Consider the following 71612-nt stretch of genomic DNA (forward strand, 5'->3'; position numbering starts at 1 on the left):
TTTTTGCCGAAAAATAATAGTGGCTAATTCAATTCTTGAAAATGAAAATTAAAACTTGTGCAACTGTATATATTTTACGTCTATGTATCATACGGATGAAACTAAATTAAATATATATAAAAGTCGAAAATGTGTAGAGTTTTTAACGTGTGAAATAATTTTAATTGAAATCGTAGTTGGCGCAGCAATTTTCGCAGCCAAAAAGAGTAGACACTACTGCAGCTGTTACATCGTTCACTCCAAATATTGGCGGACACTGCAATATTTATGTATTATTCGTCATTGTTGGTGGTATTTTGCGATGATTTTAAAAAACACCCCAAAATATAAAAAACTAAATTGTTTATTTTTAAATTTTAATTAACATACAAATTAGAAAAGTTGAAAAATTTAATGTATGCGATATGTAGGTTAGATGGAGGGAGAGCCATGTGGTTGCATCATTAAAAATGGCCGCTCATATTTAAGAGCCCAACCAATCTAAACCAAACTCCCAACCAAAAATACCAAATACGTTGCATTCATCAATGATCAACACACTTTCTTCTTCTCCACCAAGAATTTGGTGTACTTCACAGCTTTTTACCCATCATATTGAATTCCTTGCTTGCATTTCTTTCCTTGAATCGGGTAGTGCTCGAGAATAAGAGCTAACCCGGTTGAGAATTTCTTTGCTTGCAGCCTTTCTCCATTTCTGGGGCTCTATTTGATTGAAGACGACTTCTGTTTGCTATGGTTTTTCTTGGGAGTGGTCTTTGTTGTATAGGAGTCTCTAATTCTTTATTCAGCTGTTTAGTACTTTTAGGTTGAATACATTTACCGTTGTAAGAGGAACTTTTTTTGTACTTGTATATCAGATGATAAACTTCGAATTTATTAGTTTAATTTTTTTAGGCAAATATTGCATTACAAATGATCAGCAAGATTTTGATTTGGTCCCATAACGTTGGTTTCTGAAATGATCACATTGTCTGTTTTGATCTAGGTGATTTTATTTGCCAAACCACCTTAGGTTTTGGTTACAGAGTTGTCCAAAAGGGCCAAAAGCTAGTATTAGAATCATTTGTCTTAATTATCAGATACTTCAGTTCGACATGGGATAAGACAAAACATATATAAAAATCGAAATTATTGTGTTCTTAACGAATGTTGTTTTCTTCAGCTACTTCAATATGTCAGAAGCTCAAAGAAGGCAAGTGTCAACCAGTGGTAGGCATGCTAATGGATATGTAAGTGGACCTGCTCCATCAAGGTTTACAAGCTCAGTACTTGAAGTGAATGAGTTTTGTCAAGCCCTTGGAGGAAAGTGGCCGATTCACAGTATCTTGATTGCTAACAATGGAATGGCAGCTGTCAAGTTTATACGTAGCACTAGAACATGGGCTTATGAAACATTTGGCACGGAGAAGGCAATTTTGTTGGTGGCAATGGCTACTCCGGAGGATATGAGAATAAATGCAGAGCATATTAGGATAGCCGATCAATTTGTTGAAGTGCCTGGAGGCACTAACAACAATAACTATGCTAATGTTCAACTCATTGTTGAGGTTTGTAGACATAGTTTTGTCTGTCCTTTTGTACTCTAGTTTCTATCATTGGATAATGTCATTTTAGAGTTGTTTGAAACTGTGCAAAGGTAGATTTTAAGGGCAATTTGGTGCTAATCTAGGAATTTAAATAATAAACTTTGCATGATCCCTATCTTCATTTTCCTCTCTAAGAATCTATAGCTGCAATAGCTTTGCATCTATATGCTTTCTGCATAACTAGGCTCGTTCTTGCACACAAAAGAGATAGGGAAAATGTATGACGATTATCTGGTGTTGTCACAAATTGAACTGAGAACAAATCGCTTGGATGATTAATTTAGAACAAAAAGTTAAACTAGCATTTGTATTTTTATTTCCAGATGGCCGAGATAACACATGTTGATGCTGTGTGGCCTGGTTGGGGTCATGCATCTGAAAATCCAGAGCTGCCTGATGCTTTGAGTGCAAAAGGCATCATATTTTTGGGGCCACCATCTGCATCGATGGCTGCATTGGGAGATAAAATTGGGTCATCGTTGATTGCACAAGCTGCAGAAGTGCCAACTCTGCCTTGGAGTGGTTCTCATGTACGTATCTGTTTCTGAAGCCACACCTCTTTGCTTTCTCTTTGTCATATCATTTCATGCATTTGCCATTGTTTTAGGTGAAAATTTCTCCCAATTGTTGTTTGGTCTCTATCCCAGATACTGCATATAGGGAAGCGTGTGTTCATACCACAGAAGAAGCAATATCTAGTTGCCATGTTGTGGGTTACCCTGCAATGGTAAAAGCATCTTGGGGTGGAGGTGGTAAAGGCATTAGAAAGGTATAATTATCGCGATATTTTTAGTTAAATTCCAAGTGAACTGTATCCTTTTGACTAGGAGCAAGAATTTTGAACTTGATTTTTTTGAGTTTCAAGTTTGATTTTCTTTGTACCATAGTTTCTGTAAGACAAACATCATTGATCATCATATCTAACTATAGGTCCATAATGATGATGAAGTCCGGGCTTTATTCAAACAAGTTCAAGGTGAAGTTCCTGGTTCCCCCATATTCATAATGAAGGTTGCTTCTCAGGTTAGAACATTCTTTTCTTCTACTTTAAAGTCTCAGGAGTGCATCATTGAGATTTTATTTTAACATCAATATGGTTTTCTTTCTCAGAGCCGACATCTTGAAGTCCAACTGCTCTGTGATCAATATGGAAATGTTGCTGCTTTGCATAGCCGTGACTGCAGCATTCAAAGGAGACACCAAAAGGTTAGTTTCTATGATACTTCTGAATATAGTATTAAGGGAAAGAGACATGGTGTATGAGCAATAATTTGCTATTTTCTGGTCCCCATGTGTTATTTTGCATATTATAATAGTAAGCATATCTGCGTTCTTCTGTTAAGAAAAATTTCCTTCTTCCATAGAACAACTGTGTTAAGTATTGTTTCAACACATAATGCTATTTTAGATCATTGAAGAGGGCCCAATAACAGTCGCGCCCTTGGAAACAGTAAGGAAACTTGAGCAAGCTGCTAGAAGGCTGGCCAAAAGTGTTAATTATGTTGGAGCCGCAACTGTGGAGTATTTGTACAGTATGGACACTGGCGAATATTATTTTTTGGAGTTAAACCCACGGTTACAGGTTTGTTACATTTTCATCCATGGTATGACTCTGATATTATTTATTGATACTATCAAATGAACATAGATTCAATTCACACTACCTCACTTTAGTTCTAAGTAAATGTACAAGTATGGATTTTTTGTTAATAGGAAGATTGGGTCGCCAAGATTTTTGGAACTAATTCTCTCCTGTGAAGATGACTGTGAATTGCTTGTCACTGAACTATTTATGGTAGGATTTATCTTCTTGTCAAATTTTTAGGTGGAGCACCCTGTCACTGAGTGGATAGCTGAAATAAATCTTCCTGCGGCACAAGTTGCGGTTGGGATGGGTGTCCCTCTCTGGCAAATTCCAGGTTTTTTCTTCACATTTCTCACTTACTGAATTTTTAATTTTTTTAAGCTTTGATGATGGTTTTCATTGTGCTTAATAAATTAGAGATACGACGATTTTACGGTATGGAACATGGTGGAGGTTATGATGCTTGGAGGACAACATCCATTGTTGCTACTCCATTTGACTTTGACAAAGCAGAGTCTATAAGGCCTAAAGGTCATTGTGTGGCCGTTCGTGTGACAAGTGAGGACCCTGATGATGGCTTTAAGCCAACAAGTGGAAGAGTACAGGTCAGAATTTGTCTGATTGAGCAGCTCTATTTCTTTCTATATACCCAATCTCATGATGATCACTGCATCATTCCGCAACTACAAACAGGAGTTGAGTTTCAAAAGCAAACCAAATGTGTGGGCTTATTTTTCTGTCAAGGTACATATCTATAAATCTTATCATTAGGAGATTTTTAAATTTAAAGCTGCTTCTGACTATTATCTAAAATATGCGCAGTCTGGGGGAGGTATTCATGAATTTTCAGACTCACAATTTGGTAAGTAAATTGCAAGAGGAAATGCAAAATATCATGTTGCTTTTGTCAAACACTTTATATGCCTAAAAAGCTGCCGTGGCGTGGTACTTTGTTGTCGGAATATGCTTCCCTTTTAGACTTGGTATTATTGATGGCACTATTCAAGTCCTTTTAATGACTGATTAGGAACTCTGAGCTAATGTTACCTAGTAAAAATATGCTCAAAATACATGCCCAAGGAATTAGTTCTGCATAAAACTTCTAATTGTCCATTTGCATGTGATCTTGATTAAGTTGAAGTTCTCTTCATTTTGTGGCGTAGGTTATTCATTTGGGTTTTCATTTCTTAGTAAAATTTTCAGTTTCTTATGGAAAGATATCGGTCAGTAAATATCGGATTTTGAAATGCATAGGGAAATCAGATGAATATGCTATGGTGGTAGATCACTCAATGACCAGGCGAGACATTTTTTGATAGTTTTCAACATCCCTAATCTTTATTATTCTCTTCATGTCGATGTACGAGTTTTGGTTGACCGCTTATGATAATTCTAATGTGATTCTTGTGATTAGGGGTGTAAATGATCAATCTCAACTACAAAAAATGAGCTCGAGATCATTGAGCTCAAAATAAAGGGGTTTCAGGTCAAATTCAGAATTAGTTTTGGGTTTGTGTTTGGGCTCGCAAGCTCATGAACAACAATTTGAGCCTGCCAACTGGCTTACACCCCTACTTGTGATATAGGTTTCTTTAAGCATGCATAGCATCTCTTATTTAGTAAGTTGGAATAAATGGATAATTTCATTTCTTAACTCAGGGCATGTTGTGAGGCCCAATACTTAAAATAAGCCCAGCCCATTTCCCATTTTTATTATAATTACCCAAACCATTTCTATGAGATAGCGTACAGCAGATTAGAGTTCTCTTCCATTCCAGTAGCTTTCGGCCCTTCTTCGTGACTTTCTGCCTCAGCCGCGTTGCTCCGTTAGAGGCTGGAGTTGAAGTGCAACACCTAGCCATCTTCTTCCTTCAACCTATTAGCTACTTTCCTGCCTTGAATCGGTAGGTGACGAGCTCGATTTGGCTTGATTTCCAGCAGCGGTGCGCGTAGCTTCGATTCGGTTTTAGGTAAGCTTTTGGCTTCGAATTTTGGTTGTTCCTGGTGTATTAGTTTATAAAAGTGAAGAATTGAGCTTTTCCCCTAATTTCAAGCTAGGTTTCCGGCGTGAACAGTGTTTCCGGCAACTTGTTCCAGCGAGCCACCTTTGCGAAATTAACGTTGTGCATTCTAGCTTTGAGTATTGAGGTATTAAGTTTGAAATTCCAGATTTTGAAAGGTTATATAGGCTGCCCGGATTTCGAATTTTAACTGAGACGATTTATTTTGGTCGTTTGGTATGCATTGTATTGAAGTGTATAGCGAATTTATATTGTAGGTTTTATTGTTGGGCGAGTTCAGTCGATAATCCTTAAGAATTTGCCGTGGTATTGTAAGTTGCAATTGAGGTACGTTCAAACCTATATCATTATGACGCTTATATTGGCGTGTAAGAATATTCGGTGAATGTTGTTTGCTATTATGTGCATTGAATGTTTATTTTGATGCATTCATGCATTAATTATGTTGGCATAACATATTGAGCCTTGACTCCTTTGACGGCTATTTATGTTGATTCTGTTGAGATATTGAGTCATCAGAGGGACGAGTGGGTTAGGATTAGCCACATTCCCAGATGACAGCTAGGGACGAGCGACTTAGCTACTCGCATTCCCGATGCTACGTGCATGGACGAGTGGCGATTTGATGCTGCATTCCTGGCACGGGTGGCCACTGTTACTGTTGATGATGCTATTCGTTTGGACTCCATTTGGTATCCGTTATTCCATTGTTACCATTCATGCATCACATAGCATTGCATTTACTTGATATTATTAGATGTCCTTTATTTACGTCGTGATTTTACTGGTTTGTCGTACTGGGGTCCGACCCCTGTTTTCTTTTGATGTTGTGGTTGTTTTGATGACATAGCAGGTCATTCCAGGGGTTTTGACGCGTCTGGTGGAGCGTCAGCGAGTGGTACCCAGTAGTCAGTCGGTTGGTGTCAGAGTTCCCAGATATTTATATATATATTATGCTGGTTTGATACATTTGTCAGGGAGATGCCCTGTGTAGCTGTATGGTTATGTTTTAATTTTGTTTTGGATTTTATTTGTGGTTGTGGTGTCTACTCCTGGCCAGTGCGGCTGTAGGATGTTTGTTGGGTTGGTTGTGAAACTGATGTTATTTTCGAGCGTATATTGTTATTGTTGTGTTTTGAAATTTTTGGGATGTCCTACTTACAGGGAGGTCATGCCGAAATTTCTGTAGGCCCTAATGAACATTTTAAACTCGTTTTCGCTGTTTACACCATTTAATCCTTGTTGTGTGGTAATTAAATATTAACTAAGTGCACGGGCCCTGACAGTTTGGTATCAGAGCGTAACTGGGATACGCTCGAATTAGAGTCTAGGATACTCGAGTTTAGACACCAATAAAATGATTGTGCATGTGTTTGATTACTTGCTCTTACTTGTTTATATGTTTTGAATTAATTGTATCTGCATGACTAGAGCGTATTAGATTAAGTTTATGCTCTTATACTCAACCGATTATTTTGTTTCTGCCTGTGGATTAAATCCTTGTGTCTTGTAGATGGCACCGGGACGTAAGGGTAGAAAAGGAAAGGAAGTTGTTCAGGAATCTGAAGCTCCTAAAATATGTTGGAGTACACCCCTGAATTGCAGCTTAAGTTGGCTATTTGTCAATTAAAAGACCGAGCCCAGTTATGGTGGGAAACTACTGAGGAAGCTTTGAAAGAATCAGGTGAAAGAGTTACTTGGGATGTATTTTGCGCTCAGTTTGCTCGAGAGTATTCACCGCCTTCGTACTATTCGGCCAAGGAAGCTGAATTCAATAGATTGACTCAAGGTAATATGACTGTAGTGGAGTATGCCTCTCAATTTTCAGCGCTTCTTGTCTATGTTCCTCATGTTGCTAACAGTGATCGAAACAAGCTATCGCATTTTATGCAAGGATTGAATCGAACCATTTGCACTTTAGTAGTCGCTGGAGCACCTGTTAATTATGCCGATGCTGTAGAGAAAGCCAAGAATGTGGAGGCAAGTCTACTTTTGGCAGAACCACAGTCGGTAAGCCAAGAATGTGGAGGCAAGTCTACTTTTGGCAGAACCACAGTCGGTTCAACCAGGTATTCCTCAGAGTTTCGGGGGCAATGTGCCGATGCCAGTTGGTGCACCATTATACCGTCCTTTACTGCCATACCAGCCTACGCAGTCTTATCAACAACCAAAGCAGCAAAATTTTAAGGCCAAAGGAAAACAATTCAAGAAACAGACTCGTAGCAGTTCTTCTAGTTCCGGCAGTCAGCGTGGAAGTTCAGTTGGGTCACCAGGTGGAGTATTTTGTGATCGTTGTGGTGGTAAGCATTTCAGCACTCAGTGTACGGGAGTTCAGGGATCTTGTAATATCTGTGGGCAAGTTGGACATTATGCTAGAGTATGTCCGAATGCAGCGAGACAACAATTTCAGCAACCTCAGTTTGGTCAGGATTTTAGAGGACAAGCAACTAGACCTTTTGTTCCGACTCAGTCTTTTCAGCAGTCTAGCTATCCTCAGCCTAGAGGTTCTGCACAACAGCGTTTCCCAGGGCCACAGCAGGCTCGAGTTCATGGTTTAACCCAGGATCAAGTTCAAGACGCACCGGGCGGAGTTATCGCAGGTATCTGTCTTATTTTTGATCATCCCGCTCGTATATTGATAGACACAGGAGCATCTCATTCATTTGTATCTGTTGTATTTGTTGATGAGCATGAGATTGCTGCTACTCCGTTGATAGATACTGTGTCAGTCTCTACACCTGCCGGTGTATGTTTGATGTCTCATGAGATAATTCTGAATTGTGTGATTAGATTCGATGATAATATTATGATAACTAATCTCATCAAGCTAGATATGTCTGACTTCGACTGTATTCTGGGAATGGATACTCTGTCTAATTATCGAGCTACCGTCGATTGTTTCCATGGAGTTGTCAGATTCAGACCGTATTATGGCAGTAAATGGAATTTTTACGGTAGTGATTCGCAATCACGTATTCCATTAGTGTCAGCAATGGAAATGTTTAGAATCTTGTCGACAGGAAATGAAGGATTCATGATCTATGCAGTTGATGCGACACAGGGAAAAAGATTTGAAGTTTCTGATATTCCTGTTGTCAAGGAATTCCCTGATGTATTTCCCGATGAAATTCCTGGATTTCCACCCCAGATTGAAATTGATTTCAGCATTGAGTTGGTGTCCAGGACAAAATCCTATTTCTAGAGCACCATACCGTTTGGCTCCAGCGGAATTGAAAGAGCTCAAAGAGCAATTACAGGACTTGCTGGAAAAAGGTTATATTAGACCAAGTATGTCACCTTGGGGAGCTCCGGTATTGTTTGTAAAGAAGAAAGACGGAACGATGAGAATGTGCATTGATTACAGGCAGTTGAACAAAGCTGCTGTGAAGAATAAGTATCCTCTGCCGCGTATCGATGACTTGTTTGATCAGTTGCAGGGTACATCAGTGTATTCAAAGATCGATCTTCATTCTGCCTACCATCAGCTTCGAGTTCGAGAGGAAGATGTTCCGATGACAGCATTTCGAACACGTTATGGGCATTATGAATTTCTAGTTATGCCTTTTGGATTGACTAATGCTCCTGCGGTTTTTATGGATTTGATGAATCGTGTTTTTCGAGAATTTATAGACAGATTTGTTATTGTCTTCATAGATGACATTCTGATTTATTCGAAAACAAAGAAGGAGCATCGGGAACATTTAAGGTTGGTCCTCCAGACACTCAGAACAGCGCAATTGTATGCAAAGTTTTCTAAATGTGAATTCTGGATGGACAGAGTTGTATTTCTGGGTCATGTTATATCAGCTCAAGGAGTATCAGTGGATCCTAGTAAAGTGGAAGCTGTTATCAATTGGCCAACACCGACGAACATTTCCGATATTCGCAGTTTCTTGGGTTTGGCAGGATATTATAGGCGTTTCATTGAAGGATTTTCTATTATAGCAAGGCCTATGACTCAATTAACGCAAAAAGATCGACGTTTTGTGTGGACTGATGAATGTGAGTCAAGTTTTCAGACTTTGAAGGAAAAGTTAACAACAGCTCCAGTGCTAGCTTTGCCATCAGGCTCAGGTGGATATGTTGTTTGTTCAGATGCATCTCTAAATGGACTTGGATGTGTTCTAATGCAAAATGGGCGAGTGATTGCATATGCTTCTCGTCAGTTGAAGCCGCATGAGACCCGATATCCAGTTCATGACTTAGAGTTGGTTGCTATTGTGTTTGCATTGAAGTTATGGCGTCATTATCTGTACGGTGAGCAGTTTGTGATTTATTCGGATCACAAGAGCCTTAAATATCTTTTCTCACAGCCTGACTTGAACATGAGACAACGTCGATGGATGGAGTTACTTAAAGACTTTGATTGTGAGATTCAGTATCAACCAGGGCGAATGAATCTTGTTGCAGATGCTCTCAGCAGGAAAGTTCAGAATACTATGCTGACATCTTTGACTATCTCTAAAGTTCACGAGCACTTGGGAACTTCAGGATGGACTTATCAGATCAGTGGAGACTACTTTATAGTGTCATCTATTCAAGTCGAGCCACAGATTTTGTCCAGAATCAAAGCAGCACAGAAGACCGATCCGCATATTCATAGATTGAAAGAATGTCTCGAACAGGTCAGACAGAAAAGTTTAGTGTTGCTTCAGATGGTAGTCTACGCTTTAATGGTAGACTTGTGGTTCCTAATTTGATAGATCTGAAAGAAGCTATACTACGCGAAGCACATTGTAGTCGACACAGTATTCACCCAGGAATTCGAAAGATGTATCATACCTTGAGAGCTCATTATTGGTGGGAAGGTATGAAGAAAGATATTTCTCATTTTGTGGCTAAATGTTTAACGTGTCAGCAAGTTAAAGCCGAGAGAATGAGACCTGGTGGAATGTTACATAGTCTTGAAGTGCCGCAGTGGAACTGGGAGCACATTGCTATGGATTTTGTGACACATTTACCTTGTTCTAATCGTGGTTGTGATGCGATTTGGGTGATTGTTGATAGATTGTCTAAATCAGCTCATTTTATTCCGTATGATCGTACTTGCACTTATTTGAAAATGGCGAAACTGTACATTGATCATATAGTGAGATTGCATGGTGTGTCAGTAACCTTAGTATCTGATCGTGATCCAAGGTTTGCTTCGAAGTTTTGGGGAAGTTTGCAATCAGCTTTGGGTTCAAAGTTGGCTATGAGCACTGCCTATCACCCGCAGACAGATGGTCAGTCAAAAAGAACCATCCAGACTCTAGAAGATATGTTACGAGCAGTAGTGATGGATTTCAAAGGTGGTTGGGAAGAATCATTGTCTTTGGTTGAATTCTCTTACAATAATAGTTTTCAGGCAACAATCGGTATGGCACCATTTGAAGCTTTGTATGGAAGAAAGTGCAGATCACCGATATGTTGGGAAGATGTAGGAGAAAAACAGATGTCAAGACCAGAATTTATTCAAGAAATGAAAGATAAAGTTGAATTGATCAGGAAAAGGATGAAAGCAGCCCAAGATCGTCAAGCCAGTTATGCTAATAAAAGGCGTAGACCTTTAGAGTTCCAAGTGGGCGATTATGTTTTCTTGAAAGTATCACCATTCCGGGGTACTATGAGATTTGGACATAAAGGGAAGTTAGCTCCGCGTTATATTGGTCCGTATATGATTGTTGAGAGGATTGGCACATTGGCGTATCGTTTGGATTTGCCGCAGAGTTTGTCTTTGATACATAATGTGTTTCATGTATCTATGTTGCGGAAGTATGAGCCAGATCCTTCTCATATCTTGAATGTCGAAGATGTGGAGTTGGACAGTTCCCTTAGCTATGTTGAACATCCAGTGCAAATTTTGGACCGTAAGGAAAGACAGCTCAGGAGCAAGACGATTCCATTGGTTTTGGTACAATGGAGTAGACATGGAAGAGAAGAATCTACATGGAAATTAGAGGCAAAGATGCGACAAGAATGGCCTCATTTGTTTGAGAATGTAATGAATTACGCGATGTATTCTGAATTTCCTATGTATTATCAGATGTAATGTTGTGGATATCAGTGTTGTGTTTGTTAGATTTCGAGGACGAAATCTTTTATTAGTAGGGGAGAATGTGAGGCCCAATACTTAAAATAAGCCCAGCCCATTTCCCATTTTTATTATAATTACCCAAACCATTTCTATGAGATAGCGTACAGCAGATTAGAGTTATCTTCCATTCCAGTAGCTTTCGGCCCTTCTTCGTGACTTTCTGCCTCAGCCGCGTTGCTCCGTTAGAGGCTGGAGTTGAAGTGCAACACCTAGCCATCTTCTTCCTTCAACCTATTAGCTACTTTCCTGCCTTGAATCGGTAGGTGACGAGCTCGATTTGGCTTGATTTCCAGCAGCGGTGCGCGTAGCTTCGATTCGGTTTTAGGTAAGCTTTTGGCTTCGAATTTTGGTTGTTCCTGGTGTATTAGTTTATAAAAGTGAAGAATTGAGCTTTTCCCCTAATTTCAAGCTAGGTTTCCGGCGTGAACAGTGTTTCCGGCAACTTGTTCCAGCGAGCCACCTTTGCGAAATTAACGTTGTGCATTCTAGCTTTGAGTATTGAGGTATTAAGTTTGAAATTCCAGATTTTGAAAGGTTATATAGGCTGCCCGGATTTCGAATTTTAACTGAGACGATTTATTTTGGTCGTTTGGTATGCATTGTATTGAAGTGTATAGCGAATTTATATTGTAGGTTTTATTGTTGGGCGAGTTCAGTCGATAATCCTTAAGAATTTGCCGTGGTATTGTAAGTTGCAATTGAGGTACGTTCAAACCTATATCATTATGACGCTTATATTGGCGTGTAAGAATATTCGGTGAATGTTGTTTGCTATTATGTGCATTGAATGTTTATTTTGATGCATTCATGCATTAATTATGTTGGCATAACATATTGAGCCTTGACTCCTTTGACGGCTATTTATGTTGATTCTGTTGAGATATTGAGTCATCAGAGGGACGAGTGGGTTAGGATTAGCCACATTCCCAGATGACAGCTAGGGACGAGCGACTTAGCTACTCGCATTCCCGATGCTACGTGCATGGACGAGTGGCGATTTGATGCTGCATTCCTGGCACGGGTGGCCACTGTTACTGTTGATGATGCTATTCGTTTGGACTCCATTTGGTATCCGTTATTCCATTGTTACCATTCATGCATCACATAGCATTGCATTTACTTGATATTATTAGATGTCCTTTATTTACGTCGTGATTTTACTGGTTTGTCGTACTGGGGTCCGACCCCTGTTTTCTTTTGATGTTGTGGTTGTTTTGATGACATAGCAGGTCATTCCAGGGGTTTTGACGCGTCTGGTGGAGCGTCAGCGAGTGGTACCCAGTAGTCAGTCGGTTGGTGTCAGAGTTCCCAGATATTTATATATATATTATGCTGGTTTGATACATTTGTCAGGGAGATGCCCTGTGTAGCTGTATGGTTATGTTTTAATTTTGTTTTGGATTTTATTTGTGGTTGTGGTGTCTACTCCTGGCCAGTGCGGCTGTAGGATGTTTGTTGGGTTGGTTGTGAAACTGATGTTATTTTCGAGCGTATATTGTTATTGTTGTGTTTTGAAATTTTTGGGATGTCCTACTTACAGGGAGGTCATGCCGAAATTTCTGTAGGCCCTAATGAACATTTTAAACTCGTTTTCGCTGTTTACACCATTTAATCCTTGTTGTGTGGTAATTAAATATTAACTAAGTGCACGGGCCCTGACAGTTTGGTATCAGAGCGTAACTGGGATACGCTCGAATTAGAGTCTAGGATACTCGAGTTTAGACACCAATAAAATGATTGTGCATGTGTTTGATTACTTGCTCTTACTTGTTTATATGTTTTGAATTAATTGTATCTGCATGACTAGAGCGTATTAGATTAAGTTTATGCTCTTATACTCAACCGATTATTTTGTTTCTGCCTGTGGATTAAATCCTTGTGTCTTGTAGATGGCACCGGGACGTAAGGGTAGAAAAGGAAAGGAAGTTGTTCAGGAATCTGAAGCTCCTAAAATATGTTGGAGTACACCCCTGAATTGCAGCTTAAGTTGGCTATTTGTCAATTAAAAGACCGAGCCCAGTTATGGTGGGAAACTACTGAGGAAGCTTTGAAAGAATCAGGTGAAAGAGTTACTTGGGATGTATTTTGCGCTCAGTTTGCTCGAGAGTATTCACCGCCTTCGTACTATTCGGCCAAGGAAGCTGAATTCAATAGATTGACTCAAGGTAATATGACTGTAGTGGAGTATGCCTCTCAATTTTCAGCGCTTCTTGTCTATGTTCCTCATGTTGCTAACAGTGATCGAAACAAGCTATCGCATTTTATGCAAGGATTGAATCGAACCATTTGCACTTTAGTAGTCGCTGGAGCACCTGTTAATTATGCCGATGCTGTAGAGAAAGCCAAGAATGTGGAGGCAAGTCTACTTTTGGCAGAACCACAGTCGGTAAGCCAAGAATGTGGAGGCAAGTCTACTTTTGGCAGAACCACAGTCGGTTCAACCAGGTATTCCTCAGAGTTTCGGGGGCAATGTGCCGATGCCAGTTGGTGCACCATTATACCGTCCTTTACTGCCATACCAGCCTACGCAGTCTTATCAACAACCAAAGCAGCAAAATTTTAAGGCCAAAGGAAAACAATTCAAGAAACAGACTCGTAGCAGTTCTTCTAGTTCCGGCAGTCAGCGTGGAAGTTCAGTTGGGTCACCAGGTGGAGTATTTTGTGATCGTTGTGGTGGTAAGCATTTCAGCACTCAGTGTACGGGAGTTCAGGGATCTTGTAATATCTGTGGGCAAGTTGGACATTATGCTAGAGTATGTCCGAATGCAGCGAGACAACAATTTCAGCAACCTCAGTTTGGTCAGGATTTTAGAGGACAAGCAACTAGACCTTTTGTTCCGACTCAGTCTTTTCAGCAGTCTAGCTATCCTCAGCCTAGAGGTTCTGCACAACAGCGTTTCCCAGGGCCACAGCAGGCTCGAGTTCATGGTTTAACCCAGGATCAAGTTCAAGACGCACCGGGCGGAGTTATCGCAGGTATCTGTCTTATTTTTGATCATCCCGCTCGTATATTGATAGACACAGGAGCATCTCATTCATTTGTATCTGTTGTATTTGTTGATGAGCATGAGATTGCTGCTACTCCGTTGATAGATACTGTGTCAGTCTCTACACCTGCCGGTGTATGTTTGATGTCTCATGAGATAATTCTGAATTGTGTGATTAGATTCGATGATAATATTATGATAACTAATCTCATCAAGCTAGATATGTCTGACTTCGACTGTATTCTGGGAATGGATACTCTGTCTAATTATCGAGCTACCGTCGATTGTTTCCATGGAGTTGTCAGATTCAGACCGTATTATGGCAGTAAATGGAATTTTTACGGTAGTGATTCGCAATCACGTATTCCATTAGTGTCAGCAATGGAAATGTTTAGAATCTTGTCGACAGGAAATGAAGGATTCATGATCTATGCAGTTGATGCGACACAGGGAAAAAGATTTGAAGTTTCTGATATTCCTGTTGTCAAGGAATTCCCTGATGTATTTCCCGATGAAATTCCTGGATTTCCACCCCAGATTGAAATTGATTTCAGCATTGAGTTGGTGTCCAGGACAAAATCCTATTTCTAGAGCACCATACCGTTTGGCTCCAGCGGAATTGAAAGAGCTCAAAGAGCAATTACAGGACTTGCTGGAAAAAGGTTATATTAGACCAAGTATGTCACCTTGGGGAGCTCCGGTATTGTTTGTAAAGAAGAAAGACGGAACGATGAGAATGTGCATTGATTACAGGCAGTTGAACAAAGCTGCTGTGAAGAATAAGTATCCTCTGCCGCGTATCGATGACTTGTTTGATCAGTTGCAGGGTACATCAGTGTATTCAAAGATCGATCTTCATTCTGCCTACCATCAGCTTCGAGTTCGAGAGGAAGATGTTCCGATGACAGCATTTCGAACACGTTATGGGCATTATGAATTTCTAGTTATGCCTTTTGGATTGACTAATGCTCCTGCGGTTTTTATGGATTTGATGAATCGTGTTTTTCGAGAATTTATAGACAGATTTGTTATTGTCTTCATAGATGACATTCTGATTTATTCGAAAACAAAGAAGGAGCATCGGGAACATTTAAGGTTGGTCCTCCAGACACTCAGAACAGCGCAATTGTATGCAAAGTTTTCTAAATGTGAATTCTGGATGGACAGAGTTGTATTTCTGGGTCATGTTATATCAGCTCAAGGAGTATCAGTGGATCCTAGTAAAGTGGAAGCTGTTATCAATTGGCCAACACCGACGAACATTTCCGATATTCGCAGTTTCTTGGGTTTGGCAGGATATTATAGGCGTTTCATTGAAGGATTTTCTATTATAGCAAGGCCTATGACTCAATTAACGCAAAAAGATCGACGTTTTGTGTGGACTGATGAATGTGAGTCAAGTTTTCAGACTTTGAAGGAAAAGTTAACAACAGCTCCAGTGCTAGCTTTGCCATCAGGCTCAGGTGGATATGTTGTTTGTTCAGATGCATCTCTAAATGGACTTGGATGTGTTCTAATGCAAAATGGGCGAGTGATTGCATATGCTTCTCGTCAGTTGAAGCCGCATGAGACCCGATATCCAGTTCATGACTTAGAGTTGGTTGCTATTGTGTTTGCATTGAAGTTATGGCGTCATTATCTGTACGGTGAGCAGTTTGTGATTTATTCGGATCACAAGAGCCTTAAATATCTTTTCTCACAGCCTGACTTGAACATGAGACAACGTCGATGGATGGAGTTACTTAAAGACTTTGATTGTGAGATTCAGTATCAACCAGGGCGAATGAATCTTGTTGCAGATGCTCTCAGCAGGAAAGTTCAGAATACTATGCTGACATCTTTGACTATCTCTAAAGTTCACGAGCACTTGGGAACTTCAGGATGGACTTATCAGATCAGTGGAGACTACTTTATAGTGTCATCTATTCAAGTCGAGCCACAGATTTTGTCCAGAATCAAAGCAGCACAGAAGACCGATCCGCATATTCATAGATTGAAAGAATGTCTCGAACAGGTCAGACAGAAAAGTTTAGTGTTGCTTCAGATGGTAGTCTACGCTTTAATGGTAGACTTGTGGTTCCTAATTTGATAGATCTGAAAGAAGCTATACTACGCGAAGCACATTGTAGTCGACACAGTATTCACCCAGGAATTCGAAAGATGTATCATACCTTGAGAGCTCATTATTGGTGGGAAGGTATGAAGAAAGATATTTCTCATTTTGTGGCTAAATGTTTAACGTGTCAGCAAGTTAAAGCCGAGAGAATGAGACCTGGTGGAATGTTACATAGTCTTGAAGTGCCGCAGTGGAACTGGGAGCACATTGCTATGGATTTTGTGACACATTTACCTTGTTCTAATCGTGGTTGTGATGCGATTTGGGTGATTGTTGATAGATTGTCTAAATCAGCTCATTTTATTCCGTATGATCGTACTTGCACTTATTTGAAAATGGCGAAACTGTACATTGATCATATAGTGAGATTGCATGGTGTGTCAGTAACCTTAGTATCTGATCGTGATCCAAGGTTTGCTTCGAAGTTTTGGGGAAGTTTGCAATCAGCTTTGGGTTCAAAGTTGGCTATGAGCACTGCCTATCACCCGCAGACAGATGGTCAGTCAAAAAGAACCATCCAGACTCTAGAAGATATGTTACGAGCAGTAGTGATGGATTTCAAAGGTGGTTGGGAAGAATCATTGTCTTTGGTTGAATTCTCTTACAATAATAGTTTTCAGGCAACAATCGGTATGGCACCATTTGAAGCTTTGTATGGAAGAAAGTGCAGATCACCGATATGTTGGGAAGATGTAGGAGAAAAACAGATGTCAAGACCAGAATTTATTCAAGAAATGAAAGATAAAGTTGAATTGATCAGGAAAAGGATGAAAGCAGCCCAAGATCGTCAAGCCAGTTATGCTAATAAAAGGCGTAGACCTTTAGAGTTCCAAGTGGGCGATTATGTTTTCTTGAAAGTATCACCATTCCGGGGTACTATGAGATTTGGACATAAAGGGAAGTTAGCTCCGCGTTATATTGGTCCGTATATGATTGTTGAGAGGATTGGCACATTGGCGTATCGTTTGGATTTGCCGCAGAGTTTGTCTTTGATACATAATGTGTTTCATGTATCTATGTTGCGGAAGTATGAGCCAGATCCTTCTCATATCTTGAATGTCGAAGATGTGGAGTTGGACAGTTCCCTTAGCTATGTTGAACATCCAGTGCAAATTTTGGACCGTAAGGAAAGACAGCTCAGGAGCAAGACGATTCCATTGGTTTTGGTACAATGGAGTAGACATGGAAGAGAAGAATCTACATGGAAATTAGAGGCAAAGATGCGACAAGAATGGCCTCATTTGTTTGAGAATGTAATGAATTACGCGATGTATTCTGAATTTCCTATGTATTATCAGATGTAATGTTGTGGATATCAGTGTTGTGTTTGTTAGATTTCGAGGACGAAATCTTTTATTAGTAGGGGAGAATGTGAGGCCCAATACTTAAAATAAGCCCAGCCCATTTCCCATTTTTATTATAATTACCCAAACCATTTCTATGAGATAGCGTACAGCAGATTAGAGTTATCTTCCATTCCAGTAGCTTTCGGCCCTTCTTCGTGACTTTCTGCCTCAGCCGCGTTGCTCCGTTAGAGGCTGGAGTTGAAGTGCAACACCTAGCCATCTTCTTCCTTCAACCTATTAGCTACTTTCCTGCCTTGAATCGGTAGGTGACGAGCTCGATTTGGCTTGATTTCCAGCAGCGGTGCGCGTAGCTTCGATTCGGTTTTAGGTAAGCTTTTGGCTTCGAATTTTGGTTGTTCCTGGTGTATTAGTTTATAAAAGTGAAGAATTGAGCTTTTCCCCTAATTTCAAGCTAGGTTTCCGGCGTGAACAGTGTTTCCGGCAACTTGTTCCAGCGAGCCACCTTTGCGAAATTAACGTTGTGCATTCTAGCTTTGAGTATTGAGGTATTAAGTTTGAAATTCCAGATTTTGAAAGGTTATATAGGCTGCCCGGATTTCGAATTTTACCTGAGACGATTTATTTTGGTTTAGTCGTTTTGTATGCATTGTATTGAAGTGTATAGCGAATTTATATTGTAAGTTTTATTGTTGGGCGAGTTCAGTCGATAATCCTTAAGAATTTGCCGTGGTATTGTAAGTTGCAATTGAGGTACGTTCAAACCTATATCATTATGACGCTTATATTGGCGTGTAAGAATATTCGGTGAATGTTGTTTGCTATTATGTGCATTGAATGTTTATTTTGATGCATTCATGCATTAATTATGTTGGCATAACATATTGAGCCTTGACTCCTTTGACGGCTATTTATGTTGATTCTGTTGAGATATTGAGTCATCAGAGGGACGAGTGGGTTAGGATTAGCCACATTCCCAGATGACAGCTAGGGACGAGCGACTTAGCTACTCGCATTCCCGATGCTACGTGCATGGACGAGCGGCGATTTGATGCTGCATTCCTGGCACGGGTGGCCACTGTTACTGTTGATGATGCTATTCGTTTGGACTCCATTTGGTATCCGTTATTCCATTGTTACCATTCATGCATCACATAGCATTGCATTTACTTGATATTATTAGATGTCCTTTATTTACGTCGTGATTTTACTGGTTTGTCGTACTGGGGTCCGACCCCTGTTTTCTTTTGATGTTGTGGTTGTTTTGATGACATAGTAGGTCATTCCAGGGGTTTTGACGCGTCTGGTGGAGCGTCAGCGAGTGGTACCCAGTAGTCAGTCGGTTGGTGTCAGAGTTCCCAGATATTTATATATATATTATGCTGGTTTGATACATTTGTCAGGGAGATGCCCTGTGTAGCTGTATGGTTATGTTTTAATGTTGTTTTGGATTTTATTTGTGGTTGTGGTGTCTAATCTTGGCCAGTGCGGCTGTAGGATGTTTGTTGGGTTGGTTGTGAAACTGATGTTATTTTCGAGCGTATATTGTTATTGTTGTGTTTTGAAATTTTTGGGATGTCCTACTTACAAGGAGGTCATGCCGAAATTTCTGTAGGCCCTAATGAACATTTTAAACTCGTTTTCGCTGTTTACACCATTTAATCCTTGTTGTGTGGTAATTAAATATTAACTAAGTGCACGGGCCCTGACACATGTTTTTGCCTTTGGGGAATCTAGAGCATTGGCCATTGCAAATATGGTTCTCGGGCTTAAAGAAATTCAGATTAGAGGAGAAATACGCACAAATGTTGATTACACTATTGATCTCTTACATGTGAGAATCTTCATATGACTAATATTAATCTACTTCCGTATGAATGAAAGATAATATTTAAGAGCATATTTTCAGGCATTAGATTACAAGGGAAATAAAATACATACAGGATGGCTTGATAGCAGAATAGCAATGAGGGTCAGAGCAGAAAGGCCCCCTTGGTATCTCTCGGTCGTCGGCGGTGCTCTTTACGTGAGTATGCGATTGTGATATCACATACAAACACTTTTGGATAGTATTTTTTAATGCAAATTAATGTCTTGTTTCTGAAATATCAACTCAGAAAGCGTCTGCTAGTAGTGCAGCCATGGTTTCAGAGTATGTTGGTTATCTTGAAAAAGGACAGATTCCTCCTAAGGTACTTGGTCTTGTAATAGTGTTTTGAGTTCTTTCTTGTTTTCCTTACATCTTTATGAGCTGGTTCTATTCCACTTGCAGCATATATCATTGGTCAGTTCTCAAGTTTCCCTGAATATTGAAGGCAGCAAATACACGGTAAGTGTAAATATATAAAACCACATGACTGCAAGCAGTTCTGCCTCTCAACAACTTATATTAGGATGTACTAATTCTCAAATTGATAGTTTTCCTAGCAAAAATAGATATGGAAGACCATAGTCCTGCTTAATTTTCAATCAAATCTCATCTCACATTTTAAATTAACTATTGAAAACACAATTGCTACACAACCTCGTATTTTTTCCCACCTATGTTTTAGTGGCATAAATAAAGGTGTCCTATTTTATTTTCAATGATTTTCTGTTTCTTTGGCCCATGCAGATTAATATGGTAAGGGGAGGTCCTGGAAGCTACAGATTGAGGATGAACGAGTCGGAAATTGAAGCAGAAATACATACACTTCGTGATGGAGGTCTACTAATGCAGGCATGATGTTACTTTTTTTGACATAGCAACTCCTTTGTAAGATTGATTAAAATTTGTAAGCTATTTGTTCTGATTGGCAACAAATTTATATACCATCTATTACTATATACATTCAGTGCAAAATTAAACTAAAGATTTGTTAATGTGATTGTTGCAGCTGAATGGAAACAGTCATGTAATATATGCAGAGGAAGAAGCAGCTGGAACACGTCTTCTTATTGATGGGAGGACTTGTTTGCTTCAGGTGCCACTTGTTCTTACTCATGGATATCTATTCTATTTTATTAAGGTTAAGGGCATGATAGTAACCACCTAGGAATGACATCAACTTTTTTACCCTTGTATGATACGGATATTACACTTTTGTTTTTTGTTTTTGTTTTTTTTTTAAATTTCAATACACACTTTTATTTTTATTTTTTTATTTAAAAAAATCAAATATTAATTTAGTCCCTCCATAATTTGTCAAATTTCACTTTCGTCCATCGATAATGATAAAAAAACTGTACATACACGCATCGCGTGTGCAGAATAATTAGTATAAATTGATTATTGTCTTTATCTCCTTCTTTCTATTATACAGAATGACCATGATCCATCCAAATTGGTGGCAGAGACACCATGCAAACTACTAAGATACCTGGTTATAGATAGCAGCCATGTTGAAGCTGACACACCTTATGCTGAGGTTGAGGTCATGAAGATGTGTATGCCCCTTCTTTCACCTGCTTCAGGAAATATTCATTTTAAAATGTCTGAAGGTCAAGCAATGCAGGTAAGCGTGTTTACTCGAAGATATTGCTTTGTTGTTTGCTAATAAATTAATGAAAAATTTTGTAGGCTGGTGAACTTGTAGCAAGACTTGACTTGGATGACCCTTTGGCTGTAAGGAAAGCAGAACCATTTCATGGTAGTTTTCCCCTTCTGGGACCTCCAACTGCCTTATCTGGAAAAGTTCATCAACGGTGTGCTGCAAGTTTGAATGCAGCTTGCATGATTCTTGCTGGATACGAGCATAACAATGATGAAGTAGATTTTCTTGTCTATTGAATATCTAAGTAATATTGAATGACTTATGAATGCATGTGTTGTTTTCGTGAAGTTTAGCCTTACACATGAGTGCTTGAAACGAGTTGTATTTGTCAAAACTACCTCTTATTTATAGATATAATCTGTTTTTCAGGTTGTTCAAAACTTGCTCAGTTGCTTGGACAATCCCGAGCTCCCTTTCCTTCAGTGGCAAGAGTGCTTTGCTGTGCTTGCTAACAGATTGCCTAAAAATCTTAGATATGAGGTTGAACAAATATAGAATGCTAATTTATTACTCTTCAAACAATTTTTTTCTCTTTTTTTTTCACGTCAAATATATACCTAGCTTTATTGTTTTAACATTCAGTTGGAAACAAAATATAAGGAGTATGAAAAAATCCCAAATATGCAAAATCTCGACTTCCCTGCAAAAAATTTACGTGGTGTTCTTGAGGTTAGTTGTTTATCTTTGTTAAACATGTGGCTCTACGTTTTTTTATTAACAGCGGGACTCATTTTTCTAGATTTTTGTTTCTTTTTTATTGCCTCAGGCCCATTTGAACTCCTATCCTGATAAAGAAAAAGCAACCCAAGAGCGAGTAGTAGAGCCTCTAATGAACCTTGTAAAATCTTACGAGGGTGGAAGAGAAAGCCACGCTCGTGTCATAGTTCAAGGACTTTTTGAAGAATATTTATTGGTTGAAGAATTATTTAGTGATAATATACAGGTAACTTTTCATACATTGTTTTACAGTTTTACATTCAAGTCACATCTTCCCAAACTATCTCCCCATAAAAGAATTTGTGGATAAGAAGAAATTCAGCTTTGAAATTCGAACCAACTTAATGTTGTTTTCATTACAGGAAAGTTGTTTATGTTCTTGCCACATTTTAATCAACTTAAATAATTGTATTACTTTGTTAGCATTTCTCTGTTGGCTCTAAAGTAAACCAGTACGCTTTATGGTGTATGGTCTCCTAGTTTCCCTCTGATTAGTGAGAGTTTCATTCTCTTAGTATTCCTGCGTACTAGCTCATCTTGTGGTTTGACAATTTTAAAGAATTTCTCATCTTAAACTTTTGGAAGAAGTTTGTCTAATCTTACTTTCTTTACTATATACAGTTGAAATGCTTTATTTTTTTTCAGGCCGATGTGATTGAACGATTAAGGCTTCAACATAAGAAAGATCTCCTGAAGATTGTGGATATTGTACTTTCACATCAGGTATAGCCACATTTCTTGCCACCTGGTTTGCTCTTACGTGGTCAAGTTTGCAACAATGACCTCATTTCGTCTGTTGGAATATTTAAGGGCATCAGGAGTAAGAACAAACTGATACTACGCCTCCTGGAACAACTCGTGTATCCTAATCCTGCTGCATACCGCGATCAACTGATCCGCTTTTCTGCACTCAATCACACGAACTACTCAGAGGTTGCTTATTTAGTTTTCTTCTGGCTCAAATGCTTTTTTTGTTTTATTATTTTCTGGATGTTTGCTCTCTTCAAGTTTTTGACGCAAAACCGCTGTATTCATGCACAGTTAGCATTAAAGGCCAGCCAGTTGCTGGAGCAGACAAAACTAAGTGAGCTTCGTTCCAGTATAGCTAGAATTCTCTCTGAATTAGAAATGTTTACTGAAGAGGGTGAAAACATGGATACTCTTAAAAGAAAAAGTGCCATAGATGAACGCATGGAAGCTCTTGTGAACGCTCCATTGGCAGTTGAAGATGCACTTGTTGGTCTTTTCGACCATAGTGATCACACACTTCAGAGACGAGTTGTTGAGTGTAAAGGCCCGTATTTCGTATTCATAATTTTGCGGAATTATTAAAATTTTTCTAAATAAATAATTATCTTGTCTTATTTAATTAAAATAAACATGTAAATAATTTTAACTTTAAAATAACAGCGGAAGAAAATATTGTTTTCAACCAACAATTTAAAAATAATCCAATGTAAACATCACTTAAAAATAATCCAACGTATCAATTTAAAAATAATCCAACGTATTAAAACTGAGTTTGAATAATAAAAAGTGCATAAATTAAATCATGAGGTCCTCGGGTTTACTACTGCTGTCCCAAGATCGCTCACTGGTCTCCGCCCGCGGTCCCGACCTCGTCAATACCTACAACAATCAAGTCTAGTGAGTCTAAAGACTCAACATGTATATATCGTGAATAACAAGTAAATATAACATAAAATCGCATGCATCATAAAAATAAAGTATCGTAGAGCGTATGGTGAAAATCGTATCATGAATAATTATAACTACGTGCATATCTGAAAATTCATACGTAAAAGCTTTGCTCAATAAAGCTCTGTCATAACATATCATAATTTTCTGGTAGAGATAATGTTTCTAAGCAAGTGGCCCATAACATAGCATAAGCGCTTGATCAGACTAAACCACAGTATACAGGGCGGTAGAGATCAATCACAGCCCTTGGACTGGATGTTCGTACCCATACATAATCATAAACCGGTCGTAAGTCACCGGGCGGAGAGGTCCTCGGTTGTTCCTACCGACTTCCAAACCCATAAGCATAAGGTGGCCAAAAGACATATAGCATATATCTCAAAAATAAACATTTTATATTTTTATGCACGTAATATAATTATAACCTTATTTTTACCGGATGAGTTGAATCGTTCCCAGGCTTGCTGCGACTTACTACTAATATGTGACACATGCAATAAATCTTAACTTGACATAATTTTAACAATAGAACCAAAAACGAGACGATTCGGACCAACAACTTGATTTTTAACCTTGGCTTCGTACCAACCCGAACCAACATTAAACCGACGTTTAACCATGATTAAAAATACCCCAAACATACTGAAAAATATGCATAATAACTGTAACACACGAAAATAGGTGAAAGGAATCCAAAAACATAAAACACTCTTTCGAGAGTCATTTTGGCATCTTTCACCGTAAATTCTCGTACGACCTCTAAACTCGACCAAATCACGAACGGCCAAAAACATGACCTTCCTAACTCATTGAGGTACTGTCCAGTCCAAGGCCATGGGCTAAAAGCCAACCAAGAACTCAGAAAAACCTCCTGAACCGAAATGAAAGTTGCTGTCAAAATACAGCAGTAGCATTTTATGTGTTTGTGGAGTAAACTCTGAAAATAATGACCATAGGGCTTGAACCATCGACCAAAGACTCTTACCAACATCCTAAGGCATGGCTTGGACCATGGCTAAGGGCTAAAAGCCAACCACAAACCAATCAAACACCTAGGACAATGAAACATGACAACCGAGAATTTAAATTCTGTGTAGTGGTGTATCTTGAATTGTTTTGTTGTCTTGTATCGTTTCAATGGCCATTTGATTGACCATTTGGAGTGTTGTATGAACCGTGGTTATGGGCTACAAGCCAACCACAATCCATCTAACCACCCAACAACCGAAACTCACTCACCCAAAAATTTAGAATGTTGAAACTGTGGGACGTATGCTATGTTGCTGTAAAAATCTGATGGGCCGTGAACCAAACATGGAAAGACTGACTTGGTCACGTCCTAGACATGATAAGGGAGAGTTCTAACCATGGCTACAGCCCCTAGGACAGCCAGGATTCGAACACCACCCTAAACACCCACATGACAGAATCTTGAATACAATTCTGTAGTTTATGGAAAATAGTTGCTGTCATGCATTGTTCGAATTGTATGGACTCAAACCAATGAACCAATAACACCCTAACATACTCTAAATCATGTCTAGAAGCAGCCTTGAGTGCCTGGAATCGAACAACTACCTGTAATCCACAAAAGCAACCAAACCGTGAAGTTGAACCAAAAGAGCATAGAAAAATCTGTGCAGAATTTTACTTTACAACTTGCTGTCAATTTCGATATATTGCTTGAATCATGGTTATATAATGGTTTAAAAATATCTATAGGACTTGATTGAAGAGAAAAGAAACAATATATACATGCCTGGAATTTGTTTTGACAAAAACAATTCAACACGACGAATACGAGCGGCGGCACGGAATTGGATTTCTCTTCTTGTTCTCCTACTGTTTGTTGCTGTTTTCACGATTATTAGCTGCTGGTTTTCTGCTATTTTCGAAGCTTATGGTTGTAGGAGATGTAGGTTATGAAGGTGAATGATATAGGAGATGTTAAAGGTGCTATAATATGCATTTAGTTTGGGAGTTACAAGTCAAGGAGTTAAATGAAATTTGAATTGCTTTTCCACCCTTAGCTGCCGATTCCTGTACACATTCTTGCTGCATTACACGATCCTTTGCTTGATAATTACTTGGGGAGAAATAAGGTGTGATATTGTGTTTGAATTACTACCAATTAGTGAATTAAAATGGGAACTGAATACCCCATGAAGTGCAATTAGGAATGGTTTGAATGAAGAGTTATCAAACATTTGAAATATTTTAAATGTTGATCATTATTACTAATTTGCATTGTATGTTTTTATTAAAACCTTGCTTTTTTAATTGTTTAAGATTTTAAACCTTCATTATATATATTTTAGTGAATTAACACATTAATTTAGAATAAATTATTACATGGCATACTTAACCAAAAATTTAAGTATTAAAATGCTAGGTTCTTAATTTCTTGATTACTTTAGACTTAGATTAATTTTATCCCCATTTGTTTACATATTTTTATTTAAGTTTTAATTAAATATTAACCTAAAGAACTTATTTAATAACTTAGCTCAAATAAATTTAATAAATCATAAAACATTCTTTTTCTTTAAATTAAATTATTCCTTGACTTAAATTAAATTTAGGAATATTCTTCTTATTATTAATCTTATCTCTAATCTCCAAACTCCGGTCCGGCCTCGCGTATTTATCCTGAAAAGATAAAACTAACATCTACTTTTAAAATAAATAATCATGACTTAAAATTATTAAAAATGAATTACCACTTCATATATATATATTTAAAAATTCATTTTTAATTTAAATAGTAGCAATTATGCATGGCTTATTTAGAAAAATTTTAATAATTCCGCAAAATTATGAATACGAAATACGGGCCTTTACATTGAGACTTATGTGCGGAGATTATACCAGGTACTATTTCGTTGAAAAGGTCTTGAAAGTTGAATGCTAGCCAACCTGTCTATCATTCTTACCTAATTTTCAACATCCATTATAAGCCATACCTTGTAAAAGGTAGCGTCAGGATGCAGTGGCACAGATCTGGACTTATAGCTTCGTGGGAGTTCTTGGATGAGCATGTTGACAGAAAGGATGGGCTGGGAGATGAATCATCACTTCAAAAGCACAGCGAGAGAAAGTGGGGAACAATGGTCGTTATTAAATCTCTCCAATTCTTGCCTACAGTCATTAGTGCTACATTAAGGGAATCGACACATGACTTGCAAGCTGTTCTTTTTAATGGATCTGTTCATCCAGCTACTTCTGGTAATATGATGCACATTGCATTGGCGGGCATTAACAACCAAATGAGCTTACTTCAGGATAGGTATCTTGTTCACCAAGCTTGTTCGTCTCAATCATCATTTAAATCTAACCCAGACAATCCTTGCATGAAAACAGCTTACAAACATTATTTGCTTTTGAATCCCAGGATCCTTTTTGACACTACCTTCCTGTTGATCATATTTGCTTACTTCTGTCATATTTTAAAAAGTTGATCAGAAAAAATATCTGCGTGAGAAACCTCGCAATATCTGCTGTTTATTTTCTCCAGGTCACCTGCACCAGGATCAATTTGCTCTTGCTCTAGACCTTTCAGCATCTTTTGTTTCACTCCTCAATATTGAACTTCGCACTGTGTCCTTTGGATGTTGCATCTTTCGAAGTCGTCGTATTCAAAACCGGAAAAAAATTCACTCTGTGGAAAAGATTAAACTCAAATCTTGGGATGGAAGTTATACCCTATATGTTTTGACCGTTCTCGAAGATTGCTTTGTTTCTTTTGGCTGCACTCATGATGTGATATTGGGTTTTTTACTTCACAATAAATTATGATGTGATTACTGTGCCTTTTCTTTTCATTTCTTATTTTTTCATTCTGGCCCTTGTCCTGCTTTGACTATCTGCAGTGGTGATGAGGATCAGGCTCAAGAGAGAATCAACAAGTTAGCCAAAATATTGAAAGAGAAAGAGGTAAGCTCCAGCCTGAGAAATACAGGAGTGAGTGTAATCAGTTGCATCATTCAGAGAGATGAAGGCAGGGGTCCTATGAGGCACTCCTTTCATTGGTCGGTAGAAAAACTCTACTATGAGGAAGAACCACTATTGCGCCACCTGGAACCTCCCCTATCCATGTACCTCGAGTTGGTATGTGAATGATTGTTTGTGGTTACATAGATAATATTTTTTACTTTTGGAATTATCTAAAATCCAAAATGTCTGTTAACAGGACAAACTAACAGGTTATGATAATATACGGTATACTCCTTCCAGGGATCGACAGTGGCACCTTTATACTGTTCCAGAGAGGTCATTATCTATCCAGAGGATGTTTCTCAGAACACTTGTAAGGCAACCTCTATCAGACGAAGGTCTGCCTTTTCATCAGGGACTGGATCAAAAAGCGACTCAATCTCTTTGGACCATGTCCTTTACTTCAAGGAGCATTTTGAGGTCCTTAATGTCTGCAATCGAAGAGCTTGAACGTAATTCTCATAATTCTACCATCAGGGCTGACCATGCTCACATGTACCTTTATATCTTGCGCGATCAACAGATAGATGATCTTTTGCCATTCCACAAGTAAAATTATGTCGATTATTTATTCTGCCGTTATTAATGTGCAAAGGTTTATTTACATATCAACTCTATGGTTGAGTTTGTTAAAAAATCATTTTCAGAAAGATCCACATACCTGATGGACATGAAGAAGCTGCAGTTGATAAAATTTTAGAGGATCTGGCACATGAAACCAATGCATCAATTGGTGTGAAAATGCACCGTTTAGGTGTTTGTGTGTGGGAAGTTAAGCTTTGGATATCATCTGAAGGAGGAGCTAATGGTGCTTGGAGAGTTGTGGTGACAAATGTCACTGGTCACACTTGTATTGTGCATGTAAGCGGTGTTCTGACCTGTCCGTTGATGTGACTGGATTATAAGGAATCGGGATTTGCTGGTCATTTGGAAAGATGACCAGTCCTGAAACTTTATAAATCAAAAAATTCAATTTTAAATTTGTGGGTTCTTGGATTCTGAACGGTTGCTACAGCGATTTAGTAAATTTGATGCCACATTGCAAAAATAAATCTCTATTTCTTTGGGACCGTTTTACAGTGTTGAATGATGCTCAAGTTCTTTTTGTGGTCATTAAATGCTAGTTGATTTATGGACCATATTGGATGTTTAGTTTTGAACTTAAACTTCTGTTAATGATGTAATCTTCTCATTTTGTCTTTCAGATATACAGAGAAGTCGAAAATTCCAGCAAAGAAAGAGTAGTCTATAAGTCAACCTCTGGGCAGGGTCCTTTGCACGGATGCCCTGTTAACGCACAATATAAACCTTTGGGCACTATTGACCAGAAACGTCTTTTAGCTAGGAAAAGCAACACGACTTATTGCTACGACTTTCCGCTGGTAAACATTAATCATTTAATCATTTTCAGAGATTTAATCAATATATTTTGTTTTGAGAAGAGTATCTGTGGACAGGCATTTGAGGCATGTTTGAGCAAATCCTGGACCCAAAATCCTGGTGTTGGCAAGCCAAAAGATAAAGACATCCTCCGTGTCACAGAGTTTATTTTTACCGATCCGAAAGGTGCATGGGGTACTCCTCTAGTTTCTGTTGAGCAACAACCGGGAGTAAATGATGTTGGCATGGTAGCCTGGCGTATGGACATGTCCACACCTGAATTTCCTTCTGGAAGAACAATTTTTGTCGTATCAAATGATGTAACCTTCAAAAATGGTTCATTTGGCCCCAGAGAAGATGCGTTTTTTCAGGCGGTAACTGATGTAGCTTGTACTCAGAAAGTACCTCTAATTTATCTGGCAGCAAATTCAGGGGCTCGTATTAGTGTAGCAGAGGAAGTTAAATCTTGCTTTAAAGTTGGTTGGTCTGATGAAACAAGTCCTGAGCATGGTTTCCAATATATTTACCTAACTCCCGAGGATTATGCTCGCACTGAATCTTCTGTCATAGCACATGAGTTAAAGCTCTCAAGTGGTGAAAGCCGATGGGTAATCGATACTATCGCAGGTAAGGAAGATGGTTTAGGGGTCGAAAACTTAACTGGTAGTGGTGCCATTGCCAGTGCATATTCAAGGGCATACAAGGAAACATTTACTCTGACCTATGTCACAGGTAGAACTGTAGGGATCGGTGCTTATCTTGCACGTCTTGGTATGAGGTGCATACAAAGACTCGATCAGCCCATTATTCTCACTGGTTTTTCTGCTTTGAATAAGCTTCTAGGCCTGGAGGTGTACAGCTCCCACATGCAACTCGGTGGACCCAAAATTATGGCGACTAATGGGGTCGTTCATCTCACTGTCTCGGATGATCTTGAGGGGATATCATCCATTTTAAAGTGGTTAAGCTTTGTTCCTCCATATGCTGGTGGGCCACTTCCAATTTTGAATCCATTGGATCCTCCTGATAGGCCAGTTGAATATGTACCAGAGACGTCCTGTGATCCCAGAGCAGCTATTTGTGGTGTTATCGATGGTTCTGGGAAGTGGCTCGGAGGCATGTTTGATAGGGAAAGCTTTATTGAGACTCTGGAAGGCTGGGCAAGAACGGTTATCATTGGCCGTGCAAAACTTGGAGGAATTCCTGTGGGAATTGTTGCTGTTGAGACTCAAACTATGGTGCAAGTGATTCCTGCAGATCCTGGACAGCTTGATTCACATGAAAGAGTTGTTCCCCAAGCAGGGCAGGTTTGGTTTCCCGATTCTGCGTCTAAGACTGCTCAAGCCTTGATGGATTTTAACAGAGAAGAGCTGCCTCTCTTCATTCTTGCAAACTGGAGAGGATTTTCTGGTGGACAGAGGGACCTATTTGAAGGTATATTACAAGCTGGATCGACAATTGTTGAGAATCTTAGAACATACAAACAACCCGTTTTCATATACATACCCATGATGGGTGAGCTCCGTGGCGGTGCTTGGGTGGTTGTGGATGGTAAGATCAATCCAGACCATGTCGAAATGTATGCAGAACAAACAGCCAGAGGAAATGTCCTTGAGCCAGAAGGTTTGATCGAGATCAAATTTCGAAATAGAGAATTGCTGGAATGCATGGGTAGAATCGACCCTGGGCTAGTTACTCTAAAGACAAAACTTCTAGAATCCAGAACCACTGCCACACATGAAACTCTTGAAGATTTACATAAACGAATAAAAGCACGCGAAAAACAGCTTTTGCCACTGTACACTCAGATAGCTACAAAATTTGCGGAGCTGCATGATACTTCCCTTAGAATGGCTGCAAAAGGTGTTATCAAAGAAGTTGTAGAATGGAAAAAATCTCGATCTTTCTTCTATAGAAGATTGCGCCGGAGAATTGTCGAGTTTGAATTGGTCAAGTCTCTTAGAGATGCTGCTGGCCAACAGCTCGATTATAAATCATCAATGGACATGATTAAGAATTGGTTCTCAAGATCACACATTTCAGGAGGGAAAGAAAGTTTGTGGATGGACGATGAAGCTTTCTTTTCATGGAAGGATGATTCAAGAAACTATGAAAAAGTACTACAGGACTTGCGTGTTCAAAAGATATTGATACGGTTGTCGAACATGGAAAACTCCCCAATGGATTTACGCGCACTACCTCAATGTCTTGCTGCATTCCTGAAAAAAAAAGTGAGTTATTGTTTCTTTACTGTGTCCATGGTTTAATATATTTTTACCTTATTTTTTCTTGTTACGATTACGATGTTGAAATTTTAATGATACACGATGCAGGTGGATCCATCAATCAAAGATAAATTGATTGATGAACTAAGAGAGGTGCTAGGTTAATTCAGTTTGCTTTTCTGATTCCAGAAATCTATATCAGAACGCTCTTTTGCCACCGTGTACACAATTTTTTGTTCCATTAAATTGTCCAAATGTTTCAGTAAAGCGTCACTGCAGTACTCGTTCTTGATGGTTTAACAGATGCTATCATTAATTGTTTACGCTGGCAGAAAGTTGGATTTCCATCTGTTGGTTCTGTTTGACGTGAGGTTTCTAACAGTCCTTGTATGTATTCAAGATTTTGTTTAACATTCTGTAAGAAACATCAGTTTTTCCATATATGGATGGAGAATATTTATCACGGGGTGTCATATGCTCTCATTTGAGAAGAATAAGAAAATGGGGAACTCTAGTTTGTGAGTAGAAAGTACTAGATTGTAGTCCGTTTTGCTGAATCCAGAGTGGGTTATCAGTTGCAGCTACATGTGCTTGTCAAAAACTCAACTGAACACTGAAGCACAAAATTATACTTTTCTATGAGAAGACGAAAAAGCATTCGTAGTCACACACACACATGTATGTGCATGCCTGAATACATGCTTGTATGAATGCATGTGTACACACATTAATGTCTACTTGTTTTCGTGGTGGCACTTTGTGTCATGATGATGTTACAACGACTAAATGTTTTTCGGATGGACAAGTGACCTCGTCCATCGCTTGGTTTCCTGCTGGAGGTTTATGCTCGCCTTCTTTGTCTCTAATATAATGTGTATACGCAACTTGAAGTCTGCCTCACTTTCAGCAGCTGCTTTAATTTTTTGTTTATTTCTCAATATTTGTTCCAAGAAACAGCCCACGATTATATGAGCGAAGTAATATATGATTTAACTTTGGCAGAGGAATTATCATAAGAAAACCAGTGAATCCTAAATCATTTTCTTGCTTTTGTCTTTTTCCTTTTTCTTCCCTTCTGTTCCTCAGATTTCTTCTCCTCTTTTTCTGCTTTCCTTTTAATTTCCTCCCTTGTTTCCTCTTCTACATTTCCTCTCTCTCAAGTTCTATTTTCTTAATTTCTTTCACATATTTTTCCTTCTCTTTTGCCTTTTCTCTCAGTTTCTTCTTTTTCCATTTCAGTTCCCTCTTTTGTCAGAAAGAAAGATTTGTGAGGTTGAAACTCCCCACATCTGAATTCTTAACCTTTGCCTATGTTCTTTACACATTGTGTCATGAACAATGTCCGTAATAATACATGTCAAGTTGCCGGCCGGGAACCGCTTTATGTTTGTATTTCAATAACACGGGTTTATTAAATTATTTGAAATTTATTTATATCACTTAACAAATGCATATGAAAGCTCTTTCGATTATACGGTAAAAATTGAAAAATGAATGAGCTAAAGCTCCTTGTATTTTAAATTTGTAGCCGAAACCTGTGTGAAAAATGAATGAGCTGAGGAAACTCTTGGTTCGAAAGATTGGATGCCATTAATTTATTATTTATTTCATCTCTCGGATGAAGTTGTGCATTCAAATCTACCTTTTATTCATTCATGTAAATCTAATAGTAATTATCATAAATTTAAAATAGGAGTAATACATAATTTGGTCATCATTGTTTAGTCAATTCTAAATTAGTTCATCTTCCTTTTTAGTGGTCTAAAATTGTCCTTTTTTTTATAACATTCCACACATTTTAGTCCAAAATTTCCATTTTACCCCTAATTTTAATTTTTCCCAAATATTTTTTTCTCTAGCTATTATACTTTCCTATATTAGATTAAAACCTTTATCTTTTGATCAGAATGCCTCCAGGGTTGCATATATTGGATTTTAAAAACTGCTCATCACAGCTTAATCACACAGTCGCAAGAGATTATTCTTGTCGTAGATTCCTTCAAAAGCACTAAACATAACTTTGTTTTGTTTCCTACCTAGACGTAGAGTAATCGATTTAATTTGTAAAAAAATTTAACATTAGAGGGGCAAATACCTAGTACTTTTATTCAGACATAATAACTATTATTAGAATAGTAACCCCAAAAAACTTGAAGAAAATGGTCGTATAACGCCCGAAAACCCGAACACACTAACCACATGCAAGCATGAAAATTATTTGAATTTATTTAAATGAATGGCCTAGAAGCGTTATTAAGTATGGGCATGGTTTAATGATTATTTAATCGAATGTTATGAATGTGAACTTTATGTAGTCGAATACGCGATATACGACAAAGACGAGAGAACCGGGGACGATTTTGATAAGGTTTCTATTCTTAGAAAGTTAGAAAAAGAAACTCTATATTTAGTAAGTCTACATTAGGAAAGCAACAATCTATTTATAGAAAGAGACGAATTTAATCGGTAACGAATTTTTATGAAGAAAATGAGTAGTTTCGGCGTGCGATTCTAAAAAATGAGTAGCACCAAATATTTTTAAATCTTGTTGAGACCTTTTAGCAAGATTAATTAAGTATTTAATTAATTCCTTAATGGGCCTAGATTAATAAAGATTTAATTAAAAAATTAGAGCCCTTAACTACACCTAAAGCCCAGTTAGCAACCTAACAACTTAATTAAATAAAAACCTACCCACCCCTATACCAAAAACTCACGCCACTCACACACAATTGCAACACACACACACACTAGGACTCTAGGTGGCTGAGACATAGAGGAATGAAGGAAGGGAGATTTCGCGTCTCGTTCGTCTCTCGTCGCGCCGTCTCTTGTATATCGTAGGAATAAAGAAACAAGGCATGTTTTCAACCTTTATTTATGCACCATTCAATCCATATTATTGCATGTATGCTGATGTTGTATTAAAATTTTATGAGGATGTTGATTTCAAAGTTTTATGTATGTGCATCTCATGTTTTCCAAAGAATTCTTACAGTTTTGCGAATTGTCGAAGGGGGATGCAAACCGAGGTAAACGAGGGCTGGTATAGATGTTTAGGAAGAGTATTGAACGGACAAAAGATGAACCAAACATCCGCATAAAGCTGTCCAGCCCTGCATGCAAATGCGTGCAGGCCGTGAGGGCAAAAGAGGGTGCGGCTTGGGGTTCTATTGGTCATGATGGCTGCATGGGACCCTAGCCGTGATTTTGAGGGAAGGGTAAGGGTCCTAGAAAGGTCTAGGATGGGTTTGGCTAAGTCTTGGACGAGCTGGTTTAGGGTTGGAACCGAAACTCCAGAACTTGAACTCGTGGGGGCTGTTTTGGTGTGTCACGGTTCTATGGGCAAAGGGTTGGTTTAAGGGCTGGAGCGTTTGTTCCTCGGCTGCGCAAGAAGATCCATTCGACAGGCTGCTGTTGCGAGGAGTTTGGAGCGTGAGGCATCTCGTCTGTATCCAAAAGGGCCTGATCATGGTCTTATTTAGTGTCTAAAGAAGGGATCTAGGGCCTGGTTCGGGGTCGTTTCAAGTCGTGGTCCGTTCGGGGTCGTAAATTGCCCGAACGTGTCAAAAAAAGGGCGAAATGAGCCTAGGTTAAATTCTAAATCCACGTCTTCAGTTTTGGATTGGGCTTGGGAACTTCCAGCAGCTTAAATTATGTCTTAGGATGTTAATAAAGGTCTGGTCTTGGCTTGGTTCGAGTCGGAAAGGTAGTTTGGTCATTTGTTTAACCAAAAACACGAAAACGACAATAAAAGATTCATCCTGTAAGCGAATCGAGTCATTTTTTAAACGTACGGCGTAAGATTGAATTTCCAGCAAGCTACTGCATAGTTTTGAGTGTTTTTAAAGTTTTGAAATCGAGTCGTCTCCTTGAGTCAAAGTTTAAGGTTGTTCGTGTACGTAGAGCGTTGAATCTTGAGTGGTCGGTTCGAGGAAAGTCTAGGGCAGTTTGCAACTTCCTAAAAAAACGGATAGAAAGATTTAAATGCATTCATTGTTACCGTTGGAAGCAAAGCCTATAAATAGCCAAGAAGAGCAGCTGAGAAATTATTACAAACGAACTACCAAGTTGTTATTCTGCTGAATCTCTTCACTAGCTTCCTATTCATATTCAAAAGATTTCAAAAGCTTACACTTAGCATGTATATTCATAGCATTCAAGGCTATACATTGAGCTTAGAAGCACAAAAACATATCGTTGTAATATTCGATCTTATAGAGATCAGTTAAGAACTGATAAACTGTATTGAAATTAAGAGTTTCAGTTTGGTATTTTTAAGTCCAAAACTGAAGGGGGTCTGTATAAGTCTTGTATTGATCAAAGTCTTTTAGTGAATATCTTATCTTCTAGATAGAAGGGGTGACGTAAGAATGATTGAAATCTCCGAACATCCATAAATCTTGTGTCTCTTAATTTCAGTTTTATTCTATTTGTTAGTAAGTTTATTTCCGCACTTTCATTAGTTAACTGATTGACATTGACATAACAAGATTCCGATGTTCAGTTTATCACTAAACCGACTCATTGTTTGAAAAGGTGGTAAAATTGTCAAGTGTTTATTCAACCCCCTTCTAAACACTATTTCACCTACCAATCGATCCTATCATTTCTGCTCTTGCGATAAATTTGGGCTAAAAAGAGTGATTTTATATCACAATTAAAGTTGTCGATATGATTTTAGTGGAAGACTGGAAGTAGAAAAATTCAAAAGTGGTTTTTGGATATGGCGTGATCACGCCTTATGACTACTCTTCCGCTGTCTATTGAGATAAGGAATTTTTATATCAAGGAAGAAATACAAGATAGAGTTTTTCCCATAAAAACACTACAGTTTTAGTAGATATTTCCTAGTACTTTTTAATTTTTAGTGATTAGGTTTTATTTTGGATTATTGGGCTTTTATGCTTTTGGACACATTTTTTTTGATTGCCTACAATTCACTCACGTGAATAAGGATGCGGCAAAAAAAAAACAATAAAATCTCCCAACCTTCTCCACCAAAACTCACGTGAAGAGCAGAAAAAAGGGCGCAAGGATTTTTTCTCCAATTTTCTCCATGATTATATTACTTTCCCTTTATTTATTTATTTTTTTGAAGATTGTAAACCGAGCCATGCTTGGCTAATTTTTTAGTCTGATTTAAGGGTGTTTTTACTGTTTAATTTATAGTTGTGAGGTATTTGTGCTTAGATTTAGTATTCTTGTTAGTCCAAGTATTTGATGGTTAAAATTTAATTCTATGAATATTATATATCGATTAATATGACAATTTAATTCGATATAGGATTTTCTACTACGAACCAATGAATTCAGTTATCCTTAATTGTCATAAATTATTGGTACACAAGTAGCATAGATTAGATGTGTTGTGCAATCATAATATATTTAATCTAAATAAATCAAAAAAACTTGATTTATCAATTGCAGCTATCTCGTTTGTTAGATTTCAAGATTAACTATTTTCACAAACCTAAAAGCTATCGTTAATTAATATGGAACGCTATCGTGCCCAGTTGGTTATTGATAAGTTTTGACAGGATGCTGGTTTCGGTCAATTATTTTAGAAAAACACAAGAATTTTAGCGGTTATCCCTATAATTCTAGGTTATGTGCTTGGAACAACTTGAATAAATTATTTGTTTGCCGATGAACAGTGATATAATTAAATTGAATTAGATTTTTCTTCGTATTAAATTCTTAATTTTATTCTAGTTGATTAATTATCATTTAAATTTTTTTCCTTTCTTGGATAAAGTTAGTTTAGTATTTTATAAAATTCATATTCAGAAATATCCTCTTTTATTTGCATTTTTTACTCGAAAGAAATCATCCATGTTATATGTGGATTCGACCCTACTTACCATTACACTAATTTTATTTAGAGACTAGGAATTTAAGTTTGGTGGCTCAACGAAAGCTAGGGGTGGCAAAATGTAACACGATCCGTCAACCCGACACGACCCAACACGAAAAAAATCATGTTCGGGTTGGGGTTTTTTCGGTTCGGGTTGGGTCGCGGGTTGACCCGAATTTTTTTTGAAAATATTACCTATATTTTTATATATTGTATATTTGAACAAAATTTATTGTATATTTATATGATAAATTTTCATCATTTAATATTTATTTTGTATATTTTTATTTTTTTAACAATTGTTTATTTGATTTAGTAAATATACTTTTAATTTTCTACGATTAAAATTTCAAATTTAAATCGAAAATTTTGTTATTATATGTTTAAATTAAAATATTATTATTTTTTTATTTTTTCGAATTTTTTCCATTAATTTTTTTTTAAAAAAAATAAATAAATAAAATTCGGGTTAGACAGGTTCGTGTTCGGGTTGGGGCTTTTCGGGTTGCTTCGGGTTTGGGTTTGTTTCGGGTTGGGAAAAAAATTTGTACGGGTTGACCCGAAACCCGACCACCGGACTCGATTGACATCCCTAACGAAAGCACACAAGATACAGTTCAAATTTTCTTCTAAAACTGAAAATTGATATCTTTGCAGAGTATTGGATATGCTAATCTGGCGAAACTTGATCCTCAATATGGTCTATGTAAGTTACGAAAGAATCAACCATCCTCTCATAATTTTCAACAAATAATCAAATCCACCAACTAAAACAACAATTTACACCTTAAATTCATCAGATACTCAGTACAAGCGTGGTGCCACCTCTGATATATGCTTTAATGGGAAGTTCAAGAGATATTGCAATCGGTCCAGTTGCAGTTGTTTCACTTCTTTTATCTGCAACCATTTCAAAAGTAGTAGGACCCTTTAACTGATCCTACAACTCACAGAAGAATGATTTTCACTGTCACGTTCTTCACCGGTATTTTCTAGGCGCTGTTTGGATTATTCAGGTGATCACTCTCAAATTTCCAAGAAATTCAATGGGTTTTTCCAGAAATATGGTATTTAACATGATTATAAACTTCAGCTTGGGTTTTCTTGTGGATTTCCTGTCGCATGCTGCAATAGTAGGGTTCATGGGCGCCGCCGCCATTGTTATCGGGCTCCAACAACTGAAGAGATTATTGGGAATAAAAAATCTGAGCTCTCATACGGATGTTTTCTCTGTAGTTCAGTCTGTCGTCAAAGCACTTCGTCAAGAAGCAAGCTTTAATTCAGAATTATTAAAAATAATAAAGTTGACGGTTGAAAATAAGAGTCGTAAATATTAAAAATTAATATATGATGATGTATTTATTTTTGGATTATTTCAAAAAAATTCTATAAATAGGTCTCTCAATTTGTGAAGAAAATCACAATTGAGTATAGAGAAATTTTTATAAAGTGTGTAGTTTGATATATTTTGTGAGTTTGTGATTTTTAATTTTTACCGTAAATTTTTAGTTTTAACATGTTATCAGCACGATACCCGAAGGTTCGGTTCTTCATATTTTTTCAAGCTCCAAAACAAAAGAAAAATGTAACATATTAAAAAATAAGAATATTTATTTAACTGTTTATTTATTTTTATTGTATATATACTTAATGTATAATATTATGTTATTATATAAAAAGAGTCTATGACACCTCATTATAATAACGCGATGTGATTACAATGCTTATATAATTTTATTGTGTTACTCTTTATTTATTGTATATATATTTGAATAATATCATGTTATTATATAAAAGGAGTGTATGACACCTCATTATAATAACGTGATGTGATTATTTCACTGTTTATATATTTTTATTGTATTATATAATAATTATATATATATTTTTAATGTCACAATATTATATAAAAGGAGTCCCCGATACCTCATTATTATATTGTGATATGATATACATAATTATTTAAAAATAAATAACATTATATACATCATATTATTACCATAAAATTTACATATACATACATTTATTTTTTAAATATTTTGTAACGGTCATAAACGGTAATAAACGGCTAGTTTTTACCCTATAAATATGGCTTACAAATACATTTAATCACTCCGAATTTGCTCTTCCTCCCTAAAAATTTCATCAAGATTTTCGAAGAAGAAGAAGATGGTTCTTTCAAGATTATTTTGTATAATTATTTTGGTTATTATACTCACTAGTCTTGTATTTATTTGAGAATATCCTCCTCAATTTTTTCTTTATTTTTAAGAATGATTGTATTAATAATTTATTCGTTACTTTTTTTTCATATTAATAGATTTAGAACTTAACTAATAAAATGCATTGTTATTTTTCTAGTACCACCATGTCAAACTTGACAAATCTCGAATTTGTTGCGCTCGACATTACGGGAAAAGATTATATGTCATGGACTCGCGATGTAGAAATGCATATTGAGTCATTGGGTCTAAGCGAGAACATTAAATAAAATGGTATCTCTTCATCACAAGAAAAATCAAAAGCTATAATATTTTTGCGTCGACATCTTGATGAAGGTTTAAAATGTGAATATCTCATCGAAAAAGGTCACATAACTCTGTAGAAAGGATTAAAGGAAGGATTTGAACATATAAGGGAAGTTATACTTTCGACCGCCGTTGATGAATGAAATATATTAAGATTCCAATATTTTAAGAAAGTTGATGATTACAATTCGGTGATATATCGAATAATTTCGCAATTAAAGTTTTTTGGACATAAGGTTACTGAATCTGAAATACATGAAAAAACATTTTTCACGTTTCACGCATCAAATATAACTCTATAGCAACAATATAGAGTGAGTGGATTTGCGAGATATTCTGAACTTATCGTCTGTCTTCTTGTGGTGGAAAAGAACAACGAGCTGCTAATGAGAAATCATCAGCCCCGACCCACTGGATCAAAAGCATTTCCAAAAGTAAATGTTATAAGTAAAAATGAATTTAAACATGGAACCAAATTCAAAGCCAAAGACAAGGTTTTGGTCGAGGTCATGGTCGTGGTCGTGGACATGGATGTGGACGTGGAAGTGGTCGCGGCCATTGTTTTGAAAACAATCGAGATAGTTACTTCTATAACTCATCTCAAAAGAGCGTCACAAACCACTGACTGAAAAGGCATCATGAGAACATGAGTGTTAATGAAAATCACTCAAAACGATTTGAAAGTTCTTGTTTTAGATGCGCCACTCCAGGACATTGGTCTCGTATTTGTCGAGCCCCCGAGCACCTTAGCAAGCTCTATAAAGAATCGATAAAGGGGAAAGAAAAAGATACCAACTTCACTGAATGCAGTGACCGTTTGAGTGATTCAACTCATTTTGATGCTGCATATTTTCTGAATGATTTCTCTTGAAATGATCAATTTGATGGTGGAATAAAAATGAAGAATATTGATGCTGCATATTTTTTAAACGATTTCTCTGAAAATGAACAATATATTGGTGGAATATAAATGTAAAATAATTTATTTTTCTTGTAATCATATGATAATGTTTTATTGTATAATTATGATATGCCTTATATTTTTCAATAAATTACATATGTATTGTCAGTAATTTTTTCATTGCATTTTTTTTTTTAAGTTCAAATATGAAAACTGCTATGAACAAAGCTAAACAAGGAACTAATCCCATGGAAGTTTGCATACCTGATAGTGGTACAACACACACTATTCTCTGAGATAAAAGATATTTCTTGGAACTAAAACCAACAAAAACAATGGTGAATACAATATCAGGTCATGTAGACTTGATAAAAACTTGTGGTAAAGCACATTTTTGTTACCTAATGGTACAAAATTTCTGATAAAAGATGCTTTGTATTAACCACAATCGAAAAAAATTGTTGAATTTTAATGACATATATTCCCATGGGTATGATACTCAGACAATAAATGAAAGAAATGAGAAATATATGTGTCTTACCACATATAAATCAGGAAAAAATTAAGTAGTTGAAAAACTATCAATGTTCCCTACTGGATTGCATTATACATATATAAGTCCAAATGAATCAAACATGGTAGTTGATAATTCTTCAATACTGATCAATTGGCATGTCGATTAGGACATCCTGGTTCAACAATGATGCGAGGAATTATAGAAAATACACATGGTCATCCCCTGAAAAACCTGAAGATCTTTCAAAATAATAAGTTTCAATGCAAATCATGTTCTCTTGAAAAACTTATTATAATAACATCACCAGCTAAAATCCAAACTGAATTACCCATGTTTCTTGAACTTATTCAAGATGATATTTGTGGACTAATTCATCCACCATGTGGACCATTGAGATATTTTATGGTATTGATCGATGCCTCCACCAGATGGTCACATGTATGTTTATTATCAACCCGGAATGTGGCATTTGAAAGATTACTTGCTCAAAAACGGAATCAATTTCCTGATCATACAAGCAAGAAAATTAGACTTGATAATGCTGATGAATTTACTTCCCATACTTTCAATGATTATTGTATGTCAATGGGAATCACAGTTGAGCATCATGTTGCTCATGTACATACACAAAATAGATTAGCTGAATCATTGATTAAACGTCTACAACTGATTGCTAGACCAATAATGAAGAAAACAAAACTCTCTGTTTCTATATAAGGACATGCAATTTTACATGCTGCTGCATTAATTCGCATCAGATCAAGTGCATATCATAAATACTCCCAATTGCAGCTTGCATTTGGTAAAGAACCAGATATTTCTCATCTGAGAATTTTTGGATGTATGGTATATGTGTCTATTGCACCGCCTCAACGAACAAAAATGAGACCTCAAAGAAAAATCGAAATTTATTTTGGTTATGATAGCTCATCAATCATTCGATATCTTGAGCCTCAGACATGCGAAGTATTTACAACATGTTTTGTTGATTGTCATTTTAATGAGGAAATATTCCCAATGTTAGGGGGAGAAAAGAAACATATCGAAATGAAAATTACATGATATACATCATCATTGTTACATCTAGATTCAAGAATTAAACAATGTGAAAAAGATGTATAACAAATTGTGCATTTGCAAAGAATAGCAAATCAAATACCAGATCATTTTCAGACACAAAAGGGGTAACTAAATCATATATACATGTTGTAAATGCCCCTACTCGAACTGAAATTCCAAAGAAACAAATTGAAGACACTCATGATGTCATTAAACGCTTGAAACGTGGAAGGCCAATCGGTTCCAAGGAAAAAAATCATCGAAAAAGAAAAAACATAGAGAAACATGATGATCACAAAATACAGAATGATATTCCTGCAGAAATACATGATGATGAAAATGTTCCATCAGAACCACAACATGATTAGAATCGTGAAATCTCTATCAATTATATTAATAATGGAAAAATATGAAACCGAAAAGATATAAAAGAAATTGATGATATATTTTCTCACAATGTGACATTTGACATCATAAATGACAATGAAGATCATGAACCAAAATCTTTTGATGAATGTAAAAATCGAGATGACTTGATAAAATGGAAAGATGTCATCCAGATTTAATTGAATTCACTAAATAAACGTAATATTTTTGGGCCTATAGTCCTTACACCTTAAGGTGTAAAACATGTTTGGTACAAATGAATTTTTATTCGAAAAAGAAATGAGAAAAATGAAACAGTAAGATATAAAACTCGACTTGTTGCACAAGATTTTTCTCAAAGGCCTGGAGTTGATTAAAAAAAAATGTATTCTCCTCTTATAGATGCAATTATGTTTCAGTATTTGATTAGTTTGGCGGTATCTGAAAATTTAGAAATGCATCTTATGGATGTTGTCACAGCTTACTTATACGGATCACTCGATAATAATATATATCTATATATGAAAATCCTTATATATGAAAATCTCTGAAGGATTTAAGATGCCTGAAACACAAAGTTTAAAACCCAGAGAATGTTATTATGTGAAATTGCAAAGATCATTATATGAGTTAAAGCAATCCGACCGAATGTGATATAATCGGCTAAGTGAACACTTAATGAAAAAGAGATATGTAAACAATTCAATATGCCCTTACGTTTTCATTAAGAAAACAACATCCGGATGAGTAGTTATTGTTGTATATGTTGATGATTTAAACATCATTGGAACGAATAAGGAAATTCAAGAAGTTGTATCGTACTTGAAGGAAGAATTTGAAAGGAAGGACCTTGGAAAAACATAGTATTGCCTGTGTTTGAAAATTGAATGAAAAGAATGTGGAATATTTGTTCACCAGTCAAATTATACAGAAAAAGTCCTTAAACATTTTAATATAGATAATCAAATCCTTTAAGTACTATAATGATTGTTAAATCATTAAACATAGAAAATGGTCCATTCCGTCCATGTGAAAATGGTGAAGTTATTATTTGTTTAGAAGTACAATATCTAAGTGCAATTGGTGCCCTTATGTATCTTGCAACTTGCACAAGACCTGATATATCTTTTGCTGTAAATTTATTGACAAGATTTAGCTCATATCCAACAAAAAGACACTGAAACGGAATTAAACATATATTCCGTTATCTACGAGGAAAGAAAGACTTGGGACTTTTGTATTCAAAAGATACCAATCAAAGCATAATTGGTTATGCTGATGCTGGGTATTTAATCTACACAAGGCACGTTCCCAAATCGGATATGTATTTACTCGTGAAGGCACTACAATTTCTTCACGTTCACAGAAACAAACACTTGTAACAACTTCATCAAATCACGTCGAGATTATTGCACTACATGAAGCAAGCCATGAATGTGTGTGGCTAAAATCAATGACCTAACATATCCAAATCTCATGCAGATTATTATTCGACAAGAAGCATGTGATATTATATGAAGATAATGCTGCATGTGTTGCTCAAATGAAAGAATGATACATAAAAAGCGACTGAACTAAACATATTCCCCCTATGTTCTTTGCATTCACCCAAGAACTCGAGAAAAATAAATATATTGATATTTGTTACATTCAATCAAGTAAAAACTCACCAGATCTCTTCACAAAGACACTTCTTACGACAATATTCAGAAAACATATATGTAATATTGGGATGCGCAATCTACGAAATTTGTGAAGAATTGTTCGTGTTAACACGAGGGGAAGTTTACGTGACTGTTGTAGAGCCCAAAATCAGTACACGTAAATCCCATGCATTTAATTAATGATTAAATCTTTTATTTAATTTAAATGATTTTAGTGGTCATGACTTATTTAATTTGCATTATTTTAATGATTATGTGATGCACGTTAAAATGTTTTCTTGAGTTTCATGTTTCAGGCGATTATCCGATGCGGGATCGAGGAGAAGAGATCGGGGACGAATTTTGGTAATTTTAAAGCGTGGTAATTTATTTTAAGTTAGGATTGGAGCATTTTTAAATGATTTATAAGTTTTTAGCATTTTTAAAGTCTAATTGAATTATTTAGTAATTTTAAGATTTTAAAACTTTTAAAGATTTAGTACATGTACATTTTTATTTTTAATTAATAGATTTTTAGTAAAGTTAGTGGTTGATTAACATTAATTAGTGGTTAATTTATAATTAAGCACTTTTATACCCCTTAATTATGTTAAAACACACGCACACACCTATTCTCACACACCTAGTAAAGTTAGTGGTTGATTAACATTAATTAGTGGTTAATTTATAATTAAGCAATTTTATACCCCTTAATTATGTTAAAACACACGCACACACCTACTCTCACACACACATCACACGACAACACACACACACATAATTCATTCAGATTTACTTATTTTTGAGAGAGCAAACCTTAGGGTTCTTGAGAGAAAACAGCAGCCGCCCCATTCCCTTCAGCATTCCAGCAAATTTTCGTGAGTTTTATTGCAAGATTTTAGTGCCATAATCGTCCCGGATCAACCTTCGCTCCGTCTCCGCTTCGGTATAGCTGTATCGTGAGTTTTTCACATCAAAGGCACGTATATTCTTTCGTTTCTGCATCGATCTTGTCATAGTAATGATTTTTATGCTTATTGTATGAAAAACATGTGGATGTATGAAGAAGTTTGAGCAAACATCGTTGGATCGGTTTTGAAATAGCTTTTAGATCTAAAAATCAAATTTTGCGGTCAAATTAAATACTGCGACTTTTCGGTCGACTTTTTGGAAAAAACTTTCAACATATAAAACGTAGAACTTTTTGATACCTTCGATTTGTCAGTAAAATCGAAATATTTGGATAAAAATTGAGTGAGTTATGGTGTTTTATGTGGGACTGCTCAAACTGCGTTTTGTGGAAAATTTTGTTATTGATGTATTCTTGAAGTTTAATTGTTGCAGGCTTCGTTGGGAACATTGGGTGACTGCTGCTGTGTTTAAGCATGGTGAGTATGATGTGGGGTTGATGTTTGGTGTTTCGTCTCGGGTTGATAGGCACTTGGTTACATTAGAAGTCGTAGAAAGTATTTTGGTATCAAAATTCATGTTTACGGATTATGTTGCGTAGTTGTTGTGCGTCGTTGTTTCGGGAACATTTGTTTGAGTTGAATCCTTGTCATAGCGTCCTAAGATGAGTCTCGTTGCATCGGTTCGAGTCGTCTAAGTGTGACTTTTAAAATTGCATAAAAATGTGTCATTTTTGGGTTGGTTGTGCGCAGGACTAGCGTCGCAGCGCTCGCCAGGGAGCGCCGCAGCGCCCGTTCTGCGCAAGCCAAGCGCCGCGGCGCTGTCATTGTGGCGCCGCAGCGCTTGGCCTATATCAATGCTAGTGCCTAGGCGCTAGGCAGTGTCGCAGCGCAGCACTGTCCAGCGCCTAGGCGCTCGTCCATGACTTTTTAAAACACTATTTTAGGCTCATGTCTTCTAAGTTTTGGGAAATGTTCACGCATCATGTTAGGATTTGTTTCGGGAGTTGATGTCGTGGCTTAGTATAATGATTAAAGGAGGTCAAGTCCCTAGCGATTTAGAACGTCATAAGAAAATTGCCATTTTGGGTTGTGAGCGCGATCATTATGTCTAAGTATGGAAATTAAGTGCTTGAACTCTTGTTAGTATGTTGCAGCAGCGGCCCCAAACGAGATCCAACCAAACCCTCAACGCCAAGTAAGTATGTTTGACGTGCGAAGAAAATATTTCAAGTTTTTGAGGTATGCTAAATGTCTTGTGACCAATTTATGTATGGGATTGGAAAGCGGTAAAGAATGACCAGGGACCAATCCACCCCGTTAAATCATGAACGGGTTTAGATCAGGATTGGAAAGCATTAAAGCATGAATGTGGACCAATCCACCCGTTCAAGCATGAACGGGGATCTCATGTATGTGGCAGTGGACTCGTCCCTGTCAGCCCAGTATTGTGGTTTAGTCTGATCAGGCAATTTATTTTATGGGTCACTTGCTTTGAAACATGCTTCTACGCAAAATGATGAAGTTTATATATGTTCATGTATGTACAAGTATGCAAGCACGTTTAAGAAAAGTTTCATGTTATGACACGTCTATGTATGTATGTACGTATGTTCAAGTTTATTTATGCAAGTTCAAGTCCAGTATGTACGTTCTATTTTAAAAGTTGCATGTGGTTTTATTACGTATTACTCGTTACTTCCAGTTTGTACGTGTTGAGTTTTTAGACTCACTAGACTTGATCGATGCAGGTGAGGATGACTTGGAGGAGACTAGGGGTCGGGAACAAGGAGCTGGCTTGGACTGAGCGGGAGGCTAAACCCGAGGACCGCCATGTTTTAAGCTTTTTGAAGTGATCAAAATACTCTGATTTATGTTACTGGTTATGAGATTTTAATCAGATGCTTTTGGTGAACTTTGTTTTTAGATATTTTGTTGCAACCACTTTTGGAGACGTACAGTTTATTTTAAATCAAAATTTAGAGTTATCTTATAATCAAGAAAATTTTTATTTTTCCGCAAATTTTAAGTAGTAAAAAGTACGGTACGTTACAGTTGGTATCAGAGCGGTATTCTTGTAAAGGGTTATGCCTACTACCAGTCGTAAGAAGCTCACGAAGTCACACCTCAAGTCTGTAAGTTTTAATGTTTTAAATTTATGTTATGTAGTAAGCATGAAGTTCTGATTTCAGCATGTGTAAATTTTTAAGTTCAATTTACGTGCATCCTATATTATTGATATCATGTTTATGCATGTGGGGCTTACGTGTTGGGTAAATTCTGGAAGAGTATGCATCCTAGACTTTTGATTAGCCGTGAAGCTAGGGAAGAGGACCGAGAGCCTCGAGATGAGGAGAGGGCCAATCCCCCACCTCCACCTCCGGATATGCAGGCGCATATGCTCGCAGGTATGATGCAGTTCTTCGCAGAGTTTGCGGGAACCAGGCGGCGACAAATACAGAAGCGAGGCCCAGACCAGAAGCAGTATACGAGAGGTTCAGACGGATGAGCCCAAAGGAGTTCTCAGGGACCACTGACCCGATGATAGCCGAGGGATGAATTAAATCCATCGAGGTAATTTTTGCCTTTATGGAGTTGCAAGATGCAGATAGGGTCAGGTGTGCCACATTTCTCCTGACCGGGGACGCCAGACTGCGGTGAGAGAGCGCGTCCGTGGCAGCGAATTTGCAGACCCTTTCTTGGGATGACTTTAAGGAGATATTCTACTCCAAGTACTTCACTGAAGAAGTACGATCCAGACTGACCAGAGAATTTATGACCCTGCGACAGGAAGACGGTAGTGTTGCAGAGTTTGTCAGGAAGTTTGAGAGGGGGTGTCACTTTGTGCCCCTGATAGCTAATGATGCCTAGGGGAAGTTGAGGCATTTCATGGATGGGTTGCGGCCGATCTTGCGCCGGGATGTCCGAGTATCTGGTCCTACTACTTACGCACTTGTCGTGGCTAGAGCCTTGGCGGCGGAGCAGGATCAGAAGGATATTGAGGCTGACAGACAAGGAAAGAGGCCCTATCAGGCTCCACAGCAACAGCAGCAGCAGCGACCGCCAGCACCCGGGATAGTGCTTGTATGGGTCAGGTAAATGTTTCAAGTGCGGAGCAAGTGACCATATGTTGAAGGAGTGCCCACAGTGGAGCAGCCGACCCAGGGCAGAGTGTTCGCCATAGCATGCGCAGGAGGTGAACCCAGACACGACATTACTGACCGGTAAACTTTTCTACCTAAGCTCAGTATTATTTCGCCTTGCATGTTGAAATTTTATTTGGGATTATTAGGGTGCTAGTAATATTTTTGAGTCACTTGGGATATTAATTTCTACGATGCTTGAGGTTGATGTAGAATTTTGGGGATATAAGGTTTGTGTTGTGCTAACCTCTCTCAGGAAATATTTTCATTAAGAGATTAGCTACTAAGGCCTTGATAGATTCCGGAGCCACTCATTCATTCTTCTCGGAGACGTTTGCTAACCACTTGGATATCAAGACCATCGGCCTTGACGTGAATTATTCCGTGACAGTCCCATCAGGGGAAGAGTTGTCAGCTACTAGCGTGGTCAGGGACATTGATCTCGAACTGTAAGGTCACCTACTGTATGCCGATCTGATAGTGTCGCCGATGCCAGAATTCGATATTATTTTGGGTATGGACTGGCTGACGAAGAATCGAGTCCTGATTGATTTTCAGAAAAGGTCGGTATTGGTTAGACTGTTGGGTATGGAGCAGTTTCTATTTGAACCAGCCAGATGGATAAGTTTCCCTCGCATGATCTCTTGCATGCAGGCACGGAGACTTATTTCCAAGGGATGTCAGGCTTTCTTGGCCAATATTGTTTCCTGAACCTGACATACCCACTCTGTCATTATCAGAGGTGCCAGTATTCAGAGACTTCCCAGACATCTTTCCTGACGACGTCACAGGTCTTCCACCAGAGAGAGAGGTGGAGTTTGCAATCGATCTTATGCCAGGCACTGTGCCAATCTCTAAGGCACCGTATCGATTAGCTCCAGCTGAGATGTTGGAACTCAAGCAACAGATTCAAGAGCTTCTTGACAAGGAATTTATCCGCCCTAGTTTCTCACTGTGGGGCGCACCAGTGCTCTTTGCGAAAAAGAAAGATGGCAGCATGAGACTGTGCATCGATTACCGAGAGTTGAACAAAGTGACGATCAAGAATAAATAACAACTTCCTAGAATCGAAGACTTGTTTGATCAGTTGCAGGGAGCTACAATGTTCTCTAAGATAGATCTTCGATCAAGGTATTACCATCTGAAGGTGAAAGATGCAGATGTGCACAAGACAGCCTTCAGGACCAGGTATGGGCATTACGAGTTCTTAGTGATGTCGTTTGGACTAACGAATGCTCAAGAAATTTTCATGGACCTCATGAATCGAGTATTTCAGCCTTACCTTGATCAGTTTGTCATAGTGTTCATTGACGACATCCATATATACTCCAAGAGCCATGAAGAGCACAGTCAGCACTTGAGTACAGTTTTGCAGAGTCGTAAGTTATTCGCGAAATTCAGTAAGTGTGAATTTTGGTTGGAGAAGGTAGCGTTTTTGGGCCATATAATATCTAGCGGTGGTATTGAGGTGGATCCAGCTCAGGTAGCAGCAGTCCAGGAATGGGTTGAGCCAAAGAATGCATCAGAGATCCGCAGCTTTCTGGGTTTAGCCGGTTACTACCGTAAGTTTATTCAAGGGTTTTCTTCGATAGCAGTGCCACTCACTTCACTGACCAAGAAGAATGCTAAGTTCGTGTGGAGTGGCGAGTGCCAGAAGAGATTCGATACTTTGAAGCAAGCTCTTATTTCAGCGCCAGTGTTAGACATGCCATCCGGGCAAGGAGATTTTGTGCTATACACCGATGCATCTAAGATCGGGTTAGGCGCAGTGTTGATGCAGTATGGTCGGGTGATAGCTTATGCTTCCAGACAGTTAAAGGTGCATAAGAAGAATTATCCGACTCATGATTTAGAATTAGCCGCCATTGTCTTTGAATTGAAGATTTGGAAACACTACTTGTACGGCGAGAAATGCCAGATATTTACTGATCACAAGAGTCTCAAGTATTTCTTCACGCAGAAAGAGCTGAATATGAGACAGAGACGGTGGTTGGAGTTAGTAAAAGACTACGATTGCAAAATTAGCTACCATCCGGGAAAAGCTAATGTTGTCGCAGACGTCTTGAGCAGAAAAGTGGCAGTTGTAGCACAGTTTTCAGTCCAGAGACCTCTTCAGTCTGAGATTCAGAGGTTTGGGTTAGAGGTTTATTACCAAGGCAGAGCTCCCAGGCTATCTAATCTGATAGTCAAGTCTGATTTGCTATACCGAATCCATAGAGGACAGCCTTCAGATGAGCAGATGCAGAAATGGAGGCTGAAAGATGAGGCCAAGGGCAGTGTACTCTACACAGTATCTGATGGTATTGCCAGATACAGAGGTAGAATGTGGGTGCCTAGTGTTGATTCGATCAGAGAGGATATTCTGACGGAGGCACATGCATCACCGTATTCCATTCACCCAAGAGGCACCAAAATGTACAAGAATCTGCAGACTTTGTATTGTAGCCAGGGATGAAGCGAGACATCCGCAGATTTTTGTCAGAATGCCTCATTTTTCAACAGGTGAAGGCAGAGCATCAGAGGCCAGCAGGAATGCTTAAGCCACTCCCTATTCCTGAGTGGAAATGGAAGAATATTACCATGGACTATGTTGTTGGTTTGCCGAAGTCAGTCAGAGGATTTAATGCTATTTGGGTTATAGTGGATCGACTTACCAAGTCAGCGCACTTTTTGCCAGTGAAGACGACTTTGTCCATGACGCAGTATGCAGAGCTCTATATCAGGGAGATAGTTCGTTTGCACGGAATCCCAATTTCTATTGTGTCCGACAGGGACCCGAGGTTTACGTCGTCCTTCTGGAAGAGCTTACATGCAGCCATGGGGACGAGGTTGCTATTCAGTACAGCTTTTCACCCGCAGACAGATGGCTGGTCTGAGCGAGTGATTCAGATTTTGGATGATTTATTGCGAGCGTGTATGATCGATTTCCAGGGGACTTGGGAATCTAAGCTACCTCTAGTGGAGTTTACCTACAACAACAGTTTTCAATCATCTATAGGTATGGCTCCCTACGTAGCATTGTATGGAAGGAAGTGTAGATCGCCGATTCATTGGGATGAAGTCGGTGAATGAGCATAACTTGGCCCAGAGATTGTTCAGCAGACTGCAGATGTGGTGGTCAAGATCCGAGACAGGATGAAGACCGCACATAGTCGTCAAAAGAGCTATGCTGATAAGAGGAGATGGGATCTAGAGTTTGCCGTAGGTGATCACGTTTTCGTGAAGATAGCACTCATGAAGGGTGTTATGAGATTTGGGAAGAGAGGCAAGCTCATTCCGAGGTTTATTGGACCGTTTGAAATCCTTGATAGAGTTGGGACACTAGCTTATCGTGTAGCCTTACCGCCGAATCTTGCCGGAGTACACAATGTATTCCACGTCTCAATGCTGAGGAAGTACCCAGCTAATCCTTCGCACGTGTTGAGCTATGAACTGTTACAGTTGGCTCCAGACCTGTCTTATGAGGAGAGGCATGTCCAAATCCTAGACATACAGGAGCGTAGACTTCGGAACAAGGTGACCAAGCTAGTCAAAGTCCGGTGGCTAAACCAATCGGTGGAAGAGGCCACTTGGGAGACAAAAGCAGATATGAGAATTCGCAACCCAGAGTTGTTTGGTAAGATTTAATTTCGAGGACGAAATTTTTATAAGTGAGGGAGGAACTGTAGAGCCCAAAATCAGTACACGTAAATCCCATACATTTATTTAATGATTAAATCTTTTATTTAAGTTTAAAATGATTTTAGTGGTCATGACTTATTTAATTTGCACTATTTTAATGTTAATGTGATGCACGTTAAAATGTTTTCTTGAGTTTCATGTTTCAGGCGATTATCTGATGCGGGATCGAGGAGAAGAGACCTGGGATGATTTTTGGTAATTTTAAAACGTAGTAATTTATTTTAAGTTAAGATTGGGGCATTTTTAAATGATTTATAAGTTTTTAGCATTTTTAAAGTCTAATTGAATTATTAAGTAATTTTAATATTTTAAAACTTTTAAAGGTTTAGTACATGTGCATTTTTATTTTTAATTAATAGACTTTTAGTAAAGTTAGTGGTTGATTAACATTAATTAGTGGTTAATTTATAATTAAGCAATTTTATACCCCTTAATTATGTTAAAACACACGCACACACCTACTCTCACACACACATCACATCACAACACACACACACATAATTCATTCAGATTTACTTATTTTTGAGAGAGCAAACCTTAGGGTTCTTGAGAGAAAACAGCAGCCGCCCCATTCCCTTCAGCATTCCAGCAAATTTTCGTGAGTTTTATTGCAATATTTTAGTGCCACAATAGTCCCGGATCAACCTTCGCTCCGTCTCCGCTTCGGTATCGCCGTATCGTGAGTTTTTCACATCAAAGGCAAGTATATTCTTTCGTTTCTGCATCAATCTTGTCATAGTAATGATTTTTATGCTTATTGTATGAAAAACATGTGGATGTTATGAAGAAGTTTGAGCAAACATGGTTGGATCGGTTTTGAAATAATTTTTAGATCTAAAAATCGGATTTTACTGTCAAATTAAATACTGCGACTTTTCGGTCTACTTTTTGGAAAAACTTTCAACATATAAAACGTATAAATTTTTGATACCTTCGATTTGACAGTAAACACGAAATATTTGAATAAAAATTGAGTGAGTTATGGTGTTTTTCGTGGGACTGTTCAAATTGCATTTTGTGGAAAATTTTGTTATTGATGTATTCTTGAAGTTTAATTGTTGCAGGCTTCGTTGGGAACGTTGGGTGACTGCTGCTGTGTTTAAGCATGGTGAGTATGATGTGGGGTTGATGTTTGGTGTTTCGTCTCGGGTTGATAGGCAATTGGTTACATTAGAAGTCGTAGAAAGTATTTTGGAGTTATGTTTACGGATTATGTTGCGTAGTTGTTGTGCATCGTTGTTTCGCGGACATTTGTTTGAGTTGAATCCTTATCATAGCGTCCTAAGATGAGTCTCGTTGCATCGGTTCGAGTCGTCTAAGTGTGACTTTTAAAATTGCATCAAAATGTGTCATTTTTGGGTTGATTGTGCGCAGGACTAGCGTCGCAGCGCTCGCCAGGGAGCGCCGCAGCGCCCGTTCTGCGCAAGCCAAGCGCCGCGGCGCTTGGCCTACGGCAATGCTAGCGCCGCGGCGCTAGGCAGGCGCTCGTCCATGACTTTTTAAAACACTATTTTAGGCTCATGTCTTCTATGTTTTAGGAAATGTTCACGCATCATGTTAGGATTTGTTTCGGGAGTTGATGTCGTGGCTTAGTACAATGATTAAAGGAGGTCAAGTCCCGAGCGATTTAGAACGTCATAAGAAAATTGCCATATTGGGTGGTAAGCGCGATCATTATGTCTAAGTATGGAAATTAAGTGATTGAACTCTTGTTAGTATGTTGCAGCAGCGGCCCCAAACGAGATCCAACGAATCCCTCAACTGCCAAGTAAGTATGTTTGACGTGCAAAGAAAATATTTCAAGTTTTTGAGGTATGCTAAATGTCTTGTGACCAATTTATGTACGGGATTGGAAAGCGGTAAAGCATGACCAGGGACCAATCCACCCCGTTAAATCATGAACGGGTTTAGATCAGGATTGGAAAGCGTTAAAGCATGAACGAGAACCAATCCACCCGTTAATGCATGAACGGGGATCTCATGTATGTGGCAGTGGATTCGTCCCTGTCAGCCCAGTACTGTGGTTTAGTATGATCAGGCGAATTTATTTTATGGGTCACTTGCTTTGAAACATGCTTCTACGCAAAATGATGAAGTTTATGTATGTTCATATATGTACAAGTATGCAAGCATGTTTAAGAAAAGTTTCATGTTATGGCACGTCTATGTATGTATGTACGTGTATTCAATTTTATTTATGCACTCAAGTTCCAGTATGTGCGTTCTATTTTAAAAGTTGCATGTGGTTTTATTACGTATTACTCGTTACTTCCAGTTTGTACGTGTTGAGTTTTTAGACTCACTAGACTTGATCGATGCAGGTGAGGATTACTTGGAGGAGACTAGGGGTGGGGATCAAAGAGCTGACTTGAATTGAGCGGGAGTCTAAATCCGAGGACCGCCATGTTTTAAGCTTTTTGAAATGATCAAAATATTCTGATTTATGTTACTGGTTCTGAGATTTTAATCAGATGCTTTTGGTGAACTTTGTTTTTAGATCTTTTATTGCAACCACTTTTGGAGACGTACAGTTTATTTTAAATCAAAATTTAGAGTTATCTTATAATTAAGAAAATTTTTATTTTTCCGTAAATTTTAACTAGTAAAAAGTACGGTACGTTACAACTGTACTCTTTTTTCCTTACTATAGTTTTTATCCCTATGAGGTTTTCCTAGTAAGATTTTTAACGTGGCAGTATAAAACACGTAGTGAAGACAATCATTATATTACGATCATCCACTACAAGAAAAAAGGCCTACGACAACGGTTTTTTCACCGTTGTCGTAGGACTTTTAAAACTGTTGTTAAAGCCCCTGTTGTTAAAGGGTGCGCTCAAAGACAACGGTTTTTTTCCGTTGTTGTAGCTACAATTTGCGACGGTTTATGAGAAACCGTCGCCTACAACATTAGCAACGGATTTATGTAAAACCATCGCTATTTAGCGACGGATTAAAAACCGTCGCCTAAAAATATAGCGACGGAATTCAAAATCGTCGCTAAAATTACCGAAAATTTGTTCATGCATTTCGTCGCTAACTTAGCCACAGTTTCATCATGACTTCCGTCGCTAATATTTTCGGTAAAATAAAAAAAATTTACTTTTAATAATTTAATAAATCTAAAAAAACTTACAATATTATATCGAAACTAAAATCGTGTAAAAGAGAAAAATTTTAAGTTTTGTGAGGTTGTAAAATTGTGTAAGAGAGAAAAATTTTAATTGTTGTGAGGTGGGTGTAAGAAATCGGATTGAGAGAGGCGGTATTTATAAAAAATTTTGCAACGGTTATTTGTTTAAACCGTCGCAAATAGCGACGATTAATGACAAAACCGTCGCTAATTATGGCGGTTTTTTCAAAATTTAAATTTGCGACAGTTTAACATAAGACCGTTGCTATATTTAGCGACAGTAAAGCTATAAACGTCGCTAATATTAGCGGCGGCTTGATTAAAACCGTTGCTAAGTGAAAACATGCGACGGTTTTCCTTTACCCGTCGCTAAATGTAGCGACTGTTTCGTACAACTGTCGCTAAATTTAGCGACGGTTTGGGAATCTAGCTTTTTAACAACGGTTTTAACTAAAACCGTTGTCGTAGAGGTGTTGTTGATCGCAAAATTTCTTGTGGTTATCATCACAATAGGTAGTGTGTAAAATAAAGAGTTGAAACTATTGAATGTTGAAAATAAGAGTTGTAAATATTGAAAATGATGTATGTAATGATATATTTATTTTTGGATTATTTCCAAATAAATTCTATAAATAGGTCTCTTAATTTGTGAAGAAGAACACAATTGATATTTTTATTTTTACAGTAAGTTTTTAATTTTAACAATTTCATCATTAATATGACATTTATGCATGAACAAGATCATTTATACATATACCTCTGTAACATCAATCTCATAATATTTCTATTATTACAATTTGGCTATACCTTGCTCAGAGCCACTCCTTACAATATATATTCTAGAATCGATGACATTATATTAATATTATTAATAACTTTTAATGTTATTTTTAATTAACACTTGTACGGACCCAAAAAATCCTCATTTACAATTACTTTGTCTAATTACTACAATTCCAAATCAATTTGTTGGGATTATTGTATAGCATTAAAAGATTTCAATCTCATCAAAATTTCTATTCATCATGAATCCAGTCTAGGATAAATTCCAGAAGAAGAAAGGAGGCTAAACTCAACATAAACTAAATAAAATGTGAAATTATTTTAACACAAATTCTTGTAATACTGTCTCACATATTAATTTTGTGAGACATAATTCTTGTCCGACCTGACGTGACTCAGAATTATTTTTCACTTAAGTTATAGATCGGATCGACCCGTCTCCGTGAGACTTACTCGTCTTTTATTTTCTATACTTCATCTTTAATCAATTTACTAGTCTAAACATTTTCTTGATTCACAACAAACATGCATTTTGAATTCTAAACAAACCCCATCGTTTCTTACCTTGAAAATTTTCAGATTAAGCTATATATTTGATCGAGACTAGATTGACTTGAAGGCACTTGAAAAGATAAATGAAAAATCCCTATTTCAAGCCACGTTGATAAGTTTAGTCTATACATTTCAACGGAAAATACTCATCGCATGCCACATATAATTGGGATTGGCGGCTATTAAATAAATCAAGCTTACTTTTCTGACGAAATGATCAATAAATCATTGTCTCAATAATTAAATGTATATTCAATTTTTCTTTGACTGCTTTTTTTTTTCCTGTAATGTTTGAATAATTTTCTGTTTCCGGCCACTTGACGATATGTTTTTTCGGATAAAATTCAATATAAAATATTAAAAATTTGAAACAAATATATGATATATTAGAACTAAATGTTTTAGATTTGACATAAATATATGATTTATGGACACCAAAAAATATAGAACGAAATTTGATATTAATGACACGTCTTTTTAAATGAAAATTCGGTACAAAACCTAAAAAACTGGTATTAATATATGATATTTAAGTACTATATATTTGATGTCTGATACTAATATATGATTTTTGAGTACCCAAACATGTATTACAAATTTTAGTATTAATAACGCATTTTTTTCGGATGAAAATTGGTACAAAACATTAAATTATGATACTAATATATGTTATTTCATTATAAACTATTTCAAGTCGGATACTAATATATGACAATTGAGCACAAAAATAAGTATTATAAGTATTGATATTAATATATTTGGTCTAATTTTATACTGAAAACTTTATATTTTGTATCAAATCTAAAACAATTTATTCTACAATATCATATATGTTTCAAATTTTCAATGTTTGGTAACAAATTTTATCCGAAAAAATAATTGTGAGCTTAGAGAGCCCAAAAATATTTTTGTTTGAATTAAAGAGTACAAAAAAAGATTCTATCTAACAAGAATTGAACACATATTTAACTATATTATTGGAGATTTAAAAACAAGTATCCCTACTTTTTTTTTTCTATTTTCAATACGTGTGATAATTAATTAATTGACCAATGCTATTTGTACACCTAACATTACAATTTGATTTACATTTTGTAATTACACCTAAGAATTAAGGATATACTTGTAATTTAAATACAAAAGGTAAATTTAGGTGTAATGCTTGTGTTTAGAGATGTCAATGGGCGGGTATGAGGCGGGTATGGTTAAACCCAAGACCCGTCCCATGAATAAAACTTTGACACATTACATGCCCCACCCCGATCAAATATTATTCGGATCCGCCCCACCTCGAATACGAAACGGGGCCGGGTAGACCCGTGAAACCCGAATTTTTTTAAAACAAAATCAGTAATATTTCTTCTCACATGACTGAATTATGAAACAGATAAGCCTCTAAATACAACACAGTAGAAAATTAATTCATGTCTTTGACCACACTTAATAATAATAAACAAATTATTTTCACGACATAAAGAATTACATAAAAAAAGAGTTACGAGCTCTCCAAAAAAATCTTGACATCTCCAAATTTAAGTCATAACATAACTTAAACATATCAATATAAAATCACCGAGTATGCAATAATTCAGACACATTCTTCGGGATTATCTTCATCTTCATTAAGAATGGTTGGAAAAATTTGTAAACTACTTGAAGAATTAACTACAAAATTAAAGTGAGAAAGTATATTGAAAAAATAAAACTGTAATTTAAAATGTTAAAAATGTAATTTAAAGAGAGAGTACAGTAATGAAATTAAAATGAAAGTATAATAAAATAAAATAAAATAATGATTTATTTACCTTTCACCTCATCCCATAACCATCTTCACGAGCACGTCAATGCCTCCAAAGTCGTTGGATTAAGCCTAATTAGATGAGGACCAACTATTATTCCACTATTGCTAAAAGCAGATTCAAATGCAACAGTTAATATAGGAATTATTAAGACCGTTATGGTTGAGGTGAGCTACTAAAAAAATAAAAATTATGAAAACTAAAACCCTATAGTATTTATATCCACATATATGGGGCGGGTATTAAAGGACCTATGAACCCCCCTCATACCCAGACGGGTCTGAAAAATTGAACCTGAGACCCGTCCCATGACCCATTTAGTATGCCCAAACTCACCCCAAACGCGCGGATCCATTACGTGTCTGGGTAGAACCCGAACCCATTGACATCCCTACTTATGTTTTACATCTCGTGTACATCTATCATTACGCAATAATAAAACTTCTTACATACGCAGTGTAACATGACATCAACATATTCTCAAGACATAATTAAAATTGAAAATATAAAATTAATACTATTTTTGATAATAGGAATTACCAAAATTGTGAAAAGCGTATACATTGCAATTTTCTCCATTTATATCTTGAAAATATTGCAAAATTCAGAATATTAAAATTAAAAGTTTTAATTATATATAATAGATATAGGATATATAAAAAAGTGTTTGTATTTCGTGATCCAAAAAAAATATTTATACAATTTCTGACCTACTTGTTTTTTCTCGAATAAATATTGACACAAAACATTAAAAATATTATACTTATATATGATATTTGCGTACAACCTGTTTTAGATCTGGAGCTAATATTTGATTTTTGAATACTAAAATAAATCTAGTTTGACCGAGTGGTCTTATAGTCATCCATGGCCACGCTTATCACTCGGTTCCCGTTGCCTTTTAGCTATGGTTCTTCGGTTTGATCGACCTTCTTGATCGCTCTTCCATTGGTATGGAATTGACGTTTTTAAATTTAATATTTTATTTTATATATATACATGATTATTTCAAATTTGGGCTTCAATAAAAAATTATTCCAATAATAATAAAATTTATTTAATTTATTGTTTTTTTAAAATTATATAACTATAATTAGATTTTAAATTTGGATAAATTTAATTTTTATTATTTATATATACATTTTAAATCTTACAATTTAAAATATATTATTTATGATATTATATAATATAACGATTTTTCGGTTCTATCATCGATTCAATCAATTCGACCGGATAAACTTTTTTCAAGGTAAATCAGTTCGATCACCGGTCTGGTTATGAAAATATTGCTCAAATATGTATAACAAATACTGATATTAATGATACATCTTTTTTCGGTAAAAATATTGAAAATGCAGTACTAAAATATAATATTTGAGTATTAAATATTTCAAATATGATACTAATATATTATTTTAACTACCCAAACAAGTGTAGTAAGTATTGATATTAATGAAATTGTTCAATTTTATACTCAAAATCTTATATGTGTTAATAAATCTAAAATAGTAGGTACTCAAATATCATATATTAGTATTATAATATCAGTATTTTGTATTGATTCTAAGTGAAAATATATGTGAGGCTAGGGAGTGCAAAATTCTTTTGTATAAATCAGGGAGTGCATAAATATTTAATTCTAGCAGGGGCTGGAAACAAAGACGTGTTTGGATTTAGACATTAAAAAAAAATTTATCCATACATATAACTAAAATAATTATATGTTTATGTAAAAGATTTTCTCCATTCATCTTCCATGTAATTAATGACATACCATATATATGTGTGTGTGTCTATATATATATAGTCGTTATCTTCGGTACGCACTGAATAGAATTTCGGACTAATGCAATAATCTAAAAATCATGTTAGCTAGTTAAACCACTTTGAGCAAGTCCTGTGTGACAAGCAAGCTAATCTAAAAAGATGTTGTTGAGGGTGATCGAACTCTTGACTATTAATGTAACACTTACTTACATTATCAACTCGAATACCTCGTCGGAGTCAATGACTTAGCATCTTACGTACAAGGGAGAACATGAATGTAAATATCCCTGATGCGATCCTGGCGAAATGGATGAACAGGGTCGGGTGCTCCACCGGATCTGCTATCAAGATAATGAAGGAAACTGAGCAAGAACTATATCTGTGATGAAGATATATCTCTGCAATATGGCTTCCGCTGTAACCTGCAAATAAGAAAAGAACTCGTGAATGGGCGCCGGAGGGGTGTCCGACGTGGCCACTCCGATGCTTAAGTCAGCAGGTGAAGATGATAACCAGTGTAACTTAGATAAAAGTAAAGGCTACTGGTGTAAATATGTACGTTAACATGTGTTGGTGAATGAATCATTCTCCAGCACAAGAGAAGAAGAGGAAGCCAAAAGTCCCTCAAATGAATTACATACCTGCTATTTATAGGAGAAAAGGTAGTAGGTACCTTGTTTTCAGTGCCTACTTGCCACTTCCTGTCACGCCACCCTACTTTTCCATCAAGTCACATCAATAGGATTCTGTCAGGTGTGCTTCTCGAGACAAGATCTTATCTTCTGAACCACACGAATGCGGCACTGTTATCGAGGTGCCCGGGTAGAATGCCTCCCGGGAGATTTATACAAGAGCCTGGGACTATGACTGTCCGGAGAGTAGAGCATGAGCTTGCACCTGCCCGCTCCAGAAGAATCAATCTGCAGATTCACTCGGATTTGGGAATCCATTTTATATTCCGGGTCATCCATGACCCGGGCTCTTATGGGGGTATCATCACACATCCCTTAAATAGTCGGGCTAGAGTCATACTCGCTGTCCCGATAAGTCATGCTTGGATTCCCAAAGAGATAATCAATCTTGTTCTATAAAAGCATCGGGGGCTTCATGTCTCCCAGAAATGGGATAAATGCCGGAGTCTCGTGTCTTATGGACTTGAGATAAGATGCCGAGGCCTCGTGTCTCCCGGTCTTTGCATAAAATGCCGGGACCTCATATCTCCCGGACTTAAGTATAAAATGTCGGGACCTCATGTCTCCCGGGCTTTAAATAAATTGCCGGAGCCTCATATCTCCCGGACTTAAGAATGGTCGAGGTGCGGAGCCCCGAGCCAATGTGTAGTGCTCTGGGCTTATAAATAATCAAGGTGCGGAGCCTTGGGCCGGGGAATATGTCCCAGGACTTGAGAATGGTCGAGGTGCGGAGCCCCGAGCCAGGGTGTAGTGCCCTGGGGGCTTATAGATAACCAAGGTGCGGAGCATTGGGCCGAGGAGCATGTCCCGGGACTTGGGAATGGTCGAGGTGCGGAGCCCCGAGCCAGGGTGGAGTGCCCTGGGCTTATAGATAACCAAGGTGCGGAGCCTTGGGCCGGGGAGCATGTCCCGGGACTTGGGAATGGTCGAGGTGCGGAGCCCCGAGCCAGGGTGTAGTGCCCTGGGCTTATAGATAACCAAGGTGCGGAGCCTTGGGCCGGAGAGCATGTCCCGGGACTTGGGAATGGTCGAGGAGCCCCGAGCCTAGGTGGAGTTCCCTGGGCTTATAGATAACCAAGGTGCGGAGCCTTGGACCGGGGAGCATGTCCAGGGACTTGGAAATGGTCGAGGTGCGGAGCCCCGAGCCAGGGTGGAGTGCCCTGGGCTTATAGATAACCAAGGCGCGGAGCCTTGGGCCGGGGAGCATGTCCCGGGACTTGGGAATGGTCGAGGTGCGAAGCCCCGAGCCAGGGTGTAGTGCCCTGGGCTTAGAGATAACCAAGGTGCGGAGCCTTGGGCCGTGGAGCATGTCCCGGGACTTGGGAATGGTCGAGGTGCGGAGCCCCGAGCCAGGGTGTAGTGCCCTGGGCTTATAGATAACCAAGGTGCGGAGCCTTGGGCCAGGGAGCATGTCCCGGGACTTGGGAATGGTCGAGGTGCGGAGCCCCGAGCCAGGGTGTAGTGCCCTGGGCTTTAGATAATAACCGGGGCCTCATATCTCCCGGGCTTAAGATAACGTGTCGGGGCCTCGTCTCTCCCGGACTTAAAATCAGATGCCGGGACCTCGTCTCTCCCGGACTTTTAAGAATAAGATGACGGGGTCTCATACCACCCGGGCTTTGGCATGGTATGCCCGGGTTCTGGCATGTCTACCCGGGCTCTGGCATGGTATGCCCGGGCTCTCTGGAATGGTATGCCCGGGCTCTGGCATGGTTTGCCTGGGCTCTCTGGATGTCTGCCCGGGATCTGGGATGTCTGCCCGGGTTCTCAAGAATGTGCCGGGGCCTCATGTCTCCCGGACTTTTAACTTTTCTGCTTCTCATGCTATATTAGTTTTATTAAAAACCAAATCACTAACCTGGAAAAATACTGAATCAGAATTCATTTTCGGTAGCTGCTGAGCTTTGAGCCCATATAAAATCCACATAAGATCTGAGTGCCGAGCTGGTCGGACTTGTATGTTTTCCAAGCAGAGTTGGGCTTACTGAGGTGCCGAGCAAGGTCGGACTTACTTTTGAATGGAAACCATATCTACGTCTTGAGCTCAAGTTCCCACAGACGGCGCCAATGATGCGATCTTGGAGAAATGGATGAGTAGGGTCGGGTGCTCCACCGGATCTGCTATCAAGATAATGAAGGAAACTGAGCAAAAACTATATCTGTGATGAAGATATATCTCTGCAATATGGCTTCCGCTGTAACCTGCAAATAAGAAAAGAACTCGTGAATGGGCGCCGGAGAGGTGTTCGGCGTGGCCACTCCGATGCTTAAGTCAGCAGGTGAAGATGATAACTAGTGTAACTTAGATAAAAGTAAAGGCTACTGGTGTAAATATGTACGTTAACATGTGTTGGTGAATGAATCATTCTCCAGCACAAGAGAAGAAGAGGAAGCCAAAAGTCCCTCAAATGAATTACATACCTGCTATTTATAGGAGAAAAGGTAGTAGGTACCTTGTTTTCAGTGTCTACTTGCCACTTCCTGTCACGCCACCCTACTTTTCCATCAAGTCACATCAATAGGATTCTGTCAGGTGCGCTTCTCGAGACAAGATCTTATCTTCTGAACCACTCGAATGCGGCACTGTTATCGAGGTGCCCGGGTAGAATGCCTCTTGGGAGATTTATACAAGAGCCCGGGACTATGACTGCCCGGAGAGTAGAGCATGAGCTTGCACCTGCCCGCTCCAGAAGAATCAATCTGCAGATTCACTAGGATTTGGGAATCCATTTGATATTCCGAGTCATCCATGACCCGGGCTCTTATGGGGGTATCATCGATCCCTTATAAAAATCTACATTTCATTTGATTCCCCTATAGCTTATTCATATAAAAAACTGAAACCAGAACCGATACCTACGATACAACCTTCCAATTCTTAATAATAGGAAATCCGAAGAAAAATCATTGGAATGGTGATGAAATTATTGGTTAACGTTAAATAATGTCCTTTATTGTTAGGAATATTTTAATTGTGGTGATACAAATGACTTCAGAAAAACCAAAACTCTTTGATACCTTAAGAAAAATAGAAACAATAGTAATTATGATGCTTATGTTTCAGTAGTACTTAACCAGAAAAAACAGTAGCCCTTATCATTAGAAACCAGAAGCAGTAGTCATACTAGTTCTCGATTTTTATGACACGCTAGATTATATCAAATTTTATAACCGCTTTATTCAGAGATTGTTTCTATTAATTTGATCTTTTTAAATCAATAATACACTTCATTAAGTGTCACTTAATGAACCGTATTGATCATTTATTACTTCTATCATATTTGGGTACAAAATAAATAACAAGTCTAAAATTAATTCAGGTACTCTCAACGGGAAATATAGTCGTTCTTATCCAAACGTTTAAGAAGTGCTATATAAGGATTTTCAAGTGATTCACAAACATTAGTGATCTATCTACCTCTCTATTAAAAAGAAGCTTTTCAATCACTCTAACACTCAAGATTTCATGTATTCAATATCTGAAAATCAAGCCAACACTGAAAGTTTTTATCTGATTCAAAAGATTCCTTGTGCTATTATAATTCACACTCGTTTTTATATCATCTTCTGTAAATTGTGAAGTACTTGTAATTTGTGGAAATAGTCTTTCCTAGAACCAGATTTTATTAAGCGTTGAGTTGTAATACTAAGAATTCCAGTAGGTAAAGATAACTCATACTGAAGTGGGTTTGTATAAGAGTGTACTAATCAAATTCTTTTACTGATACATTTTGAAAACAGAAAAATGAGAGACGTAGAAAAGATTATCTTTTGAACTTCCAAAAATAAGCCTTGTTTTATTTTTTATCTACTGATTTATTGTTATACCTAAGTGTTGTTGTTTGTTTTTGCACTTATAGTAGTATACTGACTTTATCATATGAATGAGATTATCTATTGACTTTTCAAAAGGTCTGAAGCACTTTTTCAGTATAAGAAAAGAAATTTTTGGGAGTGTTTATTCAACCTCCCATTATAATCACTCCACCAATCCTTACAAGTGAGATCATAGAAGGGTTTATCTTGTTCTGAAACATTTATTGCATTAGCTCTGAAATTCTTCAGAAAAATTATCATTTCTCAATAGAAGACTTTGACGACTGGATAATCAGAATGAAAGTTCATCTTGCAACACACGATGACATGTGTTGTATAATGATGGTCTCATTAAAATCATGAAAGCCAATCTAGCAGTGGTTGTAACAGAAGGTGCACCATAGATTTTAGAGAAACAAAGAAGTGAATGGACTAGTGATGATAAGAAGAAAGTAAACCTTGATTATATAGCCAAGGATATTCTATATAAAAATCTTGAAAAAAATAATTTTAACTAGATCAAAATGTGCTCTTCTGCAAATAAAATCTGGCAGAATTTAATCCAGAAATTTGAAGAAATGATTAGACAAAGAAAAATAAACTTTTTGTAGCCATGCAAAAGTTTGAGAACGTCAAAAAGAAGACCGGAGAATCTATTGGAAAAGAATTACCATCTATTGGAAAAGAATATGGAAACAGATAAATTGCTCTCAAAGTTATGAGAGAGCACTTCTCGGAGAATGAGATGTTAAAACTATGTCAACGAGGGAATCAAAGGATTTGAGAAAATTGGAACTTCACGGTTTGTTTGCATACTTGAAGTCTTATGAGTTTGAACTGGAAGTAAGAAGTGGAGATCAGGGCCGTGCCTCCGGTGAGGCGAGAGAGGTCATCGCCTCAGGGCCCAAAAAAAAATCATAAGTCTCATTTTGTTGAGGCCTGCACCTAAATAATATGTGCAATGGATATTTTAAAAAAAATTGGACATTAATCCATTGAAAACATGATTAAATATGATTATTGTGTTCATTGTAGATTTAATCAAATTATGTCTACACGGCTCATTAACAAAATTTTTAAAAAATTTTGTATGCATAAAATGGTAATGTTTATCCAATATATTTATTATTTTATTTTTTATCAACTCATGCGTTAAAATTTTATACTTTACATGTCGATTATTTGACCTCTTTTCTTGAATTTATATAGTTGGACCCTATTTCAAAAAATAAAACACAAAAAATTGTGATACTTACCTATTTTACGTATCTTTATTTTCTATTTTCTTGAATAAAATATTATTTTTATTATTTAAAACAAATTATATATTTTTACAATATTGGTTCATTATATTTATCATTTTGTTATTTTGATAGTTTATATTGATAAATTTCAATTTTGGCAACATATCTTACAATTTTTGTCAATTTCAATCTTTTTTCAATATAGGTGTTCATATAATACTGCATTACGTTAGAGCCATGTTGATGTTGTGGCGCACGAAGAAAAAAATCACAAAGAGATAAATATATAACTCGTAAATTATATTTTCCTTATATCTATTGTTTGGTTATTTTTAATTTGCAAAATGAGCTTTACGGTTATTTATCACAACAAGATTTTTTCTAACATATTGCCTCAGGTCCTGTGAACCACAGGTACGGCTCTGGTGGAGATGAGCCTTCATCAAGTCAACCAACTAAAGCTCTCACTTCAGCTGCTTCTATTCCAAATATACCAATTATTGCTGCTACTGAAACAATGATAAAAATTACTGTTAAGCAAATCAGTAGTGATGCTATGTCAATGTTTGTCAAGTAATTTTCGAAATTCATGAAGAAAAAAGTCACCGAACTTATCAGAATCCTAATCGGAACTTCAAGAAAGAGTCGCCATCCGATGACATGACTTTTTTCAACTGTGGAAATACTGATCACTTTATTTCTGAATATCCTAAGCCTACGAAAGATGATAAGAAGAAAAGACACAAGTGCAATGACGATAAGTCCCAGAAAGATCACAAGCCAATTATTGTCGAAGATTCTAGTTATGATCTTCTGATTCTGAGAGCCAATCTAATGGCAGTGATGATAAAGAAATCCAATGTCTCATGGTTGACATTGATCCAACCACGACTATTGATGAGGTATTTGACTTCAATTCTGATGAATTTACACGTGAAAATTTAGTTAATGTGTTACATGATATGATTGAAGAGTACTATTTTCAGTTAGAAGAATTCAAAACTGAAAACAAAGAATTAAAAGATCAAATCTATAAAATCACTTGTTCACAAGAGAATGATAGCAATGAATACCCTGCAGGATTTCACAATGAATCCACAAAACAATAACAAACACTCTAAAAATTTTAGTAGAATGTTTTTCAACTTTAGTAACAAAATTCTGCTAATTTTCGAGCAGAATCTTTACCCTTTTGCAACACTTGGCATCGTCAAAATTTGAGCATATTCTGCACGTTGAGACAAATGCTCTGCCCAATATTCAAACCTTGGATAACATAAACAACTCGAGCAGATCTTATATATTTGAAGCACTTGTAGCAGAGGCAAGTTGGAAACATTGGAGTTCGAGTATTCCACTTAATCTTCTTCCACGTTTTCTAAAGATCAATACCAAGTAAGTGGGTTTATATATATGTGTTTTAAAATAATGATGTTCATATGTTTTTTTTTAAAACTCAACCGTACACTACTCGTTTCACGTCATTTGATTCGTACATGTTTTGTTCTGCATGATTCCTATGTTATGATGCTATGATGTCTTGAGAACACACTGTTATGATTCGAATTAAAAGTGGTAAGGAAATTTTCGAGGCATGATAAGATAAGGTCCTGATGCGGTGGATTATAATAACAGATATATGACCTCGTTCCCTTAGAGGAGTAACAATTAGGGATTGATCAGTATACTATGAATAAAGAGATGAATAACAGTGCCTTGTTTGATATGTTTTAATGCCTTGTTTCGAGTTCTGTTTGTCTCATGTCTTGATTTCATGTTGCGATATGTTCTGCGATATTTCACATTTGAACTCATATTATATGTATATTTCAATATTCTTGTGTACGAATTACCCCAACATGCCGAGTGTTTACCCAAATGCTCACCCCTTACTTCCCTCCCCAGATAAGGGTGAAGATCAGTTGGAAGATGATGAACAACACATGTTATGGAGTTGGTGATCAAGTTCGAGACATGAAGTTTCAAGCATCGATTTTAGTTTTATTTTCCTTTACATTATCGCTTCCACATTTGTGTTTTACACTGTAAAAAAAGTCATAATTTATATAATAAACTGGCTTTTGGCTATTTTATATAATACGTGACTTGTTGTTTCACGATTTTAAATTGTTAAATAACTCCAATAACAGTCCTAATTTCAGAGCGTGACTATCATCTAGTCCCTACACATGATATCTTATTTCATTCTCATGCATTAATGATAACACATAATGTTCAGAGGTAAAAAAAAAAATCTTTATTTATAAACCTCAAAAAATTTTATTTATAAACCTCAACTCACGTTCAATGCTTTCTCCAATTTGTGGAAAATTAAAAATTTTCTTTATGTATATTTATCTTTTAATAATTTTGATAATTTATATTATTAAATATGTGTCGTAGTTCTGTATATTTCAATTTTGGCAAAGTTAATAACTTTTTACCGAATGTATTGATATAATTCTATATATGTAAACGTCATATCAGTACTATTTTGGAAAAAAAGAATAAAATTGTAATATATATGATAATTTTTATTATTTTATATTTATTAAATCATCTCGAAATAGTTTTTGTTCCTTTTTGGCACCCATGTTCATTTAACTATTTATTTAGACAATCCCACCGCCTAGTACAAATTCCTTTGAAATTTTGGTCATTCCAGAAAGTTTATGTGGTGTGTGGCGGCATGAAAAAGCTATCCGAATCTACTCTCTTTTATTTAATTCCTTTTGGGTTCAATAATGTTTAGGAGATATTAAATTATATTAACATAAATACACGTAATTAATGACTGATGATTCTTTGAAATTTGATAACCACACGTTGAATATCTCTCTATACTTGTTTATCGTCATATTATTGTAATTACACGAAACTTATATATCGAATAAATTTAAAAAATTGTTAAAACATTTATTGGTCTTATACATGAAAAAAACTTGTGTGAGACGGTCTCACGGGTCGTATTTTTTGAGACATATATCTTATTTGGGTCATCCATGAAAATGTAATACTTTTTTAAAGAGTATTACTTTTTATGCTAAGAGTATTACTTTTTATTGTAATATCAGTAGGGTTGACCCGTCTCACATATAATGATTCATGAGACCGTACGTCTCATAAGAGACCTACTCTTAATACATTTAAAATAATAACATAATTATAATTTATACCTTTATTTTTCACATATATGTGAACGACTTGGTAGCTTACAATTCACGTTGAGGCAGAAAGGCCGTGTGTGCATTATTTATATCATTATTCGAAGACAATTTAGTTCACCTGCAAACTAAATATAGATAAATGCAAAATAATGAAATCAAGAAATTTCTAAGATTGTAAAATTTCACGATTATTTTGTAATTTCGATCTTGTATTTTTTTTTATATAAAAAAAATTTCAAAGGGGAAAAACAGAGTCTTATTCATCAATAATTGCGTACTTGTCGTCCATACAACCAAATATAATTATTCGCATTATCCACGAATATTTCTTCGTTAACCAAACTTTGAAATAAAAGATGAAAGGGAAATTATCTGTAATACAAACTTGCCTGTATATATATATAAAGATCAAAGTATATTCCAATAAGCCTTACCAACAAAGTTGACCCCAAGCTAAATCTGTAGTGCACCGCAATTGGCGTGTGTGTGCCAAACAAAGTGGCCCAGTCGCCGTCCAAAAGGTTTACTTCTTGCAAGTGAAAAAAGAATCCCTCAAGCTATTGCAAAGTTTATTTAACCCACTTGTAACATATATATATATATATATGTCACCACCTACACCCATGTATCATACACATTAATCTGTCCGAAAGTATTAGAGATGGGAGTTTCGGGGACATTGGAGTACTTGTCTGAATTGGTTAGCCTCTCCAAGAAGAAGAAGAAGAAGAAGCAACTGAACACAGTAGCTGTTAAAATCAGAATGGATTGTGAAGGCTGTGCTCAAAAAGTCAAGAGTGCACTCTCCGCTGTTAAAGGTACTACTTCATAGCACCATATATATTCTTTGCTTAAACAGTGAAAAGGTTGAAATAATCTGGAATGTCTCAAGAACAGTGGCAAATCTTTACCTCTAAATTCGTTTGTAATTCATAAGATGTATACATATAGATAAGTGTAAAAAACAAACACTATCATTAATTGAATAAAGAATGTTTCATAGAATTCGTGACCTAAATCCCACAGCCACATTTGACCTGTTTGTGCACCGCACCTGTCCTAATCATGATGTAGGTATGCAAGGCGAGGGATTTTAGAAGCGAGATTACTTGTAAAAGGACATGCTGGTGTCTACTGCGTAAATCGTAACAGTCCCACTTCACAAAAATAATTAATCCAATTGATTGCTAACAGATATAATTTCTTGTGTTTTGTCTATATATATGTGACTATGCAACTAATTCATTGGAACTTGCCCCGGTGGGGGGATGCATGCATGCAGGAGCAAAGTCAGTGGAAATAGATTTGAAACATCAAAAAGCAACAGTGAATGGGTTCGTGGATGCTAAGAAGGTGATGGAAGCAGCCAAGTCGACCGGTAAGAAAGTGGAGCCATGGCCGTACGTACCTTACACGCTGATCGCTCACCCTTACGCCTCGGGAGTTTATGACAAGAAAGCCCCTCCAAATTTCGTGAGAGGGACTGATGAACCTGGAGTGGCCACTCTTAACCCCGATGAACAACAATACACACTCATGTTTAGTGATGATAATCCACACTCGTGTTCTCTCATGTAGCCCTCTCAACGTCATGAATGTTTCTGTTTTTAATATATGTAATGTAATAAAAAGATATATATTATTATTTTATTAAGTGTGTTACCCTTAGAGTAACTACTTCAGTGAACATCAAAATATTTAATTACATAATTACCCTTCTTGACCTACTAAAATCCTCCTGAAGTCACTCCATATTTTACGTAGAAAAAAATCTTAACAAAACTTCCATTTTAAATCGAACAATTTTTCTAAATTGAAAATAATTTTGTGTTAATTGTTTAATATTATTTGATCAAATTTAAAAAAATTATAATAAATGCATCGCGTGTGCATCTTTTACTAGTATAATATTAATAATATCGGAAGTTCTTAGAAAAATAAAAAAAAATAAAAATAAAAACATGGCGTATTCAAAGGAATAATAATTGAGTTTCCTGATGATCCACATTACAGTTGTTGGATAAAAAAAATTATAGCTAATGCGGAGGTAGTGAATAAATGTTGGTAGTTACTGGACAACCTCAGCACCTACGATGATTTCGGTTAGAAATAAGATTAGGAAGCGGAGCAGGTCAGTTATAGCAAATAGATTATGAATCCAAGTATCAATCTCACATAAACTAATATTTAATTACTAGATTTTTATCACTTAACTTAAGCTAGACATAATAAATAAAAGGAGGATATATGAATTATTAATCTTAATTATCAAATCAAAAAAATTGTAATAAAAACCGATGAATTCAAATATCAAGGAGGGATTCAACTCCGAATAATGAAATAAGACACACAACGATATCAAACTCTACTATGTTTATACGTTTTAAAATTCAATTAAGTATTACATTCTTGACAATCACGGTGAAATCCCTAAGCTATTAACAAGAAATATTAAACCAACTGCATCAATCAGTAATTAAAATCAAGAAAAATGATATATTGAAATTAAACTAAATATCAAACAAAGTATTGTTTGACCATATTGTAATCTTAAAATAAAAAAATTTATTCCATAAAATCAAAACAAATCAGTTAAAAATAATGCTTGAATTCATATGAAAAAATTTAGGAATGGATAAGAAATCTCAACGTGATCTGTGTGATTCTCATTTTGAAGTTGTATTCCTCTTCTCTCTCAAACCCCTAGCCTTCTTCCTCCAAGTTCTTAAGAGAAGATGGTTGTGTTGTCTTCCCCCAAGTTCACCTTCTCTTCACGTAAAATTCTGTTATCTTTTTTCGCTCTGTTCACGTCAATCTACTGTACATTATCCTTTT

The 71612-nt window shown here is 37.0% G+C and overlaps 5 protein-coding genes and 1 long non-coding RNA gene across 8 annotated transcripts; 5 read left to right on the top strand and 1 right to left on the bottom strand.

Moving 5' to 3' along the window:
- Nucleotides 1-1427: 1427 nt before the first annotated feature.
- On the top strand, nucleotides 1428-3796 carry LOC142544273 (acetyl-CoA carboxylase 1-like). Its single transcript, XM_075651332.1, has 9 exons — nucleotides 1428-1547; nucleotides 1910-2116; nucleotides 2194-2355; nucleotides 2517-2609; nucleotides 2697-2792; nucleotides 2995-3168; nucleotides 3412-3505; nucleotides 3589-3729; nucleotides 3777-3796. The coding sequence occupies exons 1-9, from the start codon at nucleotides 1428-1430 to the stop codon at nucleotides 3794-3796; spliced, it is 1107 nt and encodes a 368-aa protein (XP_075507447.1).
- Nucleotides 3619-31687, top strand: LOC142547321 (acetyl-CoA carboxylase 1-like). 3 transcript variants are annotated; one of them, XM_075655572.1, is made up of 24 exons: nucleotides 3619-3776; nucleotides 3865-3915; nucleotides 3994-4033; nucleotides 19585-19701; nucleotides 19793-19867; nucleotides 19948-20004; nucleotides 20290-20394; nucleotides 20552-20638; nucleotides 20978-21169; nucleotides 21235-21423; nucleotides 21578-21688; nucleotides 21791-21877; nucleotides 21975-22151; nucleotides 22571-22648; nucleotides 22736-22858; nucleotides 22967-23207; nucleotides 26469-26497; nucleotides 26584-26912; nucleotides 27496-27733; nucleotides 27816-28168; nucleotides 28267-28480; nucleotides 28825-29001; nucleotides 29077-31230; nucleotides 31333-31687. In XM_075655572.1, the coding sequence occupies exons 2-24, from the start codon at nucleotides 3890-3892 to the stop codon at nucleotides 31387-31389; spliced, it is 5256 nt and encodes a 1751-aa protein (XP_075511687.1). In that variant the 5' UTR covers nucleotides 3619-3776; nucleotides 3865-3889; the 3' UTR covers nucleotides 31390-31687. The 3 variants fall into 3 exon arrangements, with proteins under 3 accessions (XP_075511687.1, XP_075511686.1, XP_075511685.1); XM_075655571.1 differs by lacking the exon at nucleotides 3619-3776 and adding an exon at nucleotides 19413-19509 and having other exon boundaries at nucleotides 3868-3915; XM_075655570.1 differs by lacking the exons at nucleotides 3619-3776; nucleotides 3865-3915; nucleotides 3994-4033 and adding an exon at nucleotides 19317-19509.
- Nucleotides 7212-13647, top strand: LOC142547322 (uncharacterized). Its single transcript, XM_075655573.1, has 2 exons — nucleotides 7212-7792; nucleotides 12498-13647. The coding sequence occupies exons 1-2, from the start codon at nucleotides 7294-7296 to the stop codon at nucleotides 12551-12553; spliced, it is 555 nt and encodes a 184-aa protein (XP_075511688.1). The 5' UTR covers nucleotides 7212-7293; the 3' UTR covers nucleotides 12554-13647.
- Nucleotides 13667-19021, top strand: LOC142547323 (uncharacterized). The gene is made up of 2 exons (XM_075655575.1): nucleotides 13667-14244; nucleotides 18955-19021. Exons 1-2 carry the CDS (start codon nucleotides 13746-13748, stop codon nucleotides 19008-19010), a joined length of 555 nt encoding a protein of 184 aa, XP_075511690.1. The 5' UTR covers nucleotides 13667-13745; the 3' UTR covers nucleotides 19011-19021.
- LOC142547324 (uncharacterized) lies at nucleotides 31001-32182 on the bottom strand. The gene is made up of 3 exons (XR_012820657.1): nucleotides 31897-32182; nucleotides 31324-31860; nucleotides 31001-31218 (listed from the first exon to the last, which is right to left on the bottom strand). It is a non-coding gene; the product is annotated as an uncharacterized LOC142547324 (long non-coding RNA).
- Nucleotides 32183-69289: 37107 nt separating this feature from the next.
- Nucleotides 69290-70398, top strand: LOC142544939 (heavy metal-associated isoprenylated plant protein 24-like). The gene is made up of 2 exons (XM_075651948.1): nucleotides 69290-69595; nucleotides 70060-70398. Exons 1-2 carry the CDS (start codon nucleotides 69439-69441, stop codon nucleotides 70353-70355), a joined length of 453 nt encoding a protein of 150 aa, XP_075508063.1. The 5' UTR covers nucleotides 69290-69438; the 3' UTR covers nucleotides 70356-70398.
- Nucleotides 70399-71612: the final 1214 nt, after the last annotated feature.

Source organism: Primulina tabacum, chromosome 5, assembly GCF_025594145.1.
Source record: "Primulina tabacum isolate GXHZ01 chromosome 5, ASM2559414v2, whole genome shotgun sequence".
Lineage (NCBI taxonomy): Eukaryota > Viridiplantae > Streptophyta > Magnoliopsida > Lamiales > Gesneriaceae > Primulina > Primulina tabacum.

What these genes read in the sequence shown, in the direction of transcription:
- LOC142544273 (XM_075651332.1), top strand. Translation starts at nt 1,428, where the DNA reads ATGGCTACTCCGGAGGATATGAGAATAAATGCAGAGCATATTAGGATA. An exon ending in TAATGAAGGTTGCTTCTCAG is followed by an intron (nt 2,610 to 2,696) that starts GTTAGAACATTC and finishes TTTCTTTCTCAG; the next exon opens with AGCCGACATCTTGAAGTCCA. An exon ending in TTCAAAGGAGACACCAAAAG is followed by an intron (nt 2,793 to 2,994) that starts GTTAGTTTCTAT and finishes ATGCTATTTTAG; the next exon opens with ATCATTGAAGAGGGCCCAAT.
- LOC142547322 (XM_075655573.1), top strand. Translation starts at nt 7,294, where the DNA reads ATGCCAGTTGGTGCACCATTATACCGTCCTTTACTGCCATACCAGCCT. An exon ending in ACCGGGCGGAGTTATCGCAG is followed by an intron (nt 7,793 to 12,497) that starts GTATCTGTCTTA and finishes ATGACATAGCAG; the next exon opens with GTCATTCCAGGGGTTTTGAC.
- LOC142547323 (XM_075655575.1), top strand. Translation starts at nt 13,746, where the DNA reads ATGCCAGTTGGTGCACCATTATACCGTCCTTTACTGCCATACCAGCCT. An exon ending in ACCGGGCGGAGTTATCGCAG is followed by an intron (nt 14,245 to 18,954) that starts GTATCTGTCTTA and finishes ATGACATAGTAG; the next exon opens with GTCATTCCAGGGGTTTTGAC.
- LOC142547321 (XM_075655571.1), top strand. Translation starts at nt 19,432, where the DNA reads ATGGTTCTCGGGCTTAAAGAAATTCAGATTAGAGGAGAAATACGCACA. An exon ending in ATCACACGAACTACTCAGAG is followed by an intron (nt 22,859 to 22,966) that starts GTTGCTTATTTA and finishes ATTCATGCACAG; the next exon opens with TTAGCATTAAAGGCCAGCCA. An exon ending in ATGTGCGGAGATTATACCAG is followed by an intron (nt 26,498 to 26,583) that starts GTACTATTTCGT and finishes ATCCATTATAAG; the next exon opens with CCATACCTTGTAAAAGGTAG.
- LOC142544939 (XM_075651948.1), top strand. Translation starts at nt 69,439, where the DNA reads ATGGGAGTTTCGGGGACATTGGAGTACTTGTCTGAATTGGTTAGCCTC. An exon ending in TGCACTCTCCGCTGTTAAAG is followed by an intron (nt 69,596 to 70,059) that starts GTACTACTTCAT and finishes GCATGCATGCAG; the next exon opens with GAGCAAAGTCAGTGGAAATA.